This window comes from Bombyx mandarina, chromosome 05 (assembly GCF_030267445.1).
Source record: "Bombyx mandarina strain Sakado chromosome 05, ASM3026744v2".
In the NCBI taxonomy this organism is placed as follows: Eukaryota; Metazoa; Arthropoda; class Insecta; order Lepidoptera; family Bombycidae; genus Bombyx; species Bombyx mandarina.
In genome coordinates this window covers 8,049,487-8,121,575 of record NC_143212.1, presented here as the reverse complement: position 1 = coordinate 8,121,575, position 72,089 = coordinate 8,049,487, and the positions used below count along the sequence as shown (strand labels likewise).

Genomic DNA, 72,089 nt, shown 5'->3' with positions numbered 1-72,089 from the left:
TTTTTCTAATGAAATACGTACGTAGCAAATGTTCACAATTGACTTCCACGGTGAAGGAATAATATTGTGTAATAAAAATCAAACCCGCAAAATTATAATTTGCGAAATTTCTGGTGGTAGGACCTCTTGTGAGTCCATGCGGGTAGGTACCACTACCCTGCTTATTTCTGCCGTGAAGCAGTAATGCGTTTCGGTTTGAGGGTGGGGCAACCGTAGTAACTATATACACCTTAGAACTCATATCACAAGGTTGGTGGCGGCATTTACGTTGTAGATGTCTATGGGCTCCATTAACCACTCAACATCAGGTGGGCTGTGAGGTAGTCCACTCATAAATGCAATAAAAAAATCTAATGTCGAATAAATATTCATTATTTCTATAATACGAGTTCTTTAATTTTAATTAAATAATTTCTATTTAGATCACAACAGGAAAAGCAATACTTTCATCAATATTAGTTTTTTTTCTTCTTCAAACAATCCAAATGCAAGCCATAAAGCATACAATTTTTTTTGCTACAAACACATATTTCTTGTGATCTTCTGTAAGAAAGACACTCCATAAATTACAAAATATCGCATACAATAAAAGAACAATATTTACGTAATTTTTAATTATAATTTAATTAAATAAATAAAATTTAATTAACGTATGCGCTTAAAGTAATTTTCTTATTTTTAAATTCATACCAATGGAATTGATTTCGCGCTTTACACGTATCATTTCTTACATATTTCGTTCGCCTTTTAAACAACGAGTGTATGAACTACGAAAATTGCCTGTGGAAAAAGTCACCTTCCAATATCACGCGTACGAAGTTTGTCAAACCAGTATTTTGAAGCTGTCTTTCCGGCTTCAAGCCAATATGTCATGTTTTTTTGTGTATTTTTTTTTGCAGTTTACAGTGCCAAATGCGGATCTTAGCTTGTCAATTGTCTGCGCACTCACGATTACTCGGTGTCTGTTGTTGCCAGAATTGGATAATGACGTAAATAGCATTTAAATGAGAATGTGAACTTATGAATTAATTTACTAGCTAATGTAATATATTGGTCTTATAACAACGGGTCGATCTAAGCTAGCATGGCGAAATTGTCATTATCTTCATTACGTTATAGAAGTGGTAAAGGTTTAAAAAGCTATAAACATACATTTTTATTTTGTTTTTTAGTTACATGATACTTAATCTGAGTCTGATACAGCCACCATTGTGCATGTATCTTTGTCTTAGTCTCGTTTACTTTTTGTTAGATTTTTCATTTATTATTATTACTACTAGCGACCCCCCGCATCGCTTCGGGGACTATAATTTCTTATTGATTTTATTGAATTTTCTTTTATACATTTGTTTTAAACGATATTCAGTTTTTTACACTTTTTTACATCCTCTTTTACAATATTTGCAGCTTGCATTTTGTCAATTATGTCAAACGTCATAAGGTTACGTTAGAAAATTGTTAGAAAATTTAATATGGTCATTATTTATTCTAATTTTGAACGCAACTTTGTTAATTATTTCTTTCTTAAGAACCTTCTGCTGACAATAAAAAACGCAACAAAAAAAGAATTATCCAATTTGTTGCCGGTGTTTTCAAGTTATGCGCGTACCTACATACATTACACAGATTCATTTTTATATATAAGATTTGAACTTGCTACCTCAACTGGAGTTTACTCTGTATCATAACGTTTTTAAGGGAAACAAGAACACCTAACAAACAGTCAACTGATAAGTGCTAGAATGTATGAATAGGTTTATAAAAAACGGAAAAGGAATAAAAGATCAAGAAAAAATCAAGAAATAATTACTAGGTAATTACTAAGGTACTAGAAATTTATAAAAATCTCATACTCTTATATAACAAATATGTAAGAACAGCTAGGTAACTTATCAGTAATAGAAATAATATTCAACTGGAATTTAAAAAAATAGATTTTTTATTTAGTTATCTTTTTTTTTTTTATGATTTCAAGTGTACTGGTGGCCCGAAGGCCTTTCCAGTTTCACCAGGACAGGTGGGCGAGCAAAGGCTCAGCCAAGAGGGGCGGGATTTGCTAACAACTGCCCGAGCGCCTCCGAAGGAGACCTAACAACTCAAGAGCAATTGTTTCGCGAATGAATCTACTACCGGATCGGAATCGTGACCCGCTGAGAAGATCCGGCGAGAAACTCAGCGGCGCTTAGTTATCTACGTACGCTCTTGATGAACTACATAACTCGTCTTTATAATTTTCTTACGCGGTATTCAGGAATGTAGCCACACGACCGACGAAAATAGAATGTTCTTAAAAGCTTCGTAGGTGTAGTTCTGGTAATTAGTGCACTAGTTATATTAATTTTTTAACTAAATATGACTTTTACTTTTTACTGGTGGTAGGACCTCTTGTGAGTCCGCACGGGTAGGTACCACCGCCCCGCCTATTTCTGCCGTGAAGCAGTAATGCGTTTCGGTTTGAAGGGTGGGGCAGCCGTTGTGACTATACTGAGACCTTAGAACTATATCTCAAGGTGTGTGGCGCATTTACGTTGTAGATGTCTATGGGCTCCAGTAACCACTTAACATCAGGTGGGCTGTGAGCTCGTCCACACAGCTAAGCAATAAAAAAAATAAAAAAAACTTAGTTTATTCATAAAAAATATGTACATCGCAACGAAATCTGATATTTTATTCGCTGGATAAGGAAAAATCAACGAGTTTATGACGTGATCTTCAATTAGAAACTAGACGACTATTTTTTGTTACAATGAACTGGCCGAGTCCGCGACTTATCTGTTTACCATGAGCCCAATAAAATGATGGCATGAATGAATTTGACGCTAACCCATTTTATGATATCAAGTTGAAATTTCAAAATGCAGCTGTTTTACCTTTCAAACTAGAAAGTGTTTACACTTTGTGACAAACACCAGTTGCAAATACGGGCTAACCAATGCGGGCCTTTGGCGGCAAGTTTTTTTTTTTCTTAATTTATTTATATCAATTTACTCTTTTTGGTGATTTGCCGATGGACTTTTGGTCAGTCATTAGGGCACGAACGCAGTATTATAAAACAATTCATCCTTAAAGAAACGTTAGTCATGGTTTTGTTATTAAAACAAATGAGCTGGATACTCTGCATCGAATATTTCTGGATTCCGTCAAAAGATAGCAAACACCTTGGCCATGACTAAGAAAACTAGTCAAAACCAAATGTTGATTATTATTATTAATCAATATTATTATAGAGTGGATCGACAAATAAAACTCCCAAGAGAAACAAAGAAAAACAAACAGTCTTTTTAATAAAAAATAAGAATGCAGACACTATTCATAGTGGTATGTAGTTAATTGTATCTGGGAATACTGAATAAATTCATAAACAAAATCAAATTTTTAATTTATAAATACGGCGTATAGGACGCCTTCCGGGTTTTTGGCACGTCCTATCAGATTCTTCCGATCCACTGCCAGTGTTTTTACTGCACTCCAAGCACCGGTCACCGTTCTCGTCGAACTCGTCAATTGTTCGATGCATCGCATGATATCACGAATACGCACAGATGTGCAACATCCCATTGACACAACCCACTGAGATGCTCGCCGGATCTTCTCAGTGAGTCATGATTTCGATTCGAAATCAGATTCAGCGAAGTACTCCTTTTGCTAGGGTAGGTCCTAGGGCAGGTAGGGTAGGTAGTATTAGCAATTCCTCCTAGGTTGAGGCCCGTGAGATAACCTATCAAGCCATGCGAATCTGCCATAGTTACTTATGCTACCAGCGAATAGTTAGGGGAAAAACAGATTTTTGAACAAATACTCGAAATCAATCTTCTGTTGGAAGGCTTAAAGAAATTAATAATGTTAGTTAATATTCTTTTAATGTCAGCTGTCAAAATAATTATTATTTTCAATAATTAAGCATCTCGTCGTCGAAGTCGTCGTGGCCTAAAGGTTAAGAGCCCGGTGCATTCGTATCTAGTGATATAAAGGGGTCCGAATCCCGCAGGTAAGGACCAATTTTTCTAATGAAATACGTACTTACGACGTTCACGATTGACTTCCACGGTGAAGGAATAGCATCGTGTATTAAAAATTCAAACCAGCCAAATTATATTTTATTTGCGTAATTACTGTATGTACCTTACATATGTAAAAATTGTATGACAATTTGATCTATGCGTCTTCTACATAAGTTTTAAAGCAACCGGTCTAAAAATCCCAATATCCGATATATTTCTTAATTGAGTAGGGCATAATACCGTTAAGCTTTCTTCAAAATCTAAAACAACACACTGGACCGTGTTGGTAACCGCGCGACGGCACTACCAACTACCACACGCTATTCGAAGTAAAGAAATAGGTAATTATTGATTTAATTAGAATATTTATAAAAGAGCAAACGAGCAAGAAATTTGCAGTAGGTACTTCATATAAAATGTGAAAGTGAATTGCTGGTTTGCTTAACTTTCACGTCTCTATTATTCCACGGATTGCTATAAATGTTAATATAACCGTAGATTATGCAATAGTACCATCATTTTGACAGACACGAAATTTTCAGTTAAAATCATAGAAGCAGACTTAGCAATAAGGTGAACCGCGGTTCTGATCGGGTGGTAGATTCTGCGAAGCACTGTCCTTGGTAGGCCTAGGTTTGTATATTCTCTCAGGTTGAACCCGTGAGCTCACCTACCCGTCCGGGCATAGCTGGAATAGCCTCTTAGGCTACCAGTAAATAGGTGGAGGAAAAAATAAATAAAATAGAAAAAAATGTTAAAAATTCATACGGCTACAAAAACAAAATCACCCGTGTCGTTGACTTACTCGACGTATGTGTGTAGTTCTTGTTACACTTCAGACAGCAACAACATTGAACACATGTATCGTTTTGCTTAACTCATCTTCGAACCAAGTCGAGAACACATCGAATTTTCTAGCAGACTTGGTTAGCGTCAAATGAGATACCAACAGCACTCGAGACTTTTGTTGCATAAACATTTATTCATTGTTTGTTATTTGAACGGAAATCTGTAATGTGAATCGTTCAAAGTCTGAAATAACATTATTGCTTTCGAATAGCAAAAATTAAATAGAAAATCACAATCATTTCATCACATACATATATCATCCCACTCGAAAAATTAAAACCAGTATGAGATGCTTCAAATTTAATTATCAGCGATAGATAAAGATGAAAATTGAAACATAATGCGCTTTGATTAAGATCACTCAATAAAGTTGAGTTAAGATTAACATTCTATTACTTAAATAAACAGTAAATTACGTTCAACTGCCTTGAAAACATTAGCATTTGACGTCAACATTTTTTATTCAGTTGGTTATTGAATTGCAAGAAATATTTTGCCGAGACTAATTATTTGTTGCCGTTTTTGTACCAACATTAAAAAATCTATTGTCTTACCCATAACATCAAAGTTCTCCGTACGTTATTTTATAAGAAGCTACCTCAGTTTTGATTGTAAAATCAAGGAATATAAGAGATTGATTACTGACCCTATTACATACATATATACCAATAAACTAAGAAGATTATCCCTACATTGAATTGTTTTATAATCTTCTTCTTTTTCTTCACCTTACCCCACTAGGTGGGGTCCTCACAGCAAATTTTTCTCTTCAATTCTGTTCTATCAGCCGTCAACTCAACCCTCACTCCCTCTCGTATCGTCCATTCACACACTCCATCCATGTCTTCTTCGGTCGACCTTTTCCCCCTCTAATTTAATTGTTTTATAATAAAATAATTTTATAATAAAACAATTAAATGTAATGATAATCTTCTATAAAATTGCATTGTAAGACGTACATACTTCAACCCAGTCTTGTTTGCACTTCGTTTTGTATTGTATATGCTATTCCAAGAATTTAAATAACGCAATTGCTGACCTGTATGTGTAAATAAACGCACTTTATTATGCCAAATCAATGAGTTTAAATATATACCAATTGCTTATTTCGCATTAATTTTTGAAACTCAGCCCGTTATTTAGTTAGGTACATTGTGCCACGCCTTCGTGGATTACTCATATAGACGACTCAACACCTACAATAGATTGTGTAATAATCTAAACCTACATAAACATTCGGGGAAATTTCGATAAAGTGTTTGTCGAATTTAGTGGTAAAGATACATTTTAACTTATCAAAACGAATGATAGAATACATATTTCGATGTAAGGTTATCTGCATTCCGTGTAATGAAAGTGCTGATTTCTGTTTGCGCTGGAAGCTAGCGATTGGTTGGACGCGGAGGCCCGGCTGGGTGTGGTCAGACGTGTTTGTTCAGTTCACTTTAAACGTCACATGCTATTCAAGTGTGGCAACTGATAAACAATCCAGGAATGACATTTCGTATCCGAATTGTTCAGGTTGCCAACTATCGTATCGGCTTTGTACTTATAAAATCTGTCATAGAGGCTTGGACGTGATTTGTTTCTTTTTTTGTATCCGCAACGTATTTGAATTATGTATCTAACTAAATAAATGATTAACAATGTCGTTTAAATAAATTGATAGTGTATCGGTATTAACAAGGAAACTGATCAAGTATTCTAAAATAATTAGTCACAAAAATTTGACTGTAAAATTTTTTTAAAAGCATTTTAAATAATGTATTATTCAAATGCATTAACTTCCACCGTTAATGTCATAATTTATTCTCTTCTCTTTCTTTGTCTCCACCTTTTCCCACTAGGTGGGGCCAGTACAGTTAATTTTTCTATTTCATTCTCCACACTACTACTCTTTCCCTCATATCGTCTCACTCACACACTCAATTTTATTTCGTGCCTATTATGATTGCCTTAAGAGGCTATACCAAAGTTACCCTAGCGTGTAGGTAAGCTCTCGGGGCTCAGACCGGAGGTATTGCTAATACTGACCCTAGCAAGAGAAGTGCTTTGCAGAATCTACCACCGGATCGGAAACGCGACCCACTGTAAGATCCGGCGAGAAACTCAGTGGGCTTCCATCCATATCTTCTTAATGTACGCTAACCGTCCGCTCTTTAATTTATCAATCACTGGGAGTACTTTCATACTTCCACTGATATACTCATTCTTTATCTTGTTCATTCTTGTCACTCCACACATCCATCTCAACATTCGCATCTCTGCTTCACTTCTTCAAGCTTTAATTTCATCGCCCAACATTCAGATCCATACAGCATGACAGGTCTATTGATCGTTTTGTAAATTTTCCTCTTGAGCTTAAGGGGCATTCTACGCCCACATGCTGTTGCAGAGACCTGTCGACTTTTTTTTTCCTACCTAAGCTGATAGCCTTGAGAGGCTATTTCAGCGGAACCTTAACTAGTAGGTGAGCTCACGGGGCTCAAACCTGAGGACGTTGCTAACGGGAACCCTAGCAAGGGCCGTGCTTCGACGAGAACGGTGACCGGTGCTTGAGGTACTTAAAAGCACCGTTAGTGGATCGGGAGGATCCGAGATGACGTGTTTGGGGCGACGTCGACTGCTTTCCATTCTTTCCGCAGGATCGGGAATGTAGTTACCGGCGGCCACGATGAGAGGGTTCTCGTGTCGTGCCGCTTTATCGAAGTGGCGCATCGACGCCGACTGTAAATACTTACTGATGGACTCTAAGTCCAGGTCGTCATGGAGGTCGACGTTCCTGACGAACCACGGGGCACGGGATTGTGTGACTTGAAATGATTTTAGGTGAGTGCGGGCCGCGTGAGTGAACACTACACTTGCATAGGTCATGACGGGGCGTATGCAAGTTTTGTAGAGTGTCACCTTATTTCTAAGGGACATTTTACTTCGCCTGCATATCATCGGGTAGAGACGTCCTAGTATGAAGGACCTGTCGCCATTTCACCCAATCAGCGTTTTTTTCGGATCGCTACGTGACGGTCTAAGTTGCTATTCGTTCTGGAGTATAGAGCCGAGGTACTTGAAGTTGGAACGGGCTGACAGTGATTCACTATCTAAGGCGATTGGCGTGAATTCTGAAGTACCACCAAAATCACAGAGCATTGGCTCGGTTTTTGTTCGACTGATCTTCAAACCCACACTTTCAAACCTTTATTTCCATTTTGCCAGTCTCCTCTGTACCTCAGGCCCTTCCTCTCCAACGAGAACAAGGTCGTCGGCGAACAGCATTTCATCAGGGCGCCTTCTCCTGTATGTCCGATGTTAGGGCATCCATTATTAGGATGAAAACATAAGAGCTTAAAGTTGATCCCTGGTGTAAGCTTACAGCCACGTTGAACTCGTCGGTGTCCCCAGCTGCGGAGCGTATATAAGTACTAGTTCTACCGTACACAGCTCGAACAAGCCACCGGTATTTCCCAGGCACTGCTTTCATTTTCATGCTCCGCCACAGAACCGCTCACCGGGAACCCTATATACTATATAATACGCTTTTTTCAAGTCTACAAACTTTAAATATATAATAATTTATAATTTAAAAGAGCTGCTACTGGAGTCGTATAAAAACTAGTAATATCATGATAATATATGTTCGGACATGTAGTCAGAAGCTACTCTTGTGACTAATAGATATTTGAATGTTGTGAAGCAATGAATTATATATGAATGAATATTATATATTTGAGCAACGTTTATTGACATAATTGACAGTCGTTTGTTTCAAGGTTTCTTTGATCTAGTACTTATCAAACAATCACGCTTGCATGTTTCGAGGTGTCCACTAATGTGTTTTTTTTTAAAATATACAACCACTAGAGATGAAGGTCAACAATGAAGCTCAGATCGGCCTCTAAGAATTCTGTTCCTAAAACTCGACACATAGTGATATAAATACGTATTCAAACCACTTTTCGTTGAGCCCTTATGAACCACTTATGAACCCATAACTTGATAAATTAAATTTAATTTTTTCGAAGTGCCCTGTGATTTTCACCTTATATCCGAAAAAAATTAAAAGATAAACTTTCCAGGAAAACTTATTAGACAGTTTTTAAAAATAATATTAAAAGTCTAAATCTCACCAGCCCCTGATAAATTACAAGGAATATCCCACTTGTACACCTAATGGTAATGATATGCAGAATTTAATTGTATCCAAGTTTATCTTTATGATGAAATTCATCTCTCGTCGGTCAGCTCTCAACTGTGAAAACCGAGGAAAATGTAGTTATTCTTAGTCGATTGATTGAAGAAAACTACCAAATCAACGATGAGAAGTCAACGCAGGAATAAGATTTAAAAAAAAATACACAGACTCAAGTTTCAGAGCATTCAGCAATTTCAGAGCATTGTACACAGCTACTTGATTATTGTACACTTTTTTTTATAACCATTATTTTTTATATAGGTATTTTTTACACAATATTTTAATACGCAGTTTTGTGAAATTAATAAGCAACAAAATTGTATTCAGCTTTTATTGCTGTATCTACGTTCATACTTAGTAATTAAATCATCTGGAGACTTCAGTCCATTGATTTAACATTGAAAATATATCTAGATCATTGTATGAATTGCGGTCTTTGGAGCAATTCGATATTACTCTGCCTATGGTAAAAAACATGCATTGTAGCAAGAGTATTCTGGCAATAGTAAAATCATATACGTACCTACCTACATATGTACATAATCATAGACCACTGAGAAAAACTCCTTCTATGTTTAATAACTCATCATTTTGAGAGATTCATAGCATTCAACTTATATTTAAACTTATATTTATTATATAGATTCGTTATTTAATATCCTGAAACTATTTATAAAAAGATCATGAAACAAACTATGAATAATATTTTAATTTAGGGAATTTAGTTTGGCCTAATTAGACAAAATATTTCAATACTTGATTAATGAATTATATTAAAGGCCTTGAAACAAGTTGCATTTTCCTGTTTTATATAATAAATTTAACAATCTAATAAAGAAACGTGGTCATAAAACTTAACTTAATTTGAAGTTCCTGATTTACTTGAAAATCAAGCTAGTTTTAATATTTACGAATATGATCAGTTTTATTAATAAATTATATGATAAATGTCCTACAACTGAAGGCCTGAAGTTAGGATTTTCTCGCTAGGTACAGAAGATACGAAGAACTTAAATAAATAAATAAAAATGATTAATTAGAATCGGTTCTGTACCACAAGAGATTGAGCCAAGTACAAAAGTTAATCCTCAATTGTAATGTATATTGTAATTATTGTAATGTATATACATATGGCCATAGGTATACTAAATACTCGATTACCTAACATTAAGAACAATAGATTAATTAAGAGGTTCATGATGCAATCAAGTAGATGCTGTCTCAATATCATTTTAATAATGAATGGATCTGCAATGCGTGATTATATTACATAATGCTAGTCATTATTGTCATGTTCAAATAAGACTAATATTTACTAAGACTTTAACATGTTGCTCTCTTAAAATATTTTTTTTTATTTGTTTTTATTGAAATGTAATTGTACATACTAAACTGTGACCATTACTATACTAACCTGTAAAAACAAAGAAACGACATTTAAAGTCCATACCTATAGTAAATTTGTTCATATTATCAAATAGAAATTAATTTCATAGCTTCGTATTTTTCAATCTCTGTCAGCACTGTTTTATTGACATTCCATATTAATTCGAACTGTTTTCCAGACAGCGCAGGCGCGGAAAAACTCACGCTAATGGAATTCTACTTTCTTTGCATATATTTAACAGTTGCACTAATCCGAGACTAAAATATCGACTATCGGTTTACTTGTGAAGAGTAAGGTTTAGTTTTAGATTTTTATTTATCGTTTGACAATTATATCCTCCTCCTTCAGTCGACCGCTCATTGGTGAGCATCGTGATGCGCCCGCCTGTGACCTTTTTTTATAATTAGTAGCCACTTATGTCGGTCAGGGGCGCAGTGATGTGCGTGGCTCAGTCTCATGTCCAGATACTCGGACACTTGGTCACTCCATCTTTTTCGGCTTCGACCTATGGATCGTCTTCCATCCACTTTAGAGAGAGTGAGAGAGAGAGAGCTATGGAAAGACTTATAGTGACGGGTAAAGTGGATTGACAATTATATAGCTGTATCAACAACAGATGAAAATTTTACTGTAGATACATAAGTGAATTAATGCATAGCATGAACAAAAATATAGCACCTAATTGAAACTCCTTATTTATTTGAAGTTGTTTCATAAAATTGTAAATTTGGTTAACGATTTTTCATTAGGAGTTGATTTAATAGTTTACGTGTAAAATTCGTTTTCATTAACAAAATACTTACAAAATCAACAAATTAAAAGTTACGGCCTTGTATATAAAATAATTCAGTTTACACTCAGTAAGGTTTTTAATTTAATACGCTCTCAAGGCTGTTTTTTTTATTATTCAAACAAAAGTTATCAATCAAGTAAATTCGATTTGACTGAGTGCTAAGTGATATAATTCAATTATTTTACTTAAACATCTGTAATTTAATCAGCCTATCAGTTATTTTGTTACATGATTAAAATCGGATAATCGAAAAACAACTCATAATTTTATTCATCAAGTTAGTAGTTTTATTCCTAGCAAAATGTCTCAGTAAAACATAAGTGTCAGTGTGTGCATGACGATACAAATATAACCTTTATGCAGCGAAGGTTGCATTCTCTAGCTTCCTATTTTTTTGTCTTGTCTACTGTAATAATGAAAATGCAATTTATTTTACAAATCTGCTTCTTTATTTCGTGTGATTTAATACAAAGCGTACTTTATTTTCCCATACGCTGTATGGACCATTCTTGTTGGCAGAGCGGGCATCTATTGTTCTGTTTTACCCACAGAGACATGCAGCAGAAATGGAAGCTATGGTTACACTCGCCCCAAACCACCACACAATCCTGCTTCCCGTATGAGTCCTTCTTGCTCTCACCCTGGCACCGAAGACATGCGTCTGTTAACAAAAAGAATATTTGAGTAATTCAACACCCAATTTATAAAAAATTCAAAAATCAAAAGGTTCCAAATATAGTATCCATGATATTTAAGTCTTAAATGCATTGGGACAACACTTCGCAGAAAAGCAAGGTGGTGGTATCCACCTGTACAGGCATGCGATGTTCAAAATAACTAGTTCTTAAGTTAAGAACTAGGTAGTTAAAATATAAATACAATACAACATGAGGGAGAGGTAGTGAAAGTGGCTTGCGACGCCCAGGGACGCTATATTTATATATTTTCTGATAAATACTCGGACAGGCAAATGTTATAAGATCATCTAACTCTATAAATTTCGTATGAGTATCAAAAACAAAATAAAAATGTACCAAAATTTACCAAAAACGGTTATATCCATCATTATCGCATGTTTTCAAATGGAGACCAATGACATTGATCTAATTAATCTTAATTAATTATTTAGCAGTCTGACATCGTAGATTTTATTAACTAGAAAATTACACGAGATTAATGTCACGGGATGGCATTATAGAATTCTGACGCACATGGTAAATGTAATTTAATTAATAATAGCTTTTTTTTAAATTAAACAATACTATACAACGATAAGAGAAAAAATATTTAAAAAACACATCAAATGTTCCATACAAAAAGGTTTTGGTACTGTCCGTAATACCATATTATAATGAATGCTCTGTGGCAATAAGGTTATTGACATACGTAGATATTATAATAACGTTTCTATGTAAATACATGTAACGTACGCCTTCAAATAATCTAAAGGTTCTTTTGAAGTTTTACGTTTTGACGACATTGTTTAAGAGTAATGCGAATTAGATACTGAGTTAGCATCAAATCATATATTATATAGGTACACAGAGAACATTTTGTTGTGTGATTCATGATATTATTCTTTTATTTCTCATCATGAACAATTAATCATTTTAGATTTACTTCAATCAGCTGTTTGTTTACTTATTGTGTAAGTTTAAGTCTAGATTTACTGTTTTTTTAGTAGTGATTAATGATTTAATGTAACATGATCGTTTTAATAAATAAGCAGTTGCAATAAATTGCAGTAAGTCAGTATTGTTTATCATAGTATGCATGCAAGATTAAGCCGCTGAATTTTTATTACAGACTAGCTGACCCCGCAGACTTCGTAGTGCCTCAATCGATAAATAAAAGACCTAAACTTTTGTATTAAATAAAATTAAAACAAACATAAGGAATCCGTCCGACGGGGGACACATCGAAGGAAAAGCAAAATTGTTATTTTTATTTAATTCCGAGCATTTTTATATTTATCTTCCTTTTAAACCTTCTCTGGACTTCTACAAATAATTCAAGACCAAAATTAGTCAAATCGGTCCAGCCGTTCTCGAGTTTTAGCGAGACTAACGAACAGCAGTTCATTTTTATATATATGGATTATGAAACAAATACCTACGAACAACGAATTAAAATGCATATTATTAAATATTAAACTATTTAACGTACCCATAATACCTAGTCAGGTCATATATTCTGTCACATGTTTAATGTAAAATAATTGAAACAAGTTTATTCATTATGTAACCATTCATATACCAAAATGAACTTAACAAAACATAGATTCTTATGACACTAAAGTTTATTCAAAATGACCTCCGTGATTTTGAATACAGGCCTTCAATCTGCGCGGCCAGTCGTCTATCACAGCACGAACGAGGTCCATGTCAATATCGGCGGCTGCCTTAATCAAGGATATCTTGAGTGACTCCAAATTGGGATGAGGCTTTGAGCACGCCTTTTCCTCCAAGTGTTGCCATATCTTGTAATCTAACGGATTCAAATTTGGACTGGAGGAGGGCCAGTCTTCGTGCCGGATGAAGTCGATTTCACGCGCCGCCAGCCAGTCTTGTGTGCTCTTCGCTCTATGAGCTGGCGCCGAATCTTGTTGGAATACCCAGTGCCTGTTATTGAACATGATATGAGAAACAGGTTCCACAAGGTTCGTCAGGACTGTATTTTGATACACAACTGCATTTGTTTTTACACCTTTCTCACAAAAATGTACCTCTGTTAAGCCCCAATAAGAAACTCCCAACCATACCATGCGAGGATGGAAAATGACCTCGTTGGACACGCGGAATACGGTTGCTCGCTTCTTCACTTCTGTGTGCGTACACCTTATCATTTTGTTTGTTGTAGCTCTCTTCTACGGTAAAATTTTTTTCATCCGAAAAAAGAATTTCCCGATATTTTTTTCCCGCGTACCGCTTCAACAAAGCGCGGCATCTTTTCAGTCTCAGGTCCATTAGACGAGCATTCAAACGATGTCCTGTTTTTCTTCGATATGCCCGAAGCCGTAAGTCTTCATTTAACACCCCTTTGACCGTGGTTCTGCTTAACCCCATCTGAAAGGCCAACAGTTTCTGCTTACGTTTGGGATGTCTTTGAATTCGCGCCTTCACAGCTTTTATCACTGCTGGAGTCCTAACAGACCGAGGGCGACCACTTCTTGACCTGTCATCTACACTAGAGTCTTCATTGTATCGTTTGATGGTACGATAAACGAATCTTTTGGTTATATTCAAATTTTTCAGTATGTTAAAAATTTGAATTGGCGCGTAACCGCAACGATGCAGCGCAATAACTGCAACACGGTCTTCTTTAAGCGTCCACTCCATATTTAAAAATGAGTAAAATTCTAAAAGTATACATTTTTATTTTCATGAACAGTTCGAAATTCGAATTCAATAAACTTTTTTGAGGCCAGCATTCTAAAAGAAAAGTTTTTACTGTGTGACAATACTTATGACCTGACTAGGTATATACACTTTTATTTGTTATCTTTATTGTTTATATAATAAAAATGTATTACTAGTAAATTTTCCGTTAATTTTTGCAATCGCGAAAAGTTTAAGCTTCCGCTTATCAAGACGTTACTTGAGAAACAGTGGCCTCTTATAATACATGACCATGGCGGCAGTCAAAGTGTTAACAAAATATTTGGTTTATTTCTCATTGATCTTAGTCAATCAAATAACGTGAAGTAAGTAGCCATAAGAAATATGTATTGCTTTTAACATATTTTTTTCCACCTTCCTGTAATTCATGTGTGCTTCAAATTTAGTCATATATTTTTAGCACGTTTAGTACCATACCTTACAGGCGGACAATTATGTGATTTACAGATATCTTTCATTTAACAATATAGCAAATTTTAAAACTATTGTTAATATGTTAGATCAATTCCGCGTTTTGGAACACTCGAAAACAGTGTGATGGCACAAATTATTACTTAATGTATCTAATTTGTATACAGAAGTATGCATTTAAGGTGTGAATTAACTGTTAAACGCTAGCGGTGACAACTTTTTTTCGAAATTTTAACGCAAATAACAATATATCATTTAATTTTAATTTCAACTGAAAACACAATGCTAACAATCATCTTTTATTAAAAAACACTTGTGTAAAAAAATTTTTTTATACAAAGAATAAATCAAATTTGTTAATGTGTTAATTAGTTATCATAAATTGTACTTCGCTCTTCACAAAAACAACTCAAAAAGTAATTTTTTTCTTAATGAAGGGTTACTGCTAGCCCGGTGGTCTTTTCAGTTTCTTTAGGACAGGTAAGCGAGCTAGGCTCAGCTAGGAGGGAAGGGATTGCTAACAGCCGCCCGAGCGCCTCCAGAGGAGATCTAACAACTCATGAGCAGCTAGCTGTATCGCGAAAAATTTACTACCGGATCGGAATGATCGCAGTAAGCCCGCTAAGATGTTTCGGCGAGAAACTCAGCGGGCTAATCTATGAGTTAAGTTGCACGTCGAGCTCTTTGCCGAGTTACCAAAGTCCCTAAGCTTGCTCCTAATGTTAGAAATGAATGCGTCTAATGCAAGAGTTATCTGATAGTCCCATAGGGACGTATCTAAGGCGTCGAAGGTAACTGGCTCCTGCTCACGCAGGATTCGGAGAGAATTCAGCGGCGGCAACGATAAAGCGATTATCATGACGCATAACCTTAAATTATCATATCATCGATGACATTTAAAATTTCATTACTTTGAGTCATCTTGGTCAGGATTACAAATTTGATAAAAAAAAGGCTTGTTTTTTTTAGATAATACACGTAATTAACAACAAAAAAAACAGGCCAGAGAAAGAAGTAACATGTACTGACTGAGCTTTGCCTTTGGCTATCTCTGTAATTAAATCTTATCATATGATCGCATAACACATTTGGATTTTCCTCACCAAGTATTTTCATCACTTCACGTATATTTGATACAGTCTTTGTGTAATCAGGACGAAAAAAAAAATTACGGTGTAATCAGAACGAAAAAAATTACTTGACCGCCATCCTGTCTATTTCTGAGGCGAAACAATTATGGATTACGGTTCGAGGAGTTGTACGAGTACGATACAATGGAAATCTTCATCTCGCATTTCGTGTCACCTCAGGGGTGGCAGCGTTCACGTTGTGATATCTATAGGCTACTTTGATCAGTTTTTTTTTTCCCTACCTAAGCTATTGCTAAGCTAAGCTAAGTCTTGAGAGGCTATTTCAGCGGAACCTTAACTAGTAGGTGAGCTCAAACCTGACAACGTTGCTAACACGAACCCTAGCAAGAGCCGTGCTTCGCAGAATCTACCACCGGATCAGAAACGCGACCCACTGAGAAGATCCGGCGAGAAACTCAGTGGGCTGTGTCTGAGGGTTAATTTACTCGTCGAGCCCTTCGTCGCAAGCGACGGGTTCGACGAGAACGGTGACCGGTGCTTGAGTTTCCTAAAAGCACCGTTAGTGGATCGGGAGGGTCCGAAATGACGTGGTCGACCAGTAAATACAGGCGGTATCTATCGCTCGTTCAATCAATTTAAAAATATGTATTTAAATCGGCGGAAACTGAAACCTATTAAATCCAAATCTGTTTATACACCCGCTGCGCATCCCAAAATAAAAATAGTTTAAACTTTTATACGTCATTGCTATACTGTCTGTGCTGTATTGATTTTTCGCATACGTGATGCAAATCAGCGAGACACGGAGATTGCAAAAATTTACTTTCGATAAATCAATATTGCGTCGAATCATTTAAGATAGTACAGTATTTTTTTATTTACCTTTGGGATTATCACTACATCGTATAAAACAAAGTCGCTTTCTCTGTCCCTATATCCCTATCCCTATGTATGCTTAAATCTTTAAAACTACGCAACGGATTTTGATGCGGTTTTTTTTCATAGATAAAGTGATTGAAGAGGAAGGTTTATATGTATAATAAAATCCATTAAATAGTGGAGAAATACTGTTATTTTTGAGGTTTCTAAAATTTCATGTTTCCGAAGCGAAGCGAGGGCGGGTCGCTAGTATTAGAATAAAGCAGTCTAATAAAAGTGTTAGATCTCAAATATTCTCTCCATGATCTCTTATGCTCGACTCGATTATTTGCGGTCTACAGTTGACTGAACCACGAGTCCCGTTTATTTATAGAGTGCACTGACGTACATAAATCTAAACGAAAAAAAACAAACAAACTTCTTGAGCTCTTACGTAAAGAATTTCATGAAACTCTTAACGCTCATTCGTATAGTTAAATCAAGAACGGTGTCATAAATAAGGAACAAGTTTCAACGATACTCTTTATGGTCTTTTAATAAATGTTAATTAAAATTTATATAGCACTAGCGACCCGCCCTCGCTTCGCTTCGGAAACATTAAAACACACATGAAACAAAAAAACAAAAAAAAAAAATAGAAAAAAAATAGCCTATGTTCATCAGGGACAATGTCGGCTTCTAATGGAAAAATAATTTTTCAAATCGGTCCAGTAGTTTCGGAGCCTATTCGAAACAAACAAACAAACAAACTAATCTTTCCTCTTTATAATATTAGTATAGACTAATCGACTGAACTTAGACTTTCGTCGATATCTTATTAATATACCTACAATATTGTTTTTGTCTGTTAGACGTTCGATCACTGGAGGATAGATGATGATATAATGACGTAAAGAAGATTAAAAAAAAAATGTTAGAAAGTGGACACTTGAAAAGAAAATTTCTTTAAATTTATAACGCAAAGTCCACTGTGAGTTTCCCGAATAATTTTCAATTATCTTATACATCATATAGGCTGATGTCTTAAAGTGGGGCCGACCTAGTCTTCATATAGTTTGTGTATAGTGACGAAATGTGCGAGGTCTTTGCCCCTGCCGCAGTAATCGTTAGACATTCACCGTACACATAAATAAGTGGGTATTTGGGTTACTGTTAAACGAAAATACGTATTTTTAACCGATTTCAAAAGAGGAGGAGGTTCTCTATTCGACATTTTTGTGTGTGTGTTACGTCATAAATTTTTTAAACAAGGTGTATCGGTTTTTGTTTTTTTAATTTTTATTTGAAACCTGGTGCTTCTCATAATTCGAGTTTAAATGTTATCAATTTCTGATAAAAAAAAATTGAGTTATCCTTAATAATTAATATTTAATTGACTTAGACTGCGTTGATGATATAATTTTTTCTCTTGAAGATGGTTTTCTTTTTTGTTAAAAATTTATGTTATGTAACGCATGCCTTCTTTCGCTAGTCGACAATATAAATCTTTCAATGCACCCGTCTGAGATCCATAGAACACTACTCAACCCTTTACCGACGTATTTAATTTTGTTTTGTTGATTTATAAAGCCATTCAGCGTATTTGAATTCCTGCAATTACCTATGTACTAAAGGTAATATTAGTCGGATGAAAATAAATATCGATCGTCTAATTAAGTTAAGCAATTAAGTGTTAGATTTAGTAGTCCAACAGAAGCGTATGTACTGTTTGACTGAGCGAATAATACTGTTGAAGTTAATTAACTCATTAACTCCAAAAGGTGTTCACAGCTTAACACACGCAAGCACTCTTTGTCGGCATACCTTATTGGTATAAGAAACCACGTAGGCATTATTAAAATTATTGTCAATGTGTGCGTAACGTTCGTTAGTGTTGTAAATAGACAGGCTCATCAGAGGTGAGAAACTCAAATGGTACAGAGGTCACGCAGCTACTATTTAAGATCGTAAGTCATTGTTAATAGTCCGGCAGAATGAAATGACTGACGCTAACGAAAAAGGAGATTGGCTAGAATTAAAAAAAGAAAAAAATATCATCATAGAAGAGTGAACGGTAGACAGAAGAGAAGAACGAAGCTGCAAGAAGACGGGTGCTCCGTGTCTCAACGCAGGAGCCCCCGTATCATGAACTCATCCTCTCATCATCATCAATCCATCAGACACAAATCATCAGCTACAAGCCACTTGCCTTATTCTGCAAGGAGATCACAGTCCAGGCAGAGGGATGCCCGATCCGTGCCCCGTTAAGAGACCACGACAATCCGACGACTATATTTGATTTTCTTAATATAAAATGTTTAGATTTTACCATTAAAAATAAACATATATGACGAATTATGACATTTAACACAGTCACACGTTGAGTTCTCAGAATAAATCTACAAATCGAAATTATGTGAACTATTCATTTTGTGAAAATAATTTAATTTTTTCCACTCCGAATATCGAAAGGAAATACCTATTGAAGAATTAAACTGATAAAATGTTCGTCGCATCTGCCCGCCGCCGCGCCGCCGTCGCTGGAGCATTGATTCGTGCACTTTTCTTCCAGTATTTTTCCGTTCAAACTTTGACGTATTCAATACGTTACGACTAAATACTTCATGGACTTTTTTAACGCCCAGTTAAAGTGAATTATGAATTATGAGTGAAACATTAATCTTCATATGCGAATGAGATGGGAAATATCCAATATACGAGAAAACTGCAGTTAATTTTAAGCTTCAGTTAATTAGAAAAACGCTTACCTCAATCTGCACTGATTGCAATAATTAAATTTGAAATTAAATAAAACTACACTCAAATGTTCTAAATTAATGAATGTCATTCAAAATTGGTTCTACAACCAAGGGAATATGTGAATGATCGATTTTTTTTTATATTATCGGTAACTTAAAATAATCGAACAACATATCAAATATAAAGATTTTGCATTTTAACACTGATATTTAAATTGTAGAACGGCCGTCTGGTGTAGTGGTAAGTGACATGGTCACTACACAAAGGGGTCGCGGGTTCGAATCCCGCCAAGGGAAGATATTTGTATGATAAATATAAAATGTCTTTTCCAGGGTTATGGATGTATATTAAATATATGTATGTGTATAATAAAAATCTTACATTTATATCCGTTATCTGGTACCTGTAACACAAGTTCTTTACGAACTTATCACGGGACCAGTTAACGTGGCGTGATTGTTAGTAAATATAAAATATAGATTAGATGCATCTTCATGTCATTTTATCGTTTATTTTATGATAGATTGCCGTACAAAAATAGCTACCTGATAATCTGTATAAGAATTTATGTCAAATCAGGTTTGGTAGGTAGCGGCTTGGCTCTGCCCATGGCATTGTTGAGGTCCATGGACGACGGTAAGCACTCACCATCAGATGGGTAGTATGCTCGCCTGCCTACAGGGGCAATAAAAAAAACAATACAACTTTTAGCTTCACAAATTTATAACATTCAAATTTTCTTTGTTTTTTTTGTGGTAGGGAAATATTCTGCTGTAACAATACTGTTTGGCAAGAATTTTCCAAATAACATTTTGAATGTCGAAGGAATATTGTTGTCTTACATAACATCTTAATAAAATACCTACATCAAGATTTATGACTTGTATCAGTATTAAAATTTGTTCAGAAAAACATTTAAACAGGTCGAAGAATGAAAGGCGCATCTTTATGCCATCGAAGGCCGGTCACAATGTACCCAGTTATTCCAGTTTTAATCCGATGTGGGATTGGTCGTTATGGACGTGAACACCTAATATTAGGGTTCCGCATATCGGAGGACGTATATTTATATTGTTTAAGTTTTGTATCTTATTAGCTAATCTAGCACCAAACAAACGAGGACAATTTTAGCCCAAGTTCTTTTAACGGTAGTATCGATTTGAAACTAAAAGTATAAATAATGCGCATAGCAATGCTGATGTTATGATACTATTGATTGTGGGACGATGAATCTGCATGTTTTGGGTGACGCAACTCTATGGCTAGTAGTAAACTGATATAGTTTAAGCTTGTTGCATTTGTGGTAAGTACTTTTTCATTATGGCTTTTCTTATTTCTTTAAACAAGTACTTTTTCTTATATGCTAATTTTGATTTATTTACTACTAGCGACCCGCCCTCGCTTCGCTTCGGAAACATTAAATTTTATTATTGATAGCTGCGTCCCGCGATGTTGCACGCGGCTATTCTCGTACCGCGGGTGACGCCACGGGGCGAAGCTAGTCTAAAAAAAGTAGCCTAAGTTACTCCTTATATTATCAGCTACCTATCAGTCCCGTCAAAATCGGTCCAGCCGTTCCAGAGATTAGCCGGAACAAACAGACAGACAGACAAAAATTGTAAAAAATGTCATTTTGGTGTATGTACCGTATATATGTTCATATGCATGTAGTAAAAAGCTGTTATTTCAATATTACAAACAGACACTCCAATTTTATTTATATGTGTATAGATAGACGGGTAAACAAACAAATGGCTTATCTCGTGTTAAATGGTAACCAGTACTCGTATGAATACCACCCACAATACCTACCTTTGAAAATAAAGGTCGAAGTCTCATTTATATTGTCCAACGGCTGTTCCCTGCTAATTGGCACCCATAACAGATTCGCGGTAGATACACAAGACGAACAAAGCTAGTCGTGCGGTCTTATATGATCCACTTTTTTTTAGGGCCGGGAACCGAACTCCCTACGAGATATTCGCACCTAGGGGGTGCCCAGAGTATTTGGAACAGCACGGGGATTTTGCGATCAAGCCGTGGGCCCGAGGTTGGTATTTGGGACCCTGTACACTAAATGTCTACCTTGTACTCTCGCCCAAGCGTCCAATCTCCGTCGAAGTCAGAACCTGGGCAGGGTAAGAGGGTTACCACGGTCGAACCTACAACCAGACGCGCGGCTCACTTTAGACACCCGGCCGACGAGCTTTGGAGGCGAAATGAAGGCTCTAGAACGTCGGCCGTTTCGGTTTGGCGACCCCTCAGGCCGCCCAGGAGATGTGGCTGGTATTGCAAGATATCCCGCTGGGTCAGAATTAGCCAGCCAGGCCAGGGCGCGATGCAAAGCCAACCGGTCGCTCTAATGATGTCACTCCTCGACGGTGCGCTAGATTGCTGATAGCACCGAGTGGTCTCGACCCCCTCAGATCACCCCGTGACCTTCACCAGGGGAGGCTTCCGCCTACAGGAGTACACACTACACTAGATTGGACACACTACCTACCAGTGTTTTTTATAAGACATGTCGAATATATCACAGACAGAAAAGTATCAAAGTATCGTGTGAACGTTTTTCGGTACTTTAATGTTTGTTAAAGCTGTGATCTGTAAGCGGAGTAAAATGTCTCTTCGGAACAAGGTGACACTTTAAAAAACTTGCATAAGACCCGTTATGACTTACACAAGTGTGGTGTTCGCTTTCGCGACCCGCACGCACAAAGACACCCTCAAATGCCTACAATCTCGTTTTTGCAAGTTAGCCGTCGGAGCTCCGCGGTTCGTGAGGACTATCGACTGGAATTTATTGTGAACTGGACATCGACTCGATCCGAAAACACATGAAGTCACACACACATTAGCGTCGGAACGTTACTTCGATAACCGTCTTATCGTTGCCATCGCTGACTACACCCCGAATCACGCAGGAGCAAGTCACCGTCGACGTCCTAAAAACGTCCTTACGGATCCATCAGATCCAATAACCCTTGCATTAGACGCCTTCAGCTCTAACACTAGGTGCCGGCTTAGGGACCCCGGTAACCGTACTCGTCGAACTCAACAAAGAGTTCGATGTGCAAACTAACCCATGCATTAGCCCGCTGAGTTTTTCACCGGATCTTCTCAACAGGTCGCGATTCCGATCCGGTAGCAGATTCATCCGCGAAGCAGCTTCTCTCAAGTTGTTAGGTCTCCTTCGGAGGTGCTCCCAGCTTAACTTAACTAATCTAACCCCTCCGGGCTGAGCCTTTGCTCGCCCACCTGTCCTGGTGAAGCTGGAAAGGCCTCTAGGCCACCAGTGAACCTTCAATCATAAAAAAGTAATACGTACTTGTACTATCCTTTATGAGACGTGTAGACGATTGCACTAGCAATATCTTGAGATCTTATCTAAGATACACAACTAAGTACACTAATTTTAGTTTTCACTGGGAAACCGAACAATGGATTAAACGCTACGACTTAATTTTGTATTTGAAATAGTAAGAATTAAAAGTGGAATATTTTAGTTTAATTTCAGTTTTTCTACGAAGTCTATTTATCGCCTACTAAAATTATTCACGTAATTGCTGTTCTATATAAATAAATTATCTGTAACCCAATATTAAGCACTTCAAGCCGTCGACCGTATTTCAAAAGTTTATACTGTATTACAAATATACCAATATCATTTACGCCAATGTCAATTCTAATGAGTTTTTAATTGGTGCTAGACATGCAACAATTTTTGAGCAAACCTATCTAGAAATTTCGATGTCATTCCATTTGAAACCCGCTCGAAGAAAGACTGCATTTCTGGTTAAAAATAGCTACGGTAGAACCTATAATCGGCTATGTAGTCGCACGCCGCACACCGGTATGTGATGTAATGAACTGTACGTCTTATTTCAATTAATGCACATAATTTATCTTAACATAACGAATATATTTCATGCTTAACGTAATGGTTGTATTGATCGATGGCGGTGAACGTTATTACCATTTTTATTTGTTTATTTATTTATTATTATTTAAACATATCTGATAATTTACAAGATTCTTTATGTTAAGCCCGTTATCGCCGCTAAGCAAATAAAACCTTGAGACATTAGGCCGAAGATTCGTTTTAAGAAGAGCTGTCATATCCATCAGACTTCAAATAGACGAGACGGTGGTACTTATGCGAATTCTCAACATGAACTACTACATGATAATAGAAATGAGGAGAGAATATATACGTGTATAAATAATTAGGATATGAGTAGCTCTAAGAAGTCAAGGCCGGTGTCGCATACCTGTATCTTCTTATTTTGTAATATCATACTTTAATTTATGACAATAAATAAAAACCGGTATTAAAATATTTACATTGAAACTAGGTTGGAATTCTAAGTATTCAACCAACAAAATCAGTTTAAAGGTCAAAATTTTCATAGTGATATCATAAGTTCAAAATTTAGGGTGGTCTGTCTGTAAATGATTTCTTTTGTAATTTTAACTTGAAAACTATCTAAATAATGCATAATGGAATGATAAGCTGATAAAGCAGGTTGTAAATTATTTTATGCAGAAAATAAATGTTAAAAAAACGTGATACCTAAACATTATAAGCGTATTATGTTTTTTTTTTTTAATATTTTATGTTGCAAACTACGTAATTTTTTACAGAAGCGTTGGCTATCATCAGTAAATAACATTTAATTTCGAAACCAAAGAACACGCTTAGAAGCGAACCGAAGCAACAAACAATTTCTATTTTTTTTTTATCCTGTTAATACAGGTCAGTATATTAGAGCGAAATTATAAAATTATTGTATTGTCATCTGTTAATGATACGTGTGAAAATTTACAAGTTAATCGGATGCCTTAAAGTTGGTGAAAATAACGTTCAAAGATACCGTTACACGCAAACCGAATCATATGTAGGTACGTACATACAAACCGAGCTAGTACAATGGGTTAAACAATATATTTTGGCGTGAATCTGAAGAATATTTACACGTATTTCGAACAAGTGATTTTTTTGAAAAATAAATCTTATATATATTTTATACTAGCGACCCGCCCTCGCTTCGCTTCGGAAACATTAAAACACACATGAAACCAAAAAATAAAAATAAAAAAATAAATAAAAAAAGTAGCCTATGTTCATCAGGGACAATGTCGGCTTCTAATGGAAAAAGAATTTTTCAAATCGGTCCAGTAGTTTCGGAGCCTATTCGAAACAAACAAACAAACAAATCTTTCCTCTTTATAATATTACTAGCGACCCGCCCTCGCTTCGCTTCGGAAACATTAAAACACACATGAAACCAAAAAAAAAAAAAAAAATTTTTAAAAAAGTAGCCTATGTTCATCAGGGACAATGTCGGCTTCTAATGGAAAAAGAATTTTTCAAATCGGTCCAGTAGTTTCGGAGCCTATTCGAAACAAACAAACAAACAAATCTTTCCTCTTTATAATATTACTAGCGACCCGCCCTCGCTTCGCTTCGGAAACATTAAAACACACATGAAACCAAAAAAAATAAATAAATAAAATTTTTAAAAAAGTAGCCTATGTTCATCAGGGACAATGTCGGCTTCTAATGGAAAAAGAATTTTTCAAATCGGTCCAGTAGTTTCGGAGCCTATTCGAAACAAACAAACAAACAAATCTTTCCTCTTTATAATATTATTATATAAGTATAAGTATAAGTATATAAGTATAGATTATAAAATTTGTGAGAGCGAAATGTAATTTTAAAAATCTGCCCCGTATTGAGGTCCCTCTCGTTGAAGTCGTTTTAAAAGTAAAACAAGCTGATTGGGACCTCCGGAACCAAACTCCGACATGTGTGGCAAGTTCACCATAAGCGGGCATGGAAATTTTGAAGCGCATATTTATCTCAATTAATACGCGATAAGATAAGACACTCCCCTTTCAGTAAGACGCGTGACACATTCGTATCTGTCTAAGATTAAAATGTTCTGTTATCTTCTCTTTTTCGTATCGGCTTGGAAAGGTACAAGTATATTACGTATCTCTGACGATATCTTGATTCAGCAACTTTCCGCGTAAATTGGTAATAAGCAAATCTAAACTAGGTATTTAAGAACATATGAGTCATAATGTTTTGCGTGTATATATGTATATATACGTGTGTGTGTGTGTGTGTGTGTATTTATATATAAAATGGTGTTCATATATAGCCACTCAAATAAAAAACTCATTAAATGCTTAAAATTTAAAACATATACTTTTAATTACAAAATGAGTCTTACACATGTAGGAGTTTATTTTCTGTTACTGGCCGCTTGGACGCCTAATTAGTAATTAGAAACATTTTAAAAAGGGCATTCACAGTTCATTCTTTTTTGGAAATCGGAGAATAGCATTTCTTCCTTGGCTTTTTCTAATATTGTGGCGGCAATTCAAAATTTAATCTAAATTTTATTTTGTTCAAAATAGGTAAAAATAAAAGTCGTGACGCGTCAACTATGCCAATAATTGTTAATTTACATATAGATCATAAGTGAGCGTACAGAAGAATAGCTGAGCATTCAAATTGTTCTGTTAAGAAAGTTTTTAATGCAATTGATCATTATAAAACACATGGAACTGTTGAAAATGTTCTTAGACAAGTTCGGCCAAGAAAAACCTCTCCCAGAGAAGACACGCTAATCATTCGTGTTGCTAAAAAAGACCCAATTAAAAGATCCAACCAGATTAAAAGTGACGTTACTTCGCCTGATGAATGACCCGAGAAACATTTCGCCAAAACTGATACGCCGAAGATTAGTGGAAGCTAAATAGTTTGGAAAAACCTCTCGAAGGGTATCGCTTCTTACCAAGCAACACCGAGAGAAGCGATTATTATTCGCTAAAAATATGTTAATTGGACGGTACGAGAATGGAAAAAAGTGTTATTTTCAGATGAAACAAAAATAGATATGGTAAATTCCGATGGAAAGCGCTATGTTAAACGTCCTGTAAACAATGGTTTTCATTATAAATACACAAGGAGTATAGTCAAAAGCACGGTGGCGGTAACATTAAAGTTTAGGGGTGTTTTTCCGGATGTGGAGTTGAAGCCATTCGGAAGATTGAAGATCAATGGATCAATGGGAATACAAAAATATTTTAGAGCACACAATGATTCCCTACCTGTAGCCTGGATCTTTCAGCATGACAATGACCCTAAGCACACGGCCAATAGCATCAAATGTTTCCTAAGCGAACAGCGTATATCCGTTTTAGACTGGCCAGCAAATAGTCCGGATTTAAACCCGATAGAAAATCTCTGATATTATATTGTTAAAAAGAACCAGTCAGTCAAAATTAACTATATGAAGCATTTATTGTAATTCAGTCCCCCTACAAAAATGTATGAAATTGACTGAATCAATACCACGTAGTTGCAGTGCTATTATTGAAAACAAGGGATACGCCACTAAATATTGATTATATCTATTGGTAGGCTATGGATAGTACCTATTTTATAAATAACAATACTAATTACTAATACCTACTCAAAAAAAAATTGTTTTTTATACTTTTTTGTTGTTGTTTCTAATTCGTTGACCATTATTGTTCATACCTTACAATTAATTGGTTTAAATGTTTGTCCGTAATGTAATATTGAAACTGCACTTGTATAGTGGGATTTATATTATTTTTCTAAAAAATGATAAATCGTTGAACATATTATTGTTGTCCTATTTATTGATTAATTTCAAAATAAAAACGATTGGTGAATTATACCACCACCACTTTTTAAATATGCATTTTCAAAAACATTAAAACGACACGTACGGCTTTGGGAAATAAAAGAAACTAGCTACACTAGTCGACGTGGCTCGCGTCGTGATCATTTGCTAAGGTTGCCACATGTTCTCTACTATGGGGTGTTGTGGCCATTCCCGTCTAAATTACTAAAATAACTATATAGTTTGTTAAGGTAGAAAGTTGGCCGCGAACCTACAAAACTAATGTTAGTAATTAATTTTTTTTTACCCACTAGTGTAATATTTCTAATATACCTATTGATGAAAACTGGGCATTTTGAAATAACTAAAAACGCAGTTTAATAACTAAAAAAGAACACACTTATTTATAAAATATTCAAACAAATATAATGGTCCAAGTGAGGTTCGTTATAAGCCCAGATCGAAGTTGTAGAGTCATTAGCTACGATATGATCATTAGACGTGGGTAAATTTTTGTTCAAGCGTTATTCGATGTTCATAATACGTATGTAGTTATATACAATTATAGTCACATTAACAGAAAGCGTGTAAAAATTAAAGGAATTATCTATCTATCTTTCTTCTCCACTGTCTATTTTTATCATATCGACACACGAATAAACACTCTTATTCCAACAGAAATATGGCAACCCTACGCTTTGCGTTCGTGCTCCATGGCTGCACATTCCAAAGAGGAACGTTCGAGAAGCCTATGCATTATGGCGGCCCTGTACTGGGTAATATTCCACTAACATTTTTGATTCTTTGACGTATATGTGTGTGTGAATGTATTCCTACAAACACATGCTTGGAGGTTGTTGATTTACACAATTGCATTGGTGTGCTTGCGTGTCACCGCGCGTTCGTTAAAAGAAATAAGTGATTGCGTGGCAAAATTAAGGACCTCATTTACAACTGAAAAAACTCTGTATCGTTTGTCTGTAGCGTTTATTGTTTCTTATTGCTCTTTTCAATAGTTTTTTATTTATTATTTGATTTTATACGGCCCCTAGCCTTAGAGTTACTTTGTGCTGCTGCCACTACCTATCATCAACCTTTCCTTTATTCCCAAGTTATTCCCGCCTTGTCTCTCTACCTGAGATATTAAGGAAGAGTTCTCTTGAGTGACGTGTGATGAGTCCAATTGGTGGTCATAAGCCTGCATAGGTCGGTACCATCGTCTTGACCAACCGCCATCACATGAGCATTCACTTCGTGGTACAGGTGCATGGAACGATCAAGGAGTCCGTGCGCTCTTTTTTTTTACTTTTTTTCCTACGAGAGGCGATGTCAGCGTTACCCTAACGTGTAGGTGAGCTCTCAGGGCTCAAATCTGGAGGCGTTGCTAACACTAGTCCTAGCAACAGCAGTGCTTCGCAGAATCTACCACCGGGTCGGAAAAGCGACGCACTGAGAAGACCCGGCGAGAAACTCAGTGGGCACCGTGCGCTCGTTTTCCCATCTACGCCAGTAAAAAACTATCGGCCTGCGGTCCCAGCGTTCAGATCCTGTTATATTCTCCTCGGGTTCCGTTCTGCGACTTAGTAGTTTTATTGCGGTTCCAGACTCACATAGCTAATATCTAATATGTAACAACGTAATGCTTCCAGATGTCAATTCATCTGGCAATCCCCCTCAACCCAAAAAAAAAACGAACATCCCGCGGTGTTCTTAATTTAATATCTCAAGTCTAAGTGTTAATTAATGTTCAAGCAACCAAATAATTAAAGTATATTTGTCACGATTGATATGCAATAACTGGGGAGTCATCTACAGCTGCATCGCACTGACATTATTACTGGGAACAATTATTGCCCCGTCCGTCAATGTACCGTTAGATTGTTATGTTATGTTTTATGTGAACCCGAGGCCACGACGTAAAGTCGGCACGCCGCGCCATTGCCGCGACGTATGTAGAGCTTTCGGGGACTAATATAAACACAGCTTCAAGCGCACGTGACGCAGACCACGCGTTTATTCATGACGAACATCGTTCTAACCCACTCAGTTATTAACCCAATATAACAACAACATGATCTCTTAATTTTTTATCAATGAATTTAACATTATTTATTATCAAATAAATCAGTTTCAATCAATTTGTCTATATAAAATTATTATTAAGAAATTGGTATTAGTTTAGCTTTACAAAATAAATCCCGTCAGCATATTACTCGTATATCTAAATGGTGTCATTACGTCAATACAATCTTAATATTATAGCGTTAGGCACGTTGGATGTTTAAGCGAACAATTGAGTGGTTTGTCTACAACAGTATTTATTATACTATATCAAGATAAATGATACCACAAAACCGCACCCGCCATAGTGACGCGTCACTTCTTTAAATAACAAATACATTTATTTATAGTATAATATAAATGTACAGTTCATATCGCATTTAGCTTGTATATTACATTCGGAGGTGTGTCTTGTATCAGTGTATGTATAGCTGAACGTCACGAAAACATTGTATTGTGTGAATCAACAATGCATTTCTACTGATTCAAACATAATATATACATATTATCATAGAGTATATAATATAATCATTTATATTCTTACGATTTGGCATAATCACTAACACTGAAGCATAATAATATTACGAGCACTGGAAATAGTGTATGAGGTAGTTATGCACTAGGTTATTATTAAGATTTTTTGTAAAACTACCACGGTTCTTCTCAAATAAATCTAACATTTATTAATTTTAAGAGGATTCTTTTATTTTACTTTGCTTCTATTTTCACATCTCATCCACAAATTTCGGACATCAAATGGTAACGGCCTTGGTTATAAACTAAATACCAGCTGCTGATAAAATAATCTTCAACCAAAATAAATAATGAAGGTAAATAGATTTGAAGGAACCGTTGTTGTGGGATTTTCATTCGATCACTAGCCGGGGGAGTGGCAATAACAGTACGGTTTACCCTATTATAATAATAATATGTCGAACTGTACAATTCTGTATGAGACACACCTCCAGACGTTGCTCATGAATGAAGGACAGTGAAGGTCGGCCGATAACGCGTCGAGCTCGTGGTGCATTGGTATGGTGTAATGTATACATAAAATATATATGTGTGAGTGTATGTTGAAAGTGTTAAAACCGAATTAATACCGGACCAGAAGCAATTTCATTATAATTCCACAATTGTTGGACACTCAATTGATAAACATACATACATATATTTGTGGTGTTAAAATTCTTTAAGTTGTTTGAAATTTCTATACGTGTAATTGTGTAAACATTCAAAACTTGTACTAGCTATTGCACTTAATTAAAACTTCACATGATTTAATTAAAAAGTCTTTAGTCACGATCGCAGGCGCACTGTTGTATGTTAATAATACGATCGCGTACCTACGTAGAGTTTCTGTATGACACGAGTCGTTTACCCAATTGACGCATTTATGAAATCACGTGCTGAAAAAGTATTTTCAAGCGAAAACAGAAATTAACACTCACGCCAAAAACAAAATGAAACAATATGTTTAGTCGGATATTTTTAGGAAACAAAAACCTTAAATATAATATATGTGTAGTGTATACTCAATATTTTGCTCATATTTTTCATTTTATTATTATGTTGGTAATAAAATTAATTTTTAATACGAATTTTTTTTCACGGTTCTTAAACAAACTCACCGCCTTCGGATCAAATGGTAACCGAAGCTCATAGAATAAACAACATGGATGCCCTAAAACGGCCGGGAAACATTTTCACGGCTAGTGGAGTTGCAAAATTTATTTTACATCTACATTTTCAGGTGAGGTGTAAAATGACGTAGCGAGTATGTGTGAATTCAGTGCACACCGACGAGCCTTAATACACACACATGCAGCAAGCACCGACAAGAGGGGAGCCGCGGGTGTGCACAGGGGCGCAGGGCGAGGTGAACGGCGCCGACACTGCCAACCTTCCTATATAAAACACTACGCTGCCATCTGCAAGTTTCAATAGATAACTTGAGCTCTGAAGAATTCGGTGCACACTGCCAACATTTCGGTGTGTCGGGCAGACTTGTTGAATTCAATGTTGTGCTCCCTTGCGGGACGAAAGCGGGAAATACAAACCGATTAGAACATTCATTTTGTGTACACATTTAAATACGTGCCGACGGTTAAACGGTGTCGAGTCGCGGACTTTCGCTTAGTTTACGTTTCAGTGCGGCAATCAGCTTTGACTGTAAATGATGTGCTTCGTTTGTCGGTAATTTTTATAGAACATCGGGAAAGATAATAGTTTTTATAGACATTTACACTTTCACGTTCTTTGATTATTAAGAAAACGGAAATTCGCTGAACACAGCAGACAAGATGAGTTTCAATAAAAATAACCCCAATGCCGTGGGGAAGATCATGGGATACCTCAAGCAGCTCTCCACCGAAATGGTAAGTAAATTAAATTATAATTCAAAAAAACATGGTCTGTTGGTGCTTAACTACGATTTTGGTTATTTTCGGACTGGTTACCGCTGTTTTACTGAGTATTAGTGAAAATGTTTGTGTAGGGGTGAAATTATTAGATAAATCTTTCCGGAAAATTCTGAACGCTAGAAAGCTCTGGAGAAAATACGCGGCCTTTCGTTGCAATTATCGGTTGCCTAGCAACCCGCAATGATAATATACAGATCATTATTTTATTAATAAAGATTATGTATGATGTGCATACTAAACGAATATATTTTTCTGTATTTTAATCAAAACGCGAAGTCTACAACTGCAAGTAAATGTGTGTGTAATTATTCGAGATCATAGTTGCATTCTACCAAAAACAGAAAACTGGAATTAACAAGGCCTTGCAAGGCCAGCCTGCTTCGAACCAGTTGTAACTCTAGCGTTCGCTTCAACAATTAAATACTAAAATAATTTCAAAGCATTAGCATATAACACAATAAATTTACAATATTAATCTACAGTATTCATAGATTATTTCGGTAATTATGAACAAAATTACTGAATAATCAATTCAGGAAAATTCCATTATAGAATTCAAGTTCGAGATGCAAAATAATTTGGCTGACATGAGCGCTCTCGGTGCGGAATTTGAGTTACATTAAAACGTGGTTAAGTTACGTTGTCCACTGGAACTATCAATATGTAAACACAATCATTATTGAATGGAAAACTATATAGTTTTATACAGTTCTAATAGATGGCGCTGAAAACAACTTTCAGACTGGAAGTAAAGAGACACTATTCTAGAAATATTATTACCGCTATAATATTAACAAACGTTTCACTTGTGGCAGGTTCAACTGTATAAGCATCAGCTATTGTTCAGTATTCCAGGTCATTTATAGGTGTAGTTAGTGTATCCAGCACCGCTTTATTAGTAGCTTGTTAGTGATGTCTAGGTTAGCCTTGCACGTCAATGATATTGGTTTATCGACAAATATTGCATTGGGAATTTTGGATGGGTAGTATTCATTCAAATTTATATTATTATATAGAAATAGAAATTTATATTATTATATAGAATATTAATTAAAATACAAGATATTATATAGTTTATTAGACTTGGTACACCAAAATACTAGGTTGCACTAAAAGTATCGGGAATGGAATATTTCCACTGTTCCTGTCATATTAAAATCTTTTTAATTGAAAACTCCTTGGTTTTAAAAATCGAATACCATTTATTTATTTAAAAAAAGATTCTCGGTCTTGTCACGAGGTTTTGTCAAACTTGTTTAGTCGTTGAGAAAATGGAATTGACTCGAAAAAATTCAAGAGCGATGATTTATTATGACTTTCGAAGTGGTTTAACACAAAAACAGTGTGTTGACCGGATGATTTCTGCATTTGGTGATGAAGCCTCATCCAAAACCACAATTTATCGCTGGTTTGCTGAGTTTCAACGTGGACGTGTCAAGCTCAGTGATGATCCCCGTCAAGGTCGTCCAAAAACTGCAGTCACCCAAGAAAACGTTGATGCTGTGCGTAAGCTGATTGAGGAAGATCGACATGTGACATACCGCGAAATTCAGGCAACTTTAGACATTGGCATGAGTCAAATACAAATAATCTTGCATGAACAATTAGGTGTAAAAAAGTTGTTTTCCCGATGGATACCGCATTCGCTCTGTGAAGAGCAAAAAGCGGCTCGCGTTACTTGGTGCGTCAGAACTCTCGAAAGATTCCACGCAGGATCCTCAAATGCTGTATACAACATTGTATCAGGTGACGAATCCTGGATATACGCGTACGAACCCGAAACAAAAAACCAGTCACGAGTTTGGGTGTTCGAAAATGAGTTAAAGCCAACAAAAATTGTTCGTTCACGGAGTGTTGCAAAAAAAATGGTGGCCACGTTTGTCTCCAAAACCGACCATGTTACGACTATTCCTCTTGAGGGACAAAGAACGGTTAATGCAGAATGGTATGCTAGCATTTGTTTGCCACAGGTCGTTTCTGAACTCCGTAAAGAGAACTGCAACCGCCGCATCATCCTCCATCACGACAATGCGAGTTCTCACACCGCGCACAGAACAAAAGAGTTTTTAGAGCAAGAAAACATAGAATTATTAGACCATCCGCCGTACAGCCCCGACCTAAGCCCTAATGATTTCTTTACTTTCCCTAAAATAAAGAATAAATTGCGGGGACAGAGATTTTCATCACCTAAAGAAGCTGTGGACGCCTACAAAACGGCCATTTTGGAGACCCCAACTTCCGAATGGAATGGTTGCTTCAATGATTGGTTCCATCGTATGGAAAAATGTGTCAAATTTTGCGGAGAATACTTCGAAAAGCAATAAATACATTTTTAAATAGTAATGTTGTGTCACTTCGTTAATTCCCGAAATTTTCAGTGCCGCCCTCGTAGAAAAATTAAATTAAAACTAAAGTACAATGGGCGGATTTATCGCTGAAAGCGATCACTTCCAAGCCAATCTTTGGATGGAAATTACTTTGGAAACTGGAGGTTGGCGCAATCCGCGTCGTTTAGTAATACGTCAACCAATAATCGATAGCGAAGCGGTAACTGGCGGATACTTCTCCGCATCACACGTGACCGTTGACCCCTTTTTTATTTTTGGGCGGGAGGCTGAACTTCCTACAAGCCCCCGCCTAGAAGGCGCGTGAGGTATGTGGCACTCGACATTCCGTAGATATTGGGGTCGGGGATCGCAAGGATGGTATTTAGGGCCCCCTACACAACGAAACCCCTGCAATCTCACTCAAGCGCCCGATCCCCCGAGGTCAGAACCCGGGCGGCATAACGCGGTTACCACAGTCAACACTGGAACCAGACGCGCGGCTCACCCCAAGGCTGTCCGGCCAACGAAGCCTTCGAGGCGAAACGAAGGGTTTGGAACGTCGGCCGTCGACCCTGCCCATCATTTGTATTTATTGTGTTACATTGCGTACGCATTAATTACAAACGATTGTATTTATTAACAACAATAAAAATAACAGCAAACAACAAATAAATACATCACGGAAATAATACCTATAAGAATAATTGTTGGTCGAGGTCTCCGAGAGTATAATGATTTACACATTTATTATGATTAGAAAAACATCAAAATTAGATGTTCAAAGAAATTGATAAATTTATATGTTTAAAAACCATCGAGTATGAAACGAAAAGAAATCTTTCTTTTGAAGGAAGAATGTAGAAGAAAACAATAAAATCACAATTATTTTATCTGCTTCACAAAGATCGTAGACCTGTCATTTCGAAATGTGATTTTGTGATATCTGGGGAGTCCTTATGTACAATTTTGTTTAAAATTAAATATTAGTCGACATAAAACACGATTAAAATTTTAAAATCGAACTTTCATAATAACTACGTTACTTTCGCAAATACGGTGAATTGATGGAGTCATACGTTTTTATCTCTAAAAAACGCATAAATATTATTCAGAGAAATCCAATGCCACTATGTCACTCATCTTCTCAAAATAATTATATTAATAAAGATATGTTTTATTATCTACGAATATTACGATATACTACTGGAACAATCGTTGGGCCTCTGGTCAGCCCACATGGGTTGGTACCCTAATTATCATAAAAGGAGAGAAATGAAATATTTTAAGAAAACTTACAGAGCTTTCGAAAACATGTATAAGAAATAAAAATATATGTATCACTATTTTATGTTAAGGCAAGTATGAGATTATTTACAAAATTTTGATTATGGGTTGTGGTATATTATATGATTTGAGTTAAATTATTAGCGTTAAAAAGAACGGTCATAACGGATAAGGTCCTGGTAGTATGTACGTAAATAACTAGGTTATCATAGCATGCGACGACCATATGACTGCCTACTTGCAATCAACAAACAATACTCAGTCTCTCTGGCTGACCTCCGAACCCCTCGGTTCACTGTTCTTATCGTCATAGCAAACTTACGTACGTAAGATAGTGGATATAATAAATGGGGTATGTTTGCGAATGATTACTTTAGTATCGATCGTCCAGAACACACTTGAGCGACCAGTCGATTTTATTAAATTGGCGTGTAATGTTAAAATGTATCAGTTAGGTGTTTGACAGTTTAAAAGTTAACATTTTTTTTAATTCCAGGGTGGAAGCGAACAAACGCGTCACGCTCAAGGGGATGAAGAGCGGTTATACCGCACTCGTGGTCCCAAATACGCCCGGGTGCCTTCGAAACCAACGCTCTCAGCGTCAACAACCAGCACTTCCCTCGCAACTTCATGTGGATCCCAGGGTACTCTGGTGCCCACTAACTACGATCCGATACCGGAACACGTATCCACAGAGAGTAGCAGCGAAGACGAACAGGATTCTTTCGAGAAAACTCGTCGGCACTTTCAACAACTACGTCAGATCAGTTTAGGGAACGAATTCAAATACAAAATGGAAATGGAAATCAAGGACGAGAACTTGCGGAATTCTATTCCATTCGTCAGGCAATTAAGCACAGACAGCGTTAAAACTAAGACGGAATACGATAACGAGGATGCAACACCGTACAAATCTACAACTCAGAAACTGTTTCTATGGACGCAGGTAAAATAATTTCCGTATTTTTATTATAGTTTTAATGGACAGACGAGCACCTGGTGGTGTTGAGTGATTATTAAAACTCATAAACAAAACAACCTATAGATTAATAACTATTTTGGTTCAGTGTGTACTTAGTATTTATGTACCTAATATCAGTTTGAAATTTGAAAAGCTACCCGTGGGAACAAATCTCACGGAACGCAACCATGTTCACGAATTATTTTTTTAATTATTCGTTGTAAACAGTTTTTAAGAAACTAATAATCTAGAATAGAAATAGGTATCTATTACAAACAAAACCATAAGCCAAAGTTAGCATACGGCTGCGTCAACGTGTATGTTGATTTTCAATCATTGAAAGTTATATATTATAATCGTTTTTTTTTTTGTGTTTTTATTACAGCTTCTTGCAGCGTTTGCAGTTTCTGTCGGTTCAATGAATGTCGGATTTTCATCTGGCTACACATCGCCTGCTGTGCTAACAATGAATACAACGTTGGACATAACAAAGGAAGAAGTGAGTTTACAGTTGCTTTGCTACAACACCAATATAAGATTATGATTGACTTTTCGCCCATAACGTTTGTCGAAACACAAACAATAACTTACCGAAACAAATTATTAGCTTACAAAATACTAAGAGTGCATCTCATATTGAATAATGACGTCATTATTACATCCGCCAAACAAATTCGAATATCATACTCGCTTTCCCACAAGAATAGGGACAGAGTAATCACAATTTCACCAGAAAATATATAAAAGCTCTAAGATTTAGCCTGCTGGTTTCAAATTATTACATTTGTTTTACTTTAAGCCTATTGATTTACATAAATACAAAAGTTGTCAAATTAATCAGAGGATTTAAACGTTTCTCACAAGTTCTACCTTCATATGGATCCGATAACTGATATTTTTATTGCGGATTAAATGTTATTATGAACGATAAGTTATTTTCTAATATGAGCTAAATAACCTAGCAAAACTTTGTAATATTAAACATAGACATTATTTTTATTCGTATTTTAATTACACGTTAGATAATTTGAGAGAAAAATATATAAATTCAACCCGTTTAGGGTATTGAAAGATAGTATAAAATTGATTAATTAATTCACATTTTAATCTCAATGACAAACAACACCTAATTTTTTTTTTTGTTTCCAGATAACATGGGTTGGGGGTCTTATGCCGTTAGCAGCTTTGGTCGGAGGCATTGTTGGCGGACCTTTGATCGAATACCTCGGAAGAAAAAAGACGATTATGGCTACAACAGTGCCATTCACTATCGGATGGATGTTGATCGCTAACGCAATTAACGTTGCGATGGTATTTGCTGGCCGGGTCTTATGCGGGGTGTGTGTGGGAATCGTATCTCTTGCATTTCCAGTCTACATTGGAGAAACTATTCAACCGGAGGTGAGAGGAGCTCTGGGTCTTCTGCCAACAGCGTTCGGTAATACAGGAATACTTTTGGCCTTCTTGGTAGGATCGTATCTGGATTGGTCAAATTTAGCGTTCTTTGGGGCAGCAATACCGGTGCCATTCTTCCTACTTATGCTTCTAACCCCAGAAACACCTCGTTGGTATGTCTCTAAAGCACGCGTCCAAGAAGCACGCAAATCTCTGCGCTGGTTAAGAGGAAAGAATGTAAACATTGAGAAGGAAATGCGCGATTTAACAATATCTCAAACCGAATCGGACAGAACTGGCGGAAATGCATTCAAACAGTTATTCAGTAAAAGATATTTGCCAGCTGTTATGATTTCTTTGGGATTGATGCTTTTCCAACAACTGAGTGGAATCAACGCTGTTATATTCTACGCAGCAAGTATTTTCCAAATGTCTGGCAGCAGCGTCGACGAAAACTTGTCCAGTATAATCATTGGAGTAGTGAATTTTATTTCAACGTTCATAGCGACCATGCTCATCGACCGCCTGGGAAGAAAGGTGTTGCTGTACATTTCATCGGTAGCGATGATTACGACACTCTTAGCACTAGGTGCCTATTTCTACTTAAAGGAGAACCACACTGACGTCACAGCTTACGGTTGGCTGCCACTCGCATGCCTCGTTATCTACGTGTTGGGATTCTCAATAGGATTCGGACCAATTCCGTGGCTCATGTTAGGAGAAATTTTACCATCAAAGATTAGAGGTACGGCTGCGTCATTGGCAACTGGCTTCAACTGGACGTGCACTTTTATTGTTACGAAAACCTTCCAAAACATTATTGACGCTATCTATATGTATGGAACACTTTGGTTATTTGCTGTTATTTGCATAGGAGGCTTATTATTTGTTATTTTCTTCGTGCCTGAGACCAAGGGCAAAAGTCTCGAAGAAATTGAAATGAAATTGACGAGCGGATCCCGGAGAGTCCGCAATATCAGTAAACAACCAGCAAATATTTGTTAACTGCTACTATTGAAAATCCAAAGGAGCTTTTTTGTTACATTTAAGAGTACATTCCCAGAGGAAAGACCTTGGATCTAGTGTACGATGTACCTTTAAGAATTTGGTAATTGCAAGGCAAATAGACTATGTGCTGAGATCGCAGTGCAGACTGAAGACTGATTGGGGAAATAAACGTAGATTTAAAAATTGTAAATATTATTATGTAGAAATTAGGTAGATTTATTTTAAATATCATGTTCCTTTAGATTTATTGTAGCTATATTAACACCATCATGTGGTGCATGATATTTTTCTAGTTCCTTTTTTGCTTGATCTGTTTTACAAATTTAATGCTGAGCATTGTAAAATGTCATATATTTCTCAGTGCAATAATATTTTTCATCGTGGAGATGAATTGCTTTGATTTTGAATGACTAGTAAATTGTAGGATTTTTGTAAAGTAAAGAGTGCATTTCAGTTGATATGTAATTAATCAGTATTTTAATTGCAAACATTATCATTTTTAGTGCAAGTAACTTCCATTTTTCTTTTGAACATTGTTATTTGATCATGACAACCAATTCTTAGATAATTTTAGACCAAATGTTTATTTAAAGTGAATTCGTTATTAAAAATATGTTTATATTAGTTAGTATATACCTAGTTTAATGATTCAAACAAAATTTTAATTCGTATATTACGGGTTAAATATAAAATGAATTGATATATTTTTAATAATTATACAAAATATTTATTGACACAAATGTCTTTTATTCAAATTTACAATCCCTCAGAATGTGTAATGAAAACTTATTATATTTACTTAAATTCTTTATTTAAGTCATAATAACAATGATTTTTACTTCGGTATCAGTACTTAAATCTTAATTTAATTTTTGTAGTTCTGGTGTTAACAAAATTATTTTAATTATTCATAGGACTTAGCAAGAATTTAAATGATTAAGATGATATAATAATTCTACTCGTTTAACAAATTAATATACCAGACAATTTAATAATATGTTTGTTACATAATTATTAGGTTCTATCAAGAAGATTGCATATACATATTCTGTACGTCAACTGAATTCTGTTTAACATTGACATTATGAATGCCTTGAGCGAACTTGTGCATAAACAATTTCCAACCATAAACAAACATCATGATGTAAATTAAATTAAATTTGTTAAGTCAAATTTTGAAGTCATCGTAAGTTAAATGTGACCTGCACCTGGTGTATTAAAAAATAGCATAGTTACTTGCGGTAATAGAGCTCAGGGTGAGCTTGGACGGTTAGGTAGCATTGTCTTCTTATTTCTGCCGCAAAATAGTCACATCACAAGGTGGGTGACGGCATTCGCACTGAGAAGTCTACAGGATTCCGTTAACACTTAAAATCGGGTAAGGCAGGTAGAACTCGTGCGCTCATCAATGCAATAACAATAAATAAACAAATCCAATAAACTTAGCCGGATTAGAGGATGCCTTTATTAGATTCATCATTCATTGAATATATCATCATCAAGAAACGTAAATACTTTTTGAGAAAGATTTGTTTGGAATTTTTTCCGGTAGCTAGCAAAATAATACTCAAATATCGACAGACAAAACCTTAGTCCGTGACCACGAAAACTTCAATTTAAAAAGTCGGAAATAATAAAATGGAAACAATAAACGCGAGATATTAAGCCGTTGAAGCAGTTTTAATTAATTCTTCATTGATTTATGTTTTTTTACACTTGTTTAATTAATTAATGACTTCTTAATTATAGTTTTCGCATCAACAACAATGTCTGCTGCAATATCCTAAAGGTTTTCAAGACCGTTTGTCGTCGTCGTGGCCTAAAGGATAAGACGTCCGGTGCATTCATATATAGCGATGCACCGGTGTTCGAATCCCGCAGGCGGGTACCAATTTTTCTAATGAAATATGTACTCAACAAATGTTCACGATTGACTTCCGCGGTGAAGGAATAACATCGTGTAATAAAAACCAAACCCGCAAAATTATAATTTGCGTAATCACTGGTGGTAGGACCTCTTGGGAGTCCGCACGGGTAGGCACCACCACCCCGCCTATTTCCGCCGTGAAGCAGTAATGCATTTCGGTTCGAAGAGTGGGGTAGCCGTTGTAACTATACTGAGACCTTAGAACTTATATCTCGAGGTGGGTGGCGCATTTATGTTGTAGATGTCTATGGGCTCCAGTAACCACTTAACACCAGGTGGGCTGTGAGCTCTTCCATCCAACGAAGCAATTAAAAAAAAGACCGATAATAAGTTGGCATTATCGCGTTTACAAATAACTAGGTATTTGTACTACGAAGGTTAGCTTTAACAGCAGAAATATACTTATACAAGGTAATGAAACAAAGGTTGAAACTGGCATAGAAAAAACATTTAAAGTTTCTATTGTACGGGAGTCCTGGCATGATTCCGCAAGCATAGAAGGATTGACTGCTGTGAGCTTAGATCACTAAACCGTCTTGCGCGCGACTAGGCGACTGCATGATGTCATGCATATTCAATAAATTAACAAATAGTTGACGGAACTTAGCACTGCACTTATATGTCAATGAATACCTCCTGTTGAGATGACGCGGTGATTTATCGTAGTTTGATTTACAATGACCAAATTCGTTACCGAAAACAATACCTAATACTATTTGATCAAAACGTACGAAGGAATATTTTCAGAATATTGCACGATACAGCCTAAGCGAAAATCATTTTCTCAATGTTAATTTCATCAAAAGATGTGTTTTCGGAGTCCGCTTGGTATTGTTGTGATTCCAAAGATACAGGAAGTGAATTGTTTGTGAAGTTATTAGTACTAAAATAGGAACGTACGACTGTTATTCTGCAGCAGAGAGAACCAACTATTTTATCCCAAATTATATATTCAACGGGTTTAGTATTACAAGATGTAATTGCTGCATTGTAGAAGGCTTTTAAATACTCATTTAATTATAAAAATAGTTTTCGAACCGGGCCATACTTGCAGAATTCGGTACCGAGACCGACCGTCTAATCCACAAAAGCCTCCTTTCCTCATCGCGTCATCTTCCTTATTAGTGAGCGATTCGGATTCGGGCGATATAGGACTCCAGGACTCTAGGACACTTCGGTGGCGGGTGGTGGAGTCGTTCCTTTACATTAAGTTATCTTGAGTGAATGCGCTTTGGGTAGGGGGCTGTTATAAATTCCATCCCTTCGGCCCGTGGTTCGCTCCCAACATCTGCGGACCGTCTGGTCCCACATGCCCAGCCCAAAAAAGGTGTGAATATATTTTTCCGGTATGAGGTCCATGAAAATTAAAGCGTCATCTACTGAGGAGTAGTTTTCGTGTAGATTCGGATCTTATGCTTACCTATACTACACCTATGCTGTACCATTACTATATACGTGCAACAGATTGACAGTTAAATGGTACACGTGGAACTCGAGATTTTAACGACTGCATCGATAAATATTGTTTTGCAAGCAGATGCTAATGCTCTTTAATCGTTTTATGAACAAACATGGAAAAATTATTCAGTGCATTCATATAACATCTGTCTTTGTAAAAACTAGCAAGGTATCAGAAGATAGCTTCAACTCAAGATAAGTAGTAAAATTATAGTTTTAAAATTACATCTTTTTTTAATTTATTGCTTAAATGAGTGGACGAGTTCACAGCCCACTTGGTATTAAGTGGTTACCGGAGCCCATACACATCTACAACGTAAATGTCGCCACCCACCTTGAGATATGAGTTCTAAGGTCTCAGTATAGTTACAACGACAGCCCCACCCTTCAAATCGAAACGTATTACTGTTTCACGGCAGAAATAGGCAGGGTTCAGGGTAGTGGCACCTACCCGTGCGGACTTACAAGAGGTCCTACCACCAGTAAACAAACAAATCTCGAATTGGGATACATAAAGATTTAAATTAGGAAACAAAAGTATTATTGTTACTTAAAATACACGGCAATTGGCTATTATTAAGTTACATAAACATTATTTACACTCAATAGTTGCGCGAAAGAGATCGGTTTGAACGATAAGACCACAAGTAACTTTTGTGTTCTAATTTTATTTTAAATGTATTTTCTTTAGTGTGCTATAAAATATAGCACAAATGTAAAGTAACGAATTTATATTGTTGGTCGGTCGGGAGCTTACTTCCCTAAGTACCTAATGAATTTCAAAAAGTTGATTTATATATTTTTTCTGCCTAATTGCTGATAGCCTAAAGAGCTATTCCAGTTACGCGCCAATGCAAAAATGTTTCTAGTGGATACATACGGGGCGGCTATATTTCTCATTTATAATAATTACAATATTTCTCCTAAAGCTTTAAAATGTGTTTTATTTCTTCTTCTTTCGCTTTAAGCCAGAGTGTAAGTCTCTTCCTTGGTTTTCGTTTGACAAAATCATCTGTTTCCTGCAACAATTTCAAAGTCTCGAAAGTTTGAAGTAGCTATTCTAAAACAGAAGAGTATTCAAACTATGGACATCCCTAAATTATCCGTTGTCTGCATATTGGCACTTTTTGGTATTTAAAGAATATTATAAAAAATTTAATAACAAACGCGAAATTAAAAGTAGACTTAATGATGCCTACGAGTCGTGAAAACCGAAGAAAATACTAAAGGTAAAATTAATATCCAATTCTCGACCGCAATTTATAAACCGTACAACGCATTGATTAAATTCCAGTTCCATTCTTCGATGACTTTTATCGTCATTTGTTTTTCATTAGCATGTTCGTCATTAGCACTACCTACTATACTTACATATCAAAAATAGTAATTAAAAATAATAAGATTTATCGATAAAACGTTAACGGCAGCCTCTATTCAAATATTTATACATAAACAAGTACGGTACAAAATAAAATTGAGAATTAATATTTAATTAAAATTCAAAATCAAATCAATATAATTAAAAAACACACTGTTAATAATAACGGTTATTTGATTATGAGCGTAAATTTGCAAAACTATATTTGTTATAATTTCTTATAGAACACATCGTTATTAGTATTCATAATTGTGTAGTGTTGCTTTTTTTTACAAAAATTGTTTCAGTATGATGGCCTCGAAACCCAATCAGTTTTGTCAATTGTGTCTAAGTTCTGTCCATATAAATCGCACTGACCGTGTCGCAGGATGTTCATTTCTTCAGCAGCGAATGTAACGAACGCTTTCAGACTTCGTTCTCTATTACGTTATTTTAATGATGTGATGAACTTTGATTTGTCGAACTTTTTTTCGAAGTGCTTTTTATAGATAATAAAAATGAAGATCCTAATGAGAGCGGACACCCACTACAGTATTGCTGTAACCGGAGCATATGAACCGAAGTACACTTTTTCACAGGTAAGACTATAAATTTCATTTAATAAAATTTCTATAATATCTATGTTATTAGTTGCTTTTACTATGCAATAATAAAACCAAACATGTGTCTTTGAACAACATTGCGTCGTCTAATTGTGTCCAATTAACATGTTTGAATCTACTTACTTTGTTTAGAGTTCATATCTTTAAGAGACATGTAATTTAAATTTTGGTTAACTCTAGAAACAATGTAATCGCCTCAGTTGAATTTGAACTATACATTACCTCCAGTGTATTTTTATAAAAAAATTATAACTGATTCAGTTGAATTTAATGAGTTCATACGTGTACCATCCTGTATTGTTTTGCTGAGAAGTAATCATACATTACACTTTGAAGGAAGCCCTATGTTAGCTGATACTTGATCTCAGCAATTACAATTTCAACATAGATAGTATCTCAAGATGGTCAATGGTTTTGTCGTCCGATCGACCCTGGGCTCGTCCACTTATTATGGCCAATTAAAAATAAAAGTAGCAAGAAAGAAAGTGATAAACCAGCTGATTTATCAATTTTTCATGTAAATCTTTTGTTGATTTTAAGTGAAAAAAGGTGATCCTGAAATTTTAATAAACAAACATCAAAATAGTCTAAACATTGACAAACATGATCGTACGTACGAAATCAAATAAAAAAATTTATTTTATGAAATATTGAAATAAAACTTTGTGGCACATTCTGTATGTAACTTAGTTCACATGATGATGACATTCATATTTTATTATAGTATGTATAAGGTGTTAAAATATAACTATTGATACTTCTAATAACTAATATGATAAATAAACGAAAATATCCCGTCATTGACGTTTACAGAAAATACATTTTTTCATCATATCGGATAACTCAATGCCGTAACTGATAATTAAAGTTGATAATTGTTTAAATAATTTTTCCTTTATTTTTAAATACATTCAAATAGTAAATTAAAATGGTGCCGTGCGGTTCTTGGTTTAGAGCTCGACCGGCCTATATCTTCCCATGGTTGTCGTAAAGGGCGACTAATAGACCTTCTCAGCCTAACGTCTCATGCCAACGGTAGCATTCCTAAGGAGGGTTAACGTCAAACAAGCGGCCGGTCGTAAAACTCATGCCAAATACTTAGGCAGCATGATACCATAAATAAAAAAGGAGGACATACTGCGCCACCTTTAATACATTAAATTATCCGGACTTCATTCAAATTTAAAAAAATACAGTAACTCAATTTAAAGTTTACCTAAGTTCTCTGCTTATTTTAACAAAACAAAAATATCTAAAACTAAGTTCTGCGCCTGTCTCACTAAGTGGACACAATCAATGTGGATGTCGACGATGATTGTTTAAATTAATGATAAGCGTTTCGCCTTTCATAGCACACCCCTTTTTGTAGGAAGATGTCACTTTCAACGATTAATTTACAATGAAAAACGCATTATTTTCCGTTTCAGGCAGGTTTTCGTACGCGAATTTTATGATTTACTGGTGCTAGGACCTCTTGTGAGTCCGCACGGGTAGGTACCACCTTCCTGCCTATTTCAGCCGTGAAGCAGTAATGCGTTTCGGTTTGAAGGGTGGTGCAGCCGTTGTACCTATACTGAGACCTTACAACTTATATCTCAAGGTGCGTGGCGCATTTACGTTGTAGATGTCTATGGACTCCAGTAACCACTTAACACCAGGTGGGATGTGAGCTCGTCCACTCATCTAGGCAATAAAATAAAAAAAAGATTAAAACACGACTATGGTTAAGTGTCTTGTGAAAGTATAATAAAATTACTTTATTTTATTTTATTTCCAGGTTTTAGCTGCTATTGCTGTATCGATGGGCTCCATGATTATAGGGTTCTCGTCAGGTTACACTTCATCTGGTCTTGTTACAATGAAGAATAGCACTGTTATATCAGTCAGTAAAGAACAGGCAAGTATATTTTATTTTGTCGGTAATTTAATTGATTACAAACAAATTTTTATCCATAAATCTATTTTAACTTTTTGTTTGCAGGCTAGTTGGATTGGAAGCTTGATGCCTTTGGCGGCACTCGCAGGTGGAGTGATCGGTGGACCCTTGGTGGATTATTTAGGAAGGCGTAGAACTATACTACTTATAGCTCCGCCATTCTGCGTGGGATGGATAGTTATAGCCATAGCACACGTTGTCGAATTGGTTTTTGTCGGGCGTGCTATTTGTGGATTATGTGTTGGTGTGGGATCTTTAGCCTTTCCGGTTTATTTAGGAGAAACAATCCAACCAGAAGTCCGAGGAACTTTAGGACTATTCCCTACAGCAATTGGTAACATAGGTATATTAATTTGTTACCTAGCGGGCACATATTTGGACTGGTCCGCTCTTGCGTTTCTGGGTGCTGCTATGAACATTCCATTCTTTATTTTGATGTTCATTATCCCGGAGACACCCCGATGGTATATTTCGCATGGTCGCATGGAAGAAGCTCGAAAAGCACTACAATGGCTTAGAGGGAAAAATTGTGATATCGAGAGTGAGATTCGAGAGATTGCAGTTTCAGACGCAGAGGCTCAAGCCGATGATGCAAGCATACGAGATCTTTTTAGCATCAAATATACGAAGGCGATACTTATTTCTCTTGGTTTGATGGCTTTCCAACAGCTTTCTGGTATAAATGCCGTCATATTCTATACTGTGACAATATTTCAAATGTCAGGAAGTTCTGTGGACGAAAACCTTTCAGCAATTATTGTAGGAATCGTTAATTTCGCTTCTACTTTTGTCGCTACAGCACTAATAGATAGAGCTGGACGAAAATTATTATTATATATCTCTTCAGTGACCATGACTATTACTTTAATTATTTTGGGTACATTCTTCTATGTTAAATACCAAGCAAAATTAGATGTATCTGATTTGGGTTGGTTACCACTGACTACCGTTATGATATACTTGTTAGGATTCTCACTGGCTTTCGGGCCAATACCATGGTTAATGATGGGTGAAATTTTGCCAGCAAAGATTCGAGGTAGCGCTGCTTCCATCTGCACGGCATTTAACTGGCTATGTACATTTATTGTAACAAAAACATTTCAGAACATTGTTGATGCGATCAGCGCGGCGGGCACGTTTTGGCTGTTCGGGAGTATTTGTTTTGTAGGCTTATTCTTTGTTATTGTTTGCGTACCAGAAACGAGAGGCAAAAGCCTTGATCAAATTGAAAATAAAATAACCGGTAAAGAAGAGAAACCCAGAACTCGTCGACTAAGCTCGATAGCAAACATTAAGCCTTTGCCAAACGGATGCTAAGAAGATGTTTTAAGCATTTATTAATTGAATAAAATTAGCTTCAAAGTAGCAATTAGAAACTTTTCCTATATTCTTTTCACAATTTTTAGGCAGTAAAAACATTGTGTTGAAAAAGATTTCTATAAAAAAATCTATAATCTATAATATATCTATATCTAATAGTACAATGGTATCATACTTAGTAGTTGTAACTGGTTCTATTGGTAGGTAGACTTTACGAGGATTATAATTTATGACATGAATGCCAAAGTATTTTAGTAGTTTTTATTGGAAAATTATTACATTTAGTAACTATTTATAATGATTTTATTTTGTAGTTTGTATCATACATTACTTAATGTAAAATACTAAGCTTTTTGGCAATCTTATGACAGAGTTTAATCTATGCCGTAAAGTTAAAATCATAAGTTACTTATTTAGTTACTTTTATTATTTGTAATAAAAAATGATTTTTTTTAATTTTAATATGAAAATAAATGGTAAGATCTAAAGAATAAATTTCACTTAATGGAAAGAGAGTCACATCCTTAAATTATAATTCGAACCATTACAATTCACAGAACCATTACATTGAAGGCACTGTACTAATCTCTTTTAATCGAATTGTGTCTATGAATAGAGTTATATGTACCTGCAATCTCAAAATTTAGAACTAACTAAGAAAACAATAGTTAACTATTATTTTTACATAACAAGGGAGGCCAGTCCACATGAAATCTATATTGAACAGCTTTCAAACATATTGATTTGTCGGTCCAATTACTATTATAATTTATTTGTTTGATTTGACAAGCACACATTTTGATATGAATTGTAAGTGTATCTACATTTCCATTCATGAAAGTTAGTAAACAGTTCAAGTTAAGAGGAGACATTGGTAATGTTCAAAAGTATAAAGCCCGCCCAGAACCAGGACAGGACCCCGGTCCTAGGTCCTGTTATTATGTTATATTATGTTGTATTAAGAGACAATTATTAGAATTAAATAAAGTATGATCAATCGATTCTGCTTTTACTATGGCAAAATAATCTTTATGTTTAGTCAGTCTTCTTTACAATTCTTTAGTCCAATCATGATGGATTAATAAACAGGATTATTTCAATGTAATATAATGAAATTTAAACTAAAATGCCTTAATTGTGGCTTTAAATTTAAAGCGTAATTAAATAGTTAGAGAACAATGCACACGCACACAACATTTTTAAATTTGAAAATCCATAAATATAACATTGATAGAACAATATTACTACTGTTTTGTTTAATATATTAGTAATTATATTCTACCACTAAATAATCTAATCATTTCAAAAAAAAGTAATGACTCTCAATGCTAGTTGGCAACATTAATCTTAACTTAAAATAAAAATACTTTTAAGAAAACATAGTGCTCAAAATCTAGTTATGATCGGCACAGCACACTAAATATTACTTGTCATATGTTTATAGTAGGGTAGTAATATTTTCTTTAATAGTTCTAAATTCTAATCTGGAAAATAGCTGTCATCTTGTCCAAGCAATTAATTTGTTAAATAAATTTGACTCACTTTCACTTTGATGAATATCTATGAATTGACTCATAAACAACATAAATAATTAAAAACTTACCCATTACTTGCACGCGGCAAATAGCGCAAGTATCACATTCAACATCCCAACTCCACATTGCAACAGCATTCCATTTCTTCAATGTGAACATTTTATCGGATTTTGGACCATCGTTATCACCACGGTCCATACCATCACAGTCTTCACCGGACATAATGTATGCGTTTTAATGTTTATGGTAAATATTTAAGGTAATTATTGAAAATTAAATGCGTACATTTACAATATTCGACTTGTTTACTATTTTTAAAAACATAATCAGGTGAGATTTTGAAGTGGCAGTGACAGCTTTGACAAACTGACTTTTCTAATTGTTGCGGTAAAAGGAAATAGCCTATACTGATAAAGATTTAATTTAAAGAGTAATCTTCGACTTAATGTACGTATAAATTCTGAATTACATCCACGCAATTAATGAATGAATAATCATCCCATGAGTTCTTTAATTCGGGGAATATTGGCTTAAAGTTAATAAAAAGAAACTAGATGGCGTTGGTGGGTTAATTCACATTAGTTTATCAGCAACTGTAAAAGTATTTTGCATGTGTTCCCAATAACGTCTTTACCATAAGGGCCCGTGCCCAGGGCTCCCATTCTTAGGGGGCCCCGAAGAACCGACAATTTCTCTTACACATTTATTCTCAAAACATTTTTGTCGGACACACGGCACATTACACTTTTTTCACAAATCAGTACTCTTATCAGAAGGTATTCACAAGGCATATACTACGCCATTATATCAATGACTGCGCCTATTCCTACTGTACTAATTAATAAAATTTCCGAACGCATCCTACCTAATTTACTAAGGACACCATCTAGCGATCACGCTAACGGTTTCCGTTATCGTAATCGTAACCAAAAAACCAGCAGCATTCTAATATCATTAATGACATATTATATCATACTGTATTTGTTTACCTATAATAAATGGTCACACTCAATAAAAATGTTATTATAATTGGCTTTTTTTACTTTCCAAAAGGGCCTTAAATTCTTGTATGCCCAAGGGCCCCAGCCTAATTTAAGACGTCCCTGTGTGTACCCTGCATATTGGACTGTTTAGGACTGACTCGGAGGTACAGTACCTAGCGGCCTTGATTGTTGGGTTCGATTCCCACATCGAGCAAACATTGTGTGATGAACAGTTTGTTTGCTCTTTGTCTGGGTGCTTATTATCTATATATGTATATATTTAAACGTATATAAGCATGTTTGTAGTCTCTGGTACCCGTAACATAGGGAATCCTGAATAGGGGCCGGATGACCGTGCTTAATAAAAAATAAAAAGGGTTCAAAAGGGTTAGATCAAATTTGATAAATAAATAGTCTAAATCGCAATAACATAAATTATTTAATTTTATGGTTTAACTATAGTTAATATGGAGAACAGAATAGGAGAAAAATATTTCATTCACTGTAGTAAATCCTTGATTTCAAAAAAATAACCCAATACCCAAAATATACATTAACAATAAATTTTGAACGGATTAATGTCTTTTATTCAATTTAATAGAGATAAATATCCAAAAAAGGCTCTCTGACATCATGCGGCATCCTAGACATGAATTAGAGAAGCTCATAATTTCGGGTCGCATAAAAAGGCTAGCGCGTCGTAGGCAGAACGCCAGCCAGATGGTCAGATCTGGTTGGTGGTAGTCTATATCATGCGGTCCATGCCACCCATGATCGAACACTGTGGAGGAAAATCACATGTGGTCGCGATCCTCAGCGGTGAGAGAACGATGAAAAAGAAGATTGAAATTAATTCCAATTGATTAAGGTCTCATTTCACTTCATATAATTTTTCATATTACGACAGAATGTTATAAGATTACATTTATATAATATTTGGTTTACAGGTCTTGTAGGTACTGGGCCATAAAATATTTTTATAAAATTCTTAGCTTGTCATATTATTATTATTATTTAACGCAATAAGTAAGAGGTTACGTTACGATAGCTCGGGAGAACTTGAAGAAGATTCGGGGCCCGGATAAACAAAATATTTAAATTTCATAAAGAAGACTTAAATGAATTTTTAAAACTTTTCACATTCGCTTCCTTCATTCCACGTGTATGCAAGAAATGAAAGGTCGCAATAAACAGAATATTATGAAACCAGCGTATTTTTCTTACACCGGTCACTCACATGCGCACGAATACGCAAACCCGCAAGTGTAGGACGACATTTGCAAATGATTATGCAAAGTTTTCGCTGCATTCGTGGTTTTCCAAGCTGTGTCGGTTTTTAACAGACATCAAAGCGCGCGAACCTCGAACCTTCGCGTAGTCTCCCACACATTCGCTTGCCCAGTTGCGCCGACGATTACGAAGGTGACGGACGTATCGCCATTTTCATAGTTCGTGACGTCTACTGTGTAGCTTCATCAAAAGGAATCCCATAAAAACAGCATGGCTGTTAATGATGTCTGGGAAAGAATTCAAAACTCTTTTTCTCTTCAATGTTCTGTTGACGAATTAAAAAGGAGGAGAAATTCGTGAGACATTCGTAAACAAGTGTGGGAGGAAGCGCAAACGGGTTCGCAAATTGAGTATGCGAACCCATTTGCACAGCTGCTAAGTTTGCGAATGAATGTTTCACGGCCCTTCACATGCGCAAACATTCGTACAATGTACGAATATTTGCCCGCATGTGAGTGGCCGGCATTAGAGTATATCAAGCTCTAAGATTTCAAGCTATCCATCCTATCCAGCTAGCTTGCTTATGTATACTCTAAGGTATTTTTAATGTAAATTATGTTTATAATAAAAAGTAATGAAGATTATATTTACTTATTTATTTGACTAATAATCGAACTAAATACCTACCTTTGAAATAGTACCAAAAACAACATAATATAAGTACCAGATAAACTTCGTTTTTAACCCATTGAAGAAGGCAATTTACAAATATATTTTTTGTTATTCTGTTGTCTATGACGAAGAGATTAGTTCTATCCTCAGTGGAACAGAATAAAGAAGATTTTGTTTGTTTTGACGGCGGAAACATAAAAGTACTGCATAAAGCACTGAAATAATGCTTTTGAAAAACTTTCAAGCCTAAAATAAGTCACGTGACATACATATTCTTCAAGAACTTAAATCTCAATAATTATTATTTTGAACTCGTGACATAAAGACGTCCAGTGCCGTCACAAGTGTACCTATTACATATCTATAGTAGTCACATCGAGCGATGCGTATTTTATTATCTATGGATGCGACTATGCCGGTTTTCACATACCATAGGAGGTAGGTACAATTTTTTTTTTGCCTAATTTCATTAGTACTTAACACGTGTTCACAAATTACTTCCACGATGAATGTATACAATCGTGTATTAAAAGAAAAAACCGTAAAAAAAAGCTTAACTTCCAGCAGCTACCAGCAGGCGGGTCGTTTTTCAATGTTGCGGCCAAAAAGGACCGATTTCATGAAGTTGGACTTTCGCTAATTTTCAGTTTTTTGTATTAAGGCATGTTCAGAATAAAAAATGCTTTATCACAATCAAGTCAATCACTCATTTATTGATAATATTAAATAATATTCATTTATATTTTTCATTTTACGCATTTGATAACGCCAACACGGATGACCATCTAAATAGGAACTTTTTTAAAAAGCTTAGAAATCGTATTTCTTTTGTTTTTAATAATGTTCTTTATCCAGTTAGTTTTCCTTGATTATTGTATTTTAGACTGATTAAATAAAATTGCCGAATTTCAACACGCATTACAGGAAAAATAGCAAACAAGTTAGGATTTGAATTTCGAATCAATGATACGAATGAGATTTGGGGTAGTTTTTAATGTATAACTCCTAATTAATACGTGAAGCAAAAACTTTGTATCCCTTTTTACGAAAATTGCGCGGACGGAGGAGTATGAAATTTTCCACACTTATAGAGAATATAGAGAAGAAGTGCACAATGCTAATATTTTTTTAAAATAATGCATAAAAGATACATTAAATCAGTAAAGAAAACATTACACACACTACATACCATGTATTTGATGCACACACGCATGCATACCGGTAAAATGGGGCGATTAGGGATTGAGAGGCGAATCGGGAAAAAACCGGGAAAATCTTTCGACGCTCAATATAAGTTTTATATTCGTTGCAAAATCTTCCATTTTTTGTAGTTTAATAGTAGAATGTTGAAAGTTCACGAAACAACTCTGAATATGCATGATAATAGCTGCTGACTTATAAAAAATCGCGTTGCAAACTAACTTCCTGTGGTGGTAATTATTTTAGTGCTAGAAACTTTGCTCTCTTTTATTTATTTGATAATAATAGAAGACGACTATGATTTATAAACGTTATTTAGTGTTTGAACCAGCATATATATTAAAGGTAAGTCTCAGTTGTTATTGGTTTTAATGTATTTGATTAAATAAAAATACATGTAAAAATCTGTTGTTTTTGGGGATATTGGGGACGTCTTAGGTATAAATAACAACGAAAAAGGGGTCAATTGGGATGAGAATACGTGAAATGGAAACGACCTAAGTATAAATAAGTACAGGTTTGTAGGGTTGTCTATGTAGTTATAACAATATTTTTTAAATTTGTTGGTAAAAATCTGGTTTATTCGAAGCGAAATTGGGAATAAGTCTTTAGTTGAAATAGATAAGCAATTTAATATAAGTAAGTCAATTTTGCAGAGACATGTAACAAGATCAATGAAATCTCAAGGTGGACAAAAATGTCTAAGTAATACATAATAAAATATTTAATATTCGTTCAGAGTGGGGGGTATTCATCTGATTAATCCATGGAATAACCGACACACCTAATCTCTTAACCCAGATAGAAATATCAGCCCCTAAGTACTTACCAAGAACGGAGAAATATAAACCGTTTCTAAGAAAGCCTACTATATATTATTATGTATAAATATATATATATTTTGTTGTTAATGCACTGTCGATTGCACCTATAATTGAGGTGATGTCTGCCATGTACTTTTGTCAGTTTTTAAATTTTTTTTATTGATGATCACTTTGTTGGTGCAACTAAATAAATAAATTAATTAAAACTATATATAAAAATAAAAGTAGTGCCAACCCTAGCAAATTTCTCATTTCGTCCCAATTAACCGCAATTTTCGGGTAAATAGGGATTACACCTATTTTTGCATTTTTTGCTTAAACTGGAATGCTAGTTGCTTAATTTTAAATTAGACAACAAAGATGCCCCCAAGACTCAATCATTTTGATCCTGATATAGCATTATATACATCAACAACTACCTTAAAATTGCTCATAAAGTTGGAATTTGTCCCTAATCGCCCCATTTTACGGTACTGTTTATGTCTAACTTTTGTTCTTGACGTCTGTTGTCAAATTGAGAATAGATTAAATATTTTTTGTCTTTGTTAATATTTTTTATATAGTCGGATTTTTAATTAGACGAAGCCAGCTGACAGTAGCTAATGTCACTTTGTGAAATAATGTTGCTATATTTAAAGTAATAGTGATGCGTTCAGTTCTCGTTCAATCACATAAATGAACAATGAGTGTGAAGAGTTACTCATTAATTTCAAACTATAAAAGAATATTATTTATATTTTACAATAAAATTGTATTAAAGTGATCCAATATAATAATATGTTACTAGTAGTATGTAACTACAATCAGTTTTTTTTATTTTCATTACCTATGTACCTATAATTGTTATATTTTATACATCTATAGTTTCAACTATATGATGCATTGGAAATAGGACAGTCTTACAAGCTTCCTCGCAATGTTTTTCTTAATGTTTAAAACACTCGGTATTCAGTACAGGTAGATACCATAGGAACATAATGTTTCGTCGAAAACTCGTTGGTATGTACAAAGCACGGCTAAAATTCGAACCCCGTGCCCGATATCGGCAGTTCGGCACACTAACTATTCACTAGACAATCGAGGCAATTTCATTAATTCAGGAGTTTTTTCAATCGTTCACTTTGTCACAACACTATTTTTATTTCATCAAAAACTGACAACACAGTAAACGTCAGTTTACTTCGTCTAATAAAAAATCCGACTATAGTGTAGTCTTGGCGAAATTTGTGATTATAGAAGTATAAAATACAATCATAATAATGTACAAGCTTACAATTCCAATTAATTATTGTCGAATTTCGACTACCTACTGCGGGACCACTAGTAACTCCTAATTTATCAGTGTTTACGAATATGTAGATACAGGATCACGTGCCTGTTGTCATGACAACAAATTTACTGTACTTATAATTACGGTAACGTTAAGGTTATGTTTAAATCAAATAACTCGCTTTTGGCCCCAAATTTCAAAACGACCCAGGCCGTCTTGTGGTATTTCACCCTGCCTATTTCTGTAACGAAGTATCTATATCTATACTAATATTATAAAGAGGAAAGATTTGTTTGTTTGTTTGTTTCGAATAGGCTCCGAAACTACTGGACCGATTTGAAAAATTCTTTTTCCATTAGAAGCCGACATTGTCCCTGATGAACATAGGCTACTTTTTTTTATTTTTATTTTTTTTTATTTTTTTGGTTTCATGTGTGTTTTAATGTTTCCGAAGCGAAGCGAGGGCGGGTCGCTAGTATGTCATAAAGAAGGCAATGAGTTGCTCGCTCCGGGCATTTCAATATTGCAATAATTGTTACGTTATACTCGTAATACTCCTTCTAAAAATGAATATTAAAAAAAAACTAATATTTAAATAAAAATACTCTAATAATTAAAAAAAAAAAACATTCCCGCTAAGTTTCTTGCCAGTTCTTCTCAGGACGGAGGCTAGTTATACATAATAAGTGCATTATCTATGACGAAGTAGTAGGTAATGCCTTCCGGTTTGATGAATGGGGCCATTGATTTAGTGATGTGTTTGTACTTCGGTTCCGGTGGTAGATTCTGTGAAGCATAGTTCTTGCTACGGTCAGTGTTAGCACACTCAAGTTGAGCCCCGCGAGCTCACCTACCTAATAACTCAGAACTAATAACATATATAGAATAAAAAATAATACAAAGGCTATTTGTTACAGTAGATTTTATTTATAAAAAAACACGAAAATTGCTTAAAGTCTACGTTTATAATTAATGTATTATATGGAAACTATATCTTGTATAAAATAAGTACAATAAACCCTGTTATATCTGGTTTTTATAATATATATTATAATATTTAATGTTTTATACTCAATAGGCTCCGCCACGCTTTTTGTACAATCTTATTGTAAATTGGAAATCTTAAACTACACGTGTATAAAACAAAATACGATATTCAAAATGAACGATAACTTATAGATTTGTTTTGTGTTAAAAGTAGGTTGGTACTATTACTATCGGTAGGAAAAAATAACGCTTCTCCAAATTTAATACCCGCAGTTAAAATATTGCGAGATACAAAGAAGTCAGAATAATTGCGAGACTGGCTCCTAGACTTGATGCTCCACTAAAACACCCCAGGTCTTCGATTTGGACTTGATATCTGATGTTGTATGGGAATCTGCATACCGAAGCATCTAGAAAAAAACAGTCCATTAAGAATGAACATTTCGTTATGTGAAATTTGTTCAAAAAGGTGTAAGAGGATAAAACACATAATTTGAATGATAGGTATCTAAAAATCTCTTAATAGTCAACCATTACTAGGTACTCAATTAAAAAAGTGACATTTATAACTATTATTAATATTAGTGAAATACCCATATCATTTTGGATGTAAATCATACCTGTGCAAATCGCGCTTGTGGCATCAACACCACCAGTTTCTGATTGTACGGAAATGTGTAGTGGGGGACATGATCCTATGGTCCAAAAACTGTCGCAAGCATTCTGCAGCCTTATTTCAATATTTCCGGTGGAAGCCAAATTCTCACAAGTTATTGCGCTTGGATCAAGTCCTACTATTGTTGTGTTGCGTCTGGAAGTCAAAGAATTTTTAAAGGCATCTGGAATAATACCATCCTTTTCCCGTGGTAACAGCGTTTTTAGACTATTTCCAAAGCGATCGCCTACCGGCACTTATTGGTGTGGGAGCGGATTTGTGAGCCCGCACGGTTAGGTACCACAATTACATTCACGAGTACAATATTTAATGTCCTTTACGTCACAAAACTTTGTAAACGTAAACAGAGTCTAGATAGGGTAGAATGGAAGGAATTGGCAAGCACTGTCCGTTGTTCTGTTATTGCTGAGTTTATCGTAATTACTTAACCCGTGAACTGCGTTGTGTATTGTGATCAATTGTAAACTCTAAATACCAAGAGCATTAATACTTTTTTGCCCGGATTCCTCAGAAAGAGCGTGATAATATTGTCGGTCGCTCCTTTGAAATTTCTACTAAATTGTCAAGTTTAAGGGTATTACGATGGTCTTTCAAACCTATTAAAACCGGGTGGAGCATGAACTTGTCTGCCCATCTTTTGCAATTTAAATGAAATTATAGAAATCTAAGGAATATTCAACTATGTTCACGTAATAACTGAATTAAAATATACACAGATACGTATATTTATATGGGTTTTAAATTATATATACTGGTCCACTGGTGGTAGGACCTGTTATGAGTCCGCACGGGTAGGTACCACCACCCTGCCTATTTCTGTCGTGAAGCAGTAATGCGTTTCGGTTTGAAGGGTGGGGTAGCTGTTGTAACTATACTGAGAACTTAGAACTTATATCTCAAGGTGGGTGGCGCATTTACGTTGTCGATGTCTATGTGCTCCAGTAACCACTTAACACCAGGTGGGCTGTGAGCTCGTCCACCCATCTAAGCAATAAAAAAATAAAAATTGCACGAACACATAATACTAATACATATATATATTATACCTTGGTTGAGCAACAGCTCTTGAATGACACACAACAAGACTTCCAGCCCCACTCGCACTTCGAGAAATTCTGATTCTTCTGTTATCATTGTGTACATAAAAGTAATTGGGACTAACGGTGTAGAAATTAATATAACCAGGTTCCACGAAGTCGTCAAACTGTCTCGTGCCTGACAATTGATCAACAAACTGTGAACCACAAAGAGGATTCACAATTCTTCTTCCAACTGCAATAATAAAATAATGTTTTGTTTAAATCTACTTATTTTTATATTCGTTTTTAAATTAGTTGTAATGTGAAAACGCATTTGTTATTAACTTCACAAGACACACACATAAAATTACATTTTAATATTACAAACTACAATTTTATGGTACAACTTTAGAATAGAAATAATGAATTGCATGCTAAAAAAACAGTAATACACAATCCTTACCTGACTGAATTCTTTCCAGGACTGGGCTCATGACTATTGGTACGTTTGTGCCTGTTGTAGCCAAAGATACCGCCCTGATGTCGTTGTGAATATCACGCACCAAATTCCATATGTTATCGAATTGATTCGTAGCAGTTGCAAAAAGAAGCCTCAAATCTAAATTCAACAAAAAGATTTATCAGTGATCATGACTGTAGGCCTTTTTTAAATAAAGTAACTCAGTAGTCAAAGGATCTTAGTCGCAATAGTCGTAATTTAGCAGATACGATTACTGCTAACGTAATAATCTTCACGTATTTTCCAATATAGATGCTTGAATCATTAAAGCCTCTATATTACCATGCTCTATATTATGCACCCACCCCGAGACGTGAGTTCTCAGTCTCAGTTTTATAAGGGCGAATTTACACTCAATCGAAAATAGTTTTTATAGCGGTCAGGATCTTCATCTGCTAATTCAGAGACTGACTTCATTGCACCTAAATGCCTTCTTGTTAACCATCCTCGACTCTACCATCGTCTTTTTCTTTTCTTGATAGTCTTTTTTAAAGTTACATTGAATATAGCAAAATATAGCTTTGATGCTGATGGCGCCATGGTTACTGCGATACTGTGGATTTCGCGACACTATTTTTTTTACAAAATTACTTTCGCATATATCTAAACTACTTTCGTGAAACTGAGCCCAACATGCATGACAGTAATTTCGTAATGTAAATTCCTATTCTTCAAATTAAATCGCATTACTGCTTCACGGCGAAATTGTGGTGGTACCTACCCGTGCGTACTCACAAAACCTTCTGTCACAAGTAAGAGAGGTATTTACGGTAACCGACTAAAATCAGGTAGGACCTAAGCTCATTTCACTAAATGGTTAACAAAAATAATTACCCGGAACTGTTTCATTAAGAAGTCGGGCTTGTTCAAAAACTATTTCATTGTTCTGTAGATGACCGGTATTGATAAGATACAACACTACAGTTGAATTTCCTCCTACGTAATTTCTGGCGCTTTCATTACGAAGTTGGTCTTGCATCATTATCCTGATGTTTGTCAGACTAGTTTGCAGATTTACTCCATTGAGCACTGAAATAAAAGTGAAATTAAATATATATTTTTGTGGTCGGTTCAATAACCGACAAATAAAATTAACAATTAAAATCGCAATTTTTTCTTTCATACTCACTTGATTGATGTGCCGCTAAAGTGTAATTGGAGTGGAATTCAACTTGCGAAAAGGTTGTGTTGACAACAACACTACCATCAAACGCATTGAGCAGGGTGATGCTCGATCCAAACTTGTCTACTTCTATTGAATCCACTAAATATGCAATGGCCGGATACACTGCTTGGTATGGCCATGATGAGTCAAGAACTATATACAAATTCGTTTTTAATCTGTAATCCAGGCTCGTTGCTATTGAGGTAACACAGCTTAAGTCGTTCAAATTGCTAGCTAAAATAAAATGTTAATAACATTAATAAAGAATAATCGTAATTAAACATTAGTATAATTTAAAATCTTACTGGAATATGTTTGGAAATTGGTGACTGCGCTGTTCACTAGTTGCTCGAGACCACCCATTATAGTTCCTCTAAGTGGCATGTTCGTATCAAGAGCGGCAGCAAAGGCAAACGTTTCCCCAGCTAAATTTTGATTTGTGATATGCGTTTGACTCAATTCGCGACGGTTACATGCACGAAAAGCTTGACTAAATATCCCATTCTGTAGATAATAAATAATTAATATATTCAGTTATTAAAACAATGCGAACAGAATGATTTTAAGAACGCTGTGTTTTTTTTTTAATTACCCGCGGTGAATAATACATGTCCAACAGCTGCGACAGTCTCAAAGAACTAAAAGTTCCTAAAACTGAGGTTATTGCACTGCCGAGAACAAAGCCATCGATGCCTCCTCTGATTTCTGGATCGGTCATTTCTATGTTGACGCGGCTGTGAATCATGAAGTGTCTAGGCGCTTGAGTGCTATTCCAGTTTCCTGCTGTACCGATCGAAATTGATGAACTGCCTCTTTCAGTTCCTTGAATAAGAATAGCCTCAGCCAAATCGCCTGAAAAAATTGTTAAATAAAGTAACATGGAATGCGAGAAATTTGATGAAATTTATATTTTATTGTTGTCTTCTCACTCACACAACCCCGAATAGAACACCAAACATAATTGCAACTTGAACTAATATGGAAAAGTCGAAAAAGACATTTTGTTATTCACGTTTCCTGCTCTGAAGCAGTTTAATATATTTTTTAATATCTATCCATATAATTACTACGATTATAATTGTATCTGACTTTATCTTTTGTTTTTATTTCTTTGTAGGATAAAATGTGTTTGCTGGTTGTATGGACAAAAACCAACATTTTTAAATTAAAATAAGTAGTAAGTAGGTTTGTAATCATTAACATATTTTACAATTCCTTGCCTATGTACCTGAGAGTGTTGCTGGATACAGTGAAGTCACAGTTTGTTGGACATTCGGATAATTTAAAACAGATCCTTTTGCAAGTTCAAGAACAGGAACCTGTTGTGGTTGAGCACCTGCCGCAATACCAGCTATGAGGTTTCCCCCTGATACAGCTCCCCATTGGGAGAAAATCACTCCATCTAATAGTGGGCATTGACTTTCTCCGAGTAATTGGCGTTCAGATTTAAGACTACCGTAATTACTAGTATACTCAACGTCACTGTTTGGATCAAAATTCCGCATTTGTCCATTTTTATCATTAGTTTTTCTGAAAAGAAAATTGTTTATTAAATTATTATTTATTTCAATAATTGCATTCGTTTTTAAATGTTAATGATAATTAATTTAGAATACAAAGAGTCTCGTCTATTTGTAGGTACTATTATTTTAATTAATCAAGGGAAAGGTGTGTTTGAGTTTTAAATAATTAAATAATCCTGTCTTTTTCTTCTCCCTGTTGTTCTCTGGAGGCGCCGGAGTCCGACATAACCCGGTCTCTTACCCCCCTTGACTGGGTATCCGTAAATGGATTACACAGCGTTAAAAAAAAATTAAAAAAAAAATGATGCGGTGACCTTGAAAGGGTAGTCGGTAAGAAATAGACGGGGAGAGCTGAAGACTGTGTTCTAGTGGTGTGGATTTGGAGAGACCTATGTCCAGCAGTGGACGACGGTGAGCTGATGATGAATTACGAAAGTTTACACTCACAGTACGGAAATATCTAAAATTTCAACGTCATCGCTAATTGATCGTCCTGTTCTTAGCGCACGATACTGTGACAACTGGTTACAATTGCTTTCATCTCCTCTCAGTCTTGCGTCAACGGTTGTCGACAACATGTGATGTAGAGTGCACTGAAAAAGTGTTTAATAATTATGTGGAATCGTTTATATTAATTGCAAAATTATGGCAATGGACCAGACGACTCATGCCAAATCCTGGTGCAGCACGAAAAGAGGACATATTACACCGACCCCAGATATTTTTTTAATATATTTTTTGTTATTGCCCTTGTCGTGTGGTGTGGCCCTCATCTGATAGTGAGTAGTTACCGTCTCCCATAGACATCAGCAATACCAGCGGCAGAGACAAGCCGCTGCCTACATTATGTCATATTTTACTGATGGTAGAACCTCTTGCGAATCCGCATGGGTAGGTACCACCGCGATGCCTATTTCTGCCGTGAAGCAGTAATGCATTTCGGTTTGAAGAATAGGGCAGCCGTTGTAACTATACTGAGACCTTAGAACTTATATCTCAAAGTGGGTGGCGCATTTATGAGTGCATTTACATAGTAGATGTCTACGGGCTCCAGTAACCACTTAAAACCAGGTGGGCTGTGAGCTCGTCTACACATCAAGAAATAAAAATTAAAAAAGTGGGATAAGGGCAAGTAAAAGTAGAAGATTTTTTATAAGTCGTAAAATACACATAATACCTAACGCTTTTACTCACTGCTTCTATTTAATTCAGTTCAATTTACACAGATGTATATATTCGATCCTTAATCGGTAATATATTTTTTTCTAAAAAACCAACCTTGAGCACTGAATTAACAGTTGTATTTCCAAGTGTCTGCAAATTACTAGGTATGAGTCTTGTTAGTAGCAGCCTGTGACGGTGAAAGGAGTGGAAGGTTGGTGCAAATGGTATTACATTCGAAGATATGGCTAAATTACCTTCCGGCTGGTGAAATTCTATACCATCTTGGCGGTACCTGCAATTTTAAATTTTCAACTACTATAACAATGTTTATTAAATTTAAATAATTAGTCGTTATTTAGCGTATCTATGGTAATTTAGGTACCACTAAATGAATAAATGATTTCCAAACCAAAAAACAAGAAGGTACAGCAAAAAATAGGACTATAACATAGCGATAAAAGGTGAAATTCTGTGATTAAAAACAAACTTTTTACAAAATTGGGATAAGATCAAACAATAATATTTTACAGCAGTTATTAAAAGGATCTTGAGTATTATTTCAACCAGCAGACTACAAGCTTGTAAAAATATTTCAACACGAATGTCCAAAAAAGTATTTTAATATTCTGAGTTTTACTGTATGAGAGTTTGTTTTTTAGACCACACTTCTAAATACATCAACAAGTTTAGATGTATGAAGTATCATTAAAATCTTTATATCATCCCGACACTGACTGGTTATTTTTTTCATTTATTTTAGAATTCATATATTTAAGTTGTTCTTCTAAATTAATAATAGTTTTAAAAATGAATAATTAAACTATTGCTTGACTGGAGTACTTACGTGTGAAGAAGTAACGCGGACAGTTGTCTTAAATCCATGTTCACATCAGGATTATCTTCGATTCTACGAATGATGTCAATGAGAACAGGAATTGTGGTTGGAGGGAGATTGTTTCTGTTTAACAGTATGGGATCAAAATAGCATTCCCGTAGCTCTGGTGCGATACTGGACTGCGCTGTTAGTTGTCCGTGGGTAATATCCACAACAGCTACCATAAAGAATGGTAGCCAATACATCGTGATGATCTCTGGAAACAAATAAAAACGAAATTTTAATCAAATTCTTTACTGGTGGTAGGACCTCCTGTGAGTCCGCACGGGTAGGTACCACCACCCCACCTATTTCTGCCGCGAAGCAGAAATGCGTTTCGGTTTGAAGGGTGGGGTAGCTGTTGTAACTATACTGAGACCTTAGAACTTATATCTCAAGGTGGGTGGCGCATTTACGTTGTAGATGTCTATGGGCTCCAGTAACCACTTTACACCAGGTGGGCTGTGAGTTCGTCCATCCATAAAAAGCAATAAAAGAAATCAAAAAACTTAATTCAGGGTTTCAGTGATCGATTTTTGAATAATACAGGGACGGCTTATATGAAGCAACAGTGATATTAAATTTTTAAACATAATATAGGTATTATCGTTGTTGTTGTTGAACATTTTTCTCAATGAGTTTCGGCGATCGTGATCGTGACGAGCAATATTGATATTTACTTAAAAACGTTAAATCGCGTTATAATAAACCTTACTAATTGGATATGTACCCGTGAATTCTTGGTATACTATCAAAAGGTATCTGTAGCTTTGAAAAGTTTCGTGAATGTAAGGTGTTTAATACTAAACATAATTTAAATTAAGAATATAGTTTTGTTTAGCACCTCTGAAACAATTCTCTGGCATTCATATTAAACGTTATCTATATCGATGACGAATTACAAAAGGCATTCATGATATTTTATCAATTATGTTACAGGTACCTACTAGTTACAGGGAGCGGCCGAAGTGCCTTCTACACATTTGTGAATTGTTGCCTACTAATTGGTACTATTTAACTTTTTTTATTATTGATTAGATTGTTTACAAGCTCACATCCCAGCTGGTGTTAAGTGGGTACCGAAGCCCGTAGACATCTACAACGTAAATGCCGCCACCTACCTTAAGACATGAGTTCTAAGGTCTCAGTTTTAACAGTTACTTTGGGACTTATAAATAAGAATATAAGAATATAAATAAATACATTGTATATTTTATAGCGTACAAACAAATTTCAATAATTTAAACGCTATTTTATAACATAATATGACCAATAGAATGTTGCAATGTCGTTGATTAAAAAGAAGCACGCCGAAGCGTTAGAATAAAGTAATCGTTATCGAATTAGAATTGGAACATTGGTTTATGTATATTTGCATGCTCTAGTTTTGATAAGGGCTCAAAAGATACAATTCTAACTATGAACGTAGAAAATTTAGTTAAGTTAAACACCATCAAAATGTTATTGAAATAGCATAACGAATTAAAAATCTGGAGTGCAGATTTTTTTTTTATTGTTTATTATATCCGTATTTGTCGAAGTTTACCGAAAGTCGACCATATCTACGATTCGATTTGTATCTCAACCGGGAACTCAGTGACTAATTTTTTTTTAAAGTAGGTACTATTAACAAAATCTTAATTTTAAGATTACTAAATGTAAGCGAGAAAAGAATACACTGATCATTGATTAAATTTCTTGATACAATGTACTTAACATTGTATTTGCTTAAATTATGTCTGGTTAATTCACGCACTTGTTTGTTGACCTTGATCCACTTCGGTAATTGGGCTACATGTGACTTTTGTACAAAACGTAAACGGCCTACCGGCTTGAGCTCCTTTTCGTTTGAAACTCAATAATACTAACAAATCAACTTCTAAGCTTTCGCGATGCAAGGATAATACAAAAATACTACGAATGAAATTCGACTTACATTCGAGAAAACTCCACACTTAAACCTCTTTAAAACAGTACACTAAACACGTTTATCATTCACGAACGTAAAATGAAAACACAAATTTTCTCCTCCGTTATTTGTTTATGAATAAAAAACTCGCAACTCTTGTAAGGGCCTCATTCGGTCCGGACGCGCCCAACACATAGCCAACTTGTAAAATAAAGGGTGCCAGCTATATCTACGATAAGATAATGAAAGCAGGTCTAGATAAATTTGTAACGAATGATAGCCATACGAGCTAGAGCCGTCCGTATCTGTTTTTGCTGGCGATTACAACGATAACGGCTGATTAACGTGAAAACTGTGCTGAGACATTCGAAATAAATGCGGATTTATGACAATGCACCAAGGATTCCGTATTAACATTATAAATTCACTGGTGGTAGGACCTCTTATGAGTCCGCACGGGTAGGTACCACCACCCCGCCTATTTCGGCCGTGAAGCAGTAATGCGTTTCGGCTTGAAGGGTGGGGCAGCCGTTGTGACTATACTGAGACCTTAGAACTTATATCTCAAGGTGGGTGACGCATTTACGTTGTAGATGTCTATGGGCTCCAGTAACCACTTAACACCAGATGGGCTGTGAGCCCGTCCACCCAAAAAAGCCAAAAAAAAAACTAACTTTTAACTGTAACTTGACCGGGAATAGTACTTTTCTTTATGAATGGTACCCTGTTTTTTTTTTCATGCGTCTAGTAAAGTGTATGCATAATTTCATCAGGTTTGATTGCGTTGTTACGACTTAAGAACGTCACAAACTCTCAAACTAACCAACAAACACACCCGCTTCATCTTACAAAACGTGATATTGTAATAAAAATTTGTTATACTCTAAAAAAAAAATTATAGAAAAAAAAAACGTGATAAATGTGATGTACCTACGTGATGAACAATGACTTCTAATCAATAGAAAAAAATTAGTTAAACAACAAACAAGCTGAACAATTGTGATTATGTTAACATTGTTGTCGCCCTACTAGTAAAATTACTTTGAACGTTATTGAAAATGTGAACTTTACATTTCTCATACAGCTGCACCGGATGGATAGTGCATTTTTTAACTATACCAGATGTGATAATATTTACTTCTTGCATTATATTAATTTAAAGGCGTACAAAGTTTTTTCATTACAGCTTACATAATATGGGATAGAAGGAGTAGAGTCGGGCTAATGTTATACAAAATATTCAATAATACAGGATTAAATTAAAATGAAATCGACAAAGCGTTAAGGTATAGATCTAAAGCCGAATTTACATTACGAAATTAGTGGCGTGAAATTAATTTCGTGACATTAGTTTTACCAACAGTTTCACGTGTAATTTAATACTTTCGTAATGCATGCATTAATTTCATGCATGAAAATTAGTTTCGTGCCCTGCGCGATTTTTTGGTGAAATTAGTGTCATGCAACTAATTTCATAGCGTAGACGCGACGTGAAACTAATTTCGCGAAAAGGCCTGCGCTGTGCGGGCGCGTGTATTGTTAGTTCGGACGCGCTTCAAGCGTTGAAAATGGCAAACCAACGATGGAGTACAGAAAAATATATAGATCTTATTATTGAATATCAATGACAAGGGTCCCGAAACACCTACAGTAAAAAATCAAAATTATCTTCACTCATTCGAAAATAGCTTTTATAACTCTCAGGATCTTCATCTGCTAATTCAGAGACTAACTTCAATGCACCTAAATGCCTTCTTGTTGACCATCCTCGAATCTACCACCTTTTTTTTTTCTTGATAGTCTTTTTTTAAGTTTATAGGTATATAAGCATTTCTTTAGCTACATTGAATATAGCAAATTATAGCTTTGATGCTGACGGCGCCATGGTTACTGCGATACTGTGGATTTCGCGACACTAATTTTTTAACGAAATTACTTTCGCATATATCGAAACTACTTTCGTGAAACTGAGTTCAACATGCATGACACTAATTTCGTAATGTAAACTCCGCATAAGACTCGCCATTAAAATATGCTTTGTACGAACTGCTATGACGTTCTATATTTTAACTTTCAATTGTTTTAAATTTAGGTCCGTGAGCTCTTCATTTATTTAGACACAAAAGTCGGTCACTAAGCAACTTGAGTTTTCTCTCGATGAGTTATCGCACTTTTGGTCAATATCATAGTCCAGCGGGTCAGTAATTTTCATGTTAAGTTGTTCATACACAACTTATATGTACATACAGCTCTTGGGGCTCTGTCTACTGATTTTTTTTCCTTCAACGTTTATAATTAATTACCTATGTTTTCTAAATGTCAATTGTCGTTGTAATGCGACCACTAAATCATTCTGGAACCATACGGTGGACTACTAGAGGCCTAGTCCACTTTCAGTTCCTTTAGAACATGCATTTATGTTTTTAAGAAAAGAAGTGAAAAAGAGAGAAGATGTATAATAACTTAATTTTATTTAATGCCTTCTGTGTGAATACCCAGTAGATAAAAATCGAATTGAATTTGAATCAGGGAGATGTTTCTTACTTTTACCATAATAGAAGAATTGTTAAAACAGACTTTTTAGACATACATGTTTTAATTTAGGATCCTGTATGTCTAAAATCGATTCAGATTTATAAAAAATACCGACGAGGATGGGATTCGAACCCACGCGTGCAGAGCACATTGGATTAGCAGTCCAACGCCTTAACCACTCGGCCACCTCGTCATGTTCAGTTAACGCATAAATAGCTAAATAGTACTTATGTGTTAGTATAGACAAATTTAATTTTAAACTTAGTAATAATATGCATATGAATAATGCTAAAAATTTAATTAAAACTCACATGATATATTATTAAAATTATGATCTATGTTACGAAAGTTCATTGATAACAACGCCATCTAGCTTACTACATCAAAACTAATTCAATTTTTCGTTCTGAAATGGGGAGTAGGTGCATAAGGGTTTTGACATTTTTTTAAACTAACCTACTGTATTGTTAAAAGTTTAATCTACGGTGTTGAGTGAAACTTTGATTTATTAAAATGTTTAAATCGAAGTCGTGCGATTTAAGCCTCCTCTGGAAGTAACTGTTTGAACTAATACTCATTGTTTTGTCGAAATTTTATTAGGCACCATAAAACATTAGCTCTATTTTCTAAAGCTTATCCACAATGATCATAGATGGCGTTATACACAAAACAGTTTTGTGTTCCTTTTTACTGAAACATGAAACGATATAATGTCGAAATAATCTACTACCTCTTAACTATTTAGATTCTTAGTTAAATCAATGAGAGTGAACTTTTGAAAGATACATAAAAAATAAAAGATCAAATGTTTTAGTGATTTGTTCTCGTGCATACAAATGCCTACTCGTAGGGGAATGACATCGGGATGAGCGACCTCCAGGGTCAAACGGTGACTCGAGTCGAGAGGGATGCGTTGCTAGGCAACCCGAGCCGACCCGTCGCCGACCTCCCTCTCCATTCATGAACGACAAACTTCTAAAATAACTACAGACTGGAATCAATCTAATCTAACATTTTTAGATAATTGTAAGTGCTTACTGTATAAACAAAGATGGCGTATTGTACAAACGCCATAAAAATAACCTGCTACATTATTTTGAGGTTATGAACAAAGAAACTAATGAACCAAGAGATAAAAAAACAGGGAGGTAGGTTTTAGGCCGATTCAAATAAAAGGGTTATTCAATTTTAATGTCGTTGCTTTATTAATCTTAGATGTTCTTATTTCTTTCTGCCAAAATTAAACATTTACATTAACAATTAACATTATTCAGGTACCTAAATAATGTTAATTAAACTAATATTATACGGTAATTTTCAAGATTAACAGGATTTCGATATGGGTCCGGTAAGTTTCCAAATATTATCCCGAAATTATATCTTCTACAATAATAATAGGTATGTTCACGAACAAAACACAGCTGACGTCTGGCTTGATGTGACGCCGGTCGAAACAGTGCGTTAGACTAGCTATGGGCCAGTCTGTTGTCTAGACGGCTCGTTTCGACTAGATACCGGTATCACTTTGAATAAGCTCACACCAAGAGCTCCGATCTCGCTCCTTTTCTTTTTCCTACCTAAGCTGAGAGCCTTGAGAGGCTATTTCAGCGTAACCTTAACTAGTAGGTGAGCTCACGGGGCTTCAAACCTGACGACGTTGCTAACACGAACCCTAGCAAGAGCCATGCTTTACAGAATCTACCACCGGATCGGAAACGCGACCCACTGAGAAGATCCGGCGAGAAACTGAGTGGGCTGTGTCTATGGATCTTCTCAGTGGGTCGCGTTTTCGATCCGGTGGTAGATTCTGCGAAGCACTGCTCTTGCTAGGATCAGTGTTAGCAGCACTCCGGTTAGAACCCCGTGAACCCACCTACATGTTAGGGCGAAGCTGAAATAGCCTCTCAAGGCTATCAGCATAGGTAGGAAAAAAAAACAATAGCTTGCATCACTCTCCCCTAAATGTGTTTCAAAATTCCCCAGCGGTAGGCAGATGTTTTACTATACCACTTACATTATCGACATTAACAAGCGACGGTGATCGCTTACCATCAAATGGGATATCTGCTTTTGACAGTAATAGATACGATCAAAGAAAAAATCCTAACAGCAAATATTTTATCGTCTGTAAAAGACCCACCAGTCAGTTTCCTCGGGAATTAAGCGAACTATTGATGCTGTATGATAAAATGTATAAACTCAGGAGTAAATATATGATTTGTGGACATTCCTTTCTAACACCAAACTGATACAAGACTAGCATTTAAGTACCGGCTATTTTCGTATATATCATTTTGTAGGACTAGGAACGACATCCCTAATGTGTCTACTAAAATATCGAGTTCGCTAATGAAGTGAAATGATAATAATGTTTATAAAGTAGAAAGTATTAAATTGCCAGCCTTATTTTTCATGACAGAGCACATCGCCTTTGATTATTTACTCCAGATGTTCAGGAAACGGTGAACCTCGAGCACCGACTGCACTTACAGATAAATTAAATATCCTTCAGACCAGATAGCAAAATATATTTAGTTCAGTTGCTTAAGGAATTTCTGAAAACGGAAGTTTTAGTTTAGATGAATCTATTCTCTGATCGACAACGTAATGATTTCAAAGTTTTTTATTTATTTAACAAAACAATTATCTCTGAAAAATAATTTGTTAAATTTCAGTCGATAATTTTCACTCAAGATTCACAAGAGATATTGTACCTAAACTTTAACCATACCATTGCGAAGTTGATCAGACCACATTGGGTATCTTATTACAATTTATTTACTGATTTATATTTGCAAATATAGTATGCATTAACATAGATAGTTTATTGTAACACCGATTACAATTATTTCTGCAAGATCAAGAGGTTTATGGTACTTGACAAGTGAAATCGCCAATGTACTACTAGCGTGCATTAATTGGGAATTAGCCAAACAATGGAAAATAGAAAATATTAAAAAAAAAATGAAACTGGATGTTATTTGAAAACGTCTGCAAAATCTATTTGAATAAGAAAAACATTTTACATTAAGGTATTATGTACTTTAAGATCTAACCAGGTTGGGCTCATGGGCTAATCTATGGTTTTGTAAATTCAGAATATTAATTATATTATTGCAAATTCATATTAAATGAATATACGTGATGCCAAAGTACGACCATGTCTGAGTGAAATCATAAAAATGCTAGTTCTGAAGTCGCGAATGCCCGGATTTGCAGGCAAGACGTCGCAGGTCTTCAAACATCGATGAATTTCAGAGGATTAAGGCTGCCCTCTCTCGCTTTCCTTTATGCCATATTAGCATTATTATTATTATTATTGTGAAACTTATTAAACCATAATTGACTTTCGGCCACGGAGCAGTCCTCTGTGCCGTGGAGGACGTTATTGTGAAACTAATCTAAAATCTCTAAATCTAAAATCTAAAATCTAAAAATTCTCAATTTCTTCTCGAATCAGATAGCAATTCAAATCTTTTGTTGATAAAATTTTCTAAAACTAACAAGACGTAGACACAATTGGAATTATTTTTATATTATAGTTTTATTTTAAAATTAATTTGGAAATTAGGTGTCAAATAAATCAAAAGCTTTTTTTATTGCTCAGATGGGTGGATGAGCTCACAGCCCACCTGGTGTTAAGTGGTTACTGGAGCCCACAGACATCTTTTTTTTTTTATTGCCCTTGTAGGCAGACGAGCATACGGCCCACCTGATGGTGAGTGGTTACCGTCGCCCGTGGACTTCAGCAATGCCAGGGGCAGAGCCAAACCGCTGCCTACCGTTTAATACTCTCCACAAGCCTCGTTTCAAGAAGGACATGTCATAGCGTTCGGGAAACACCGTGGAGGGGAGCTCATTCCATAGCCGGATGGTACCTGGCAATCTACAACGTAAATGCGCCAGCCGCCTTCAGATATAAGTTCTAAGGTCTCAAGTATAGTTACAACGGCTGCATCACCCTCCAAGCCGAAACGCATTACTGATTCACGGCAGAAATAGGCAGGGCGGTGGTACCTATCCGCGCGGACTCTCAATAGGTCACCAGTAATTACGCAAATTATAATTGGTACGTATTTCATTAGAAAAATTGGTACCCGCCTAAGATTCGAACACCGGTGCATTGCTTAAAACGAATGCACCGGACGTCTTATCTTTTAGGCCAAGACGACTTCAATTTCTATTTCCGATGCTATTTTCCGATGAAGCTATTTTACAATAAAGAAATTTCATAAAATAACTTTGTGAGCTATTAAGTTGTAAGTTATCATAGAACATCTACTTAACACGCTATTCATTTATACTGACCAACGACTTATTATTAATCCACCCTTAGGTATAATCATGTGAATAATTCAGGAAGCCATCCCTTCTATAGCATATAATATATCAACCAACGACTTTTGTTGCGAGTGATATATCGTGGGACTACGGGCTTCATCGATTTTATTATACAGCAAACCATTCTTCGATAGCAAAAGGAACCTTTTATAAAATATTTCTAAAGTACACCGCGACGCTG

General features: G+C 35.5%; 4 protein-coding genes and 1 non-coding gene across 5 annotated transcripts; 2 read left to right on the top strand and 3 right to left on the bottom strand.

Annotated features, from left to right (window-relative positions):
• Positions 1-11,645: 11,645 nt before the first annotated feature.
• Positions 11,646-49,356, bottom strand: Roc2 (Regulator of cullins 2). The gene is made up of 2 exons (XM_089727374.1): positions 49,085-49,356; positions 11,646-11,880 (listed from the first exon to the last, which is right to left on the bottom strand). Exons 1-2 carry the CDS (start codon positions 49,236-49,238, stop codon positions 11,699-11,701), a joined length of 336 nt encoding a protein of 111 aa, XP_089583500.1. The 5' UTR covers positions 49,239-49,356; the 3' UTR covers positions 11,646-11,698.
• On the top strand, positions 31,394-39,600 carry Tret1 (trehalose transporter BmTRET1). Its single transcript, XM_089727368.1, has 4 exons — positions 31,394-31,840; positions 35,993-36,442; positions 36,843-36,956; positions 37,607-39,600. Exons 1-4 carry the CDS (start codon positions 31,766-31,768, stop codon positions 38,855-38,857), a joined length of 1,890 nt encoding a protein of 629 aa, XP_089583494.1. The 5' UTR covers positions 31,394-31,765; the 3' UTR covers positions 38,858-39,600.
• LOC114240272 (facilitated trehalose transporter Tret1) lies at positions 43,974-49,310 on the top strand. The gene is made up of 3 exons (XM_028170740.2): positions 43,974-44,201; positions 46,003-46,122; positions 46,207-49,310. Exons 1-3 carry the CDS (start codon positions 44,121-44,123, stop codon positions 47,476-47,478), a joined length of 1,473 nt encoding a protein of 490 aa, XP_028026541.2. The 5' UTR covers positions 43,974-44,120; the 3' UTR covers positions 47,479-49,310.
• Positions 49,357-56,105: 6,749 nt separating the features above from the next.
• Positions 56,106-65,201, bottom strand: LOC114240351 (uncharacterized). Its single transcript, XM_028170868.2, has 13 exons — positions 65,060-65,201; positions 63,094-63,340; positions 62,364-62,541; positions 61,533-61,678; positions 60,791-61,092; positions 60,155-60,414; positions 59,868-60,066; positions 59,527-59,796; positions 59,232-59,426; positions 58,341-58,496; positions 57,905-58,130; positions 56,803-56,993; positions 56,106-56,592 (listed from the first exon to the last, which is right to left on the bottom strand). Exons 2-13 carry the CDS (start codon positions 63,327-63,329, stop codon positions 56,456-56,458), a joined length of 2,496 nt encoding a protein of 831 aa, XP_028026669.2. The 5' UTR covers positions 63,330-63,340; positions 65,060-65,201; the 3' UTR covers positions 56,106-56,455.
• Positions 65,202-67,678: 2,477 nt separating this feature from the next.
• TRNAS-GCU (transfer RNA serine (anticodon GCU)) lies at positions 67,679-67,760 on the bottom strand. Its single transcript has one exon. It is a non-coding gene; the product is annotated as a tRNA-Ser (tRNA).
• Positions 67,761-72,089: the final 4,329 nt, after the last annotated feature.

What these genes read in the sequence shown, in the direction of transcription:
- LOC114240351 (XM_028170868.2), bottom strand. Translation starts at nt 63,329, where the DNA reads ATGTATTGGCTACCATTCTTTATGGTAGCTGTTGTGGATATTACCCAC. An exon ending in TTTAGCGGCACATCAATCAA is followed by an intron (nt 59,427 to 59,526) that starts GTGAGTATGAAA and finishes CTTTTATTTCAG; the next exon opens with TGCTCAATGGAGTAAATCTG. An exon ending in CCTGGAAAGAATTCAGTCAG is followed by an intron (nt 58,131 to 58,340) that starts GTAAGGATTGTG and finishes TTATTATTGCAG; the next exon opens with TTGGAAGAAGAATTGTGAAT.
- LOC114240272 (XM_028170740.2), top strand. Translation starts at nt 44,121, where the DNA reads ATGAAGATCCTAATGAGAGCGGACACCCACTACAGTATTGCTGTAACC. An exon ending in CGAAGTACACTTTTTCACAG is followed by an intron (nt 44,202 to 46,002) that starts GTAAGACTATAA and finishes TTTTATTTCCAG; the next exon opens with GTTTTAGCTGCTATTGCTGT. An exon ending in TATCAGTCAGTAAAGAACAG is followed by an intron (nt 46,123 to 46,206) that starts GCAAGTATATTT and finishes TTTTGTTTGCAG; the next exon opens with GCTAGTTGGATTGGAAGCTT.
- Tret1 (XM_089727368.1), top strand. Translation starts at nt 31,766, where the DNA reads ATGAGTTTCAATAAAAATAACCCCAATGCCGTGGGGAAGATCATGGGA. An exon ending in AGCAGCTCTCCACCGAAATG is followed by an intron (nt 31,841 to 35,992) that starts GTAAGTAAATTA and finishes TTTTAATTCCAG; the next exon opens with GGTGGAAGCGAACAAACGCG. An exon ending in TGGACATAACAAAGGAAGAA is followed by an intron (nt 36,957 to 37,606) that starts GTGAGTTTACAG and finishes TTTTGTTTCCAG; the next exon opens with ATAACATGGGTTGGGGGTCT.
- Roc2 (XM_089727374.1), bottom strand. Translation starts at nt 49,238, where the DNA reads ATGTCCGGTGAAGACTGTGATGGTATGGACCGTGGTGATAACGATGGT. An exon ending in TTGCCGCGTGCAAGTAATGG is followed by an intron (nt 11,881 to 49,084) that starts GTAAGTTTTTAA and finishes TTTTGTTAACAG; the next exon opens with ACGCATGTCTTCGGTGCCAG.